Source organism: Amblyomma mixtum, chromosome 3 (genome assembly GCF_055824585.1).
Source record: "Amblyomma mixtum isolate Tamu chromosome 3, ASM5582458v1, whole genome shotgun sequence".
NCBI classification, from domain to species: Eukaryota; Metazoa; Arthropoda; class Arachnida; order Ixodida; family Ixodidae; genus Amblyomma; species Amblyomma mixtum.
In genome coordinates this window covers 323,052,110-323,124,198 of record NC_143014.1, presented here as the reverse complement: position 1 = coordinate 323,124,198, position 72,089 = coordinate 323,052,110, and the positions used below count along the sequence as shown (strand labels likewise).

The following is a 72,089-nucleotide window of genomic DNA, read 5'->3' as shown; positions in this document are numbered from 1 at the left end:
ACATACCAAATCCGAAACGATGTTTTAAGTGCCAGCGCTTTGGACACAGCATGTTGGCTTGCCGCGGTAAACCCACTTGTGTCACATGCGCAGAAGACGCACATGCAGAAGAAAGATGCCAATGCACACCAAAATGCGTCAACTGCAATGGCGCACATGGCGCGTACTCCAGGTCGTGCCCAGTCTGGAAAACAGAAAAACAAATTATAACTTTGAAGACCACAGAAAACCTGTCCTACCTTGAGGCAAAAAAACGCGTCTCTTTCCAACAGAAAGGGACATACTCTGAAGCGGTGACGCGGGGACGGCCGCCGCCTTCAGTTTCTGTCGGCACACAGGTCTATCCGGTGGACCTGGTGTCGACACCCAAGTCCCCACCACAGAAGTCGGTGGTACAGTTCACAGGGCTGAAACTTTCGCGAGAAGACCACGCGATCCTCGCTGGAGGCCCTCAGGCCCCACTTTCAGCAGCGGCATCCTCGGCGACAGACACCCAGAACAGCTCAGCTGAACTGGACCTGTCGCCCCACCCCTCTAAGAAGGCACCTGCTGGCCCAAAAGACTCTGCCGCTGGAGCAGGGCGTGGTTCAGCGGTGCCAACAAAAAAGACGAATGCGAAGGCCACGGGCCATTGCAACCAAGAAGTATCCCCCACGTCCACCGTGGAGGATATGGATGTCGGCGAAAGTCCGCCGACATCTAAAGCACACACATCCGCGGCGTCTCCGCGGAAATCCGGCGCCACGAAAGTGGCGATGGATACAACTCCTGGTTCACCACCGCTGCAGCGGCGGCGAGACTCCCTAGAGAAGAAAGGGAAACCACGAATCACTGCTCCTGAGAATAAGTAACTTTCCCCAATCCCCAACTTATCACAATGGCGTATCTAATACAATGGAACTGTAGAGGTCTACAGAGAAACTACACAGACATAACCGATATGCTCAAAACAATGGCACCTACAGCTGTGTGCCTGCAAGAAACGAACCTTGGGCCACAGCACACAAACATCTTAAAAAAATATAATATTTTCCGGAAAGACCGAGTGCAAGCTAGCCGACTCTCGGGAGGCGTCGCTATCATTACTCAAAGCGATGTCCCTACAAGAGAGATAGCACTAAAGACAAACTTAGAAGCGGTCGCAGTAAACGTCATTAGCCATAAAACGATAACAATATGCTCTGTGTACATACCACCACACAACACAATTACAATGCATGACCTAGAAGAACTTCTGGAACAGTTGCCTGAGCCATATGTGATAATCGGGGATTTTAACGCACACTCCTCATTCTGGGGAAGTGAGCATACTGATTCCAGAGGTCAGCTCATCGAGGAATTTATTCTTTCGAATAACATATGTTTAATGAATACGGGAAAAGCCACGTACTGCTGCCCCAGCTCTGGAAAAATGACCTGCCTCGATTTAGCATTTGCATCTCCATCAGTTTTTAATGATTTTATTTGGGATGTTTTAGACGACCTTCGGGGAAGTGATCACTTACCTACGGTTTTAAAGCTAACATCAGCTACAGTCATCCTCCCTACGAAGCCTCGGCGATGGAAAATTCACCTCGCCGATTGGGCACTTTTCAGAACGAAGGCCACATTAGAAAAAGAATATGCCGAAACCCTTACTATAGAAGAAATAAATGAAGAATTTGTCACATGCTTAATATCTGCAGCAATAGAAGCCATCCCACAAACGTCTAAAATTGCACGAAAAACACATAAAGTTTGGTGGCCAAATGAATGCTCATTGGCTAAAAAGCAGCAAAACAAGGCTTGGGGCAACCTTCGCAGATATCCCACTGCAGAAAACCTGCTCATCTTCAAAAGGGCTAGGGCCAAAGCACGATACACTAGACGCAACGCAGAAAGGGCATCATGGCAACAGTACATATCCTCCATAAACAGCTCAATATCATCAAAGAAAATGTGGGAGCAGGGGCGGAAATTCACAGGAAATTTTACTCCATTCACATGTCCAATGCTAACAACACCCGGTACTCAAACAACATTAGAAGAGCAGGCCAACATATTGGGTGAGCATTTTTCCACAGTTTCAAGCTCTTCCAATTACACACTAACATTTCAAAAGCACAAAACAATAGTAGAAAAACAAAAACTTCTCTTTGTAACATGCATACATGAAGACTACAATCAGCTTATTACAATGCAGGAACTAAACGCAGTACTAACATCCGGTAAAAAGACAGCACCAGGCCTAGACAATATATATTATGCCATGCTTGCTCACCTCTCTGAGACTGCCATAGAGGCTCTCCTAAAATTTTTCAATAAAATATGGATGAGTGGAAAAATCCCCCAAGCATGGAAAGAAGCAATCATAGTACCCTTCCTAAAACCTGGCAAACCACCAACTAGTCCCACCAGTTACAGGCCAATAGCACTCACTAGCTGTATAGCAAAATCATTCGAAAGCATACTGAACATCAGACTAACCTTCATACTTCAGTCCCAGCAACTTTTAGATATAAATCAGTGCGCTTTTAAAAAGACATGTTCCACAACCGATCACCTCGTTTGCTTTGAGAACACAGTTCGGGAAGCGTTCATCCACAACCAACACTGTATCGGGGTCTTCTTCGCCCTGGAGAAGGCTTACGATACCACGTGGAGGTTCGGTATCCTCCGTGACCTAGCGGACCTAGGTATCCGCGGCAGGATGCTGGGCTGTTTGAGCGACTTCCTAAGCACCCGTACATTCAGCGTCCGCCTAGGTGCAACCTTCTCAAACACTTTTATTCAAGAAACTGGCGTACCCCAGGGGTGCGTCCTCAGCACGACCTTATTCATCATCAAAATGAACTCCATAGGAAAAGTTATCCCAAAATCCATAATGTACTCAGTTTACGTAGACGACCTCCAAATAGCTTGCACGTCTTCCAGCATACCTGCCTGTGAGCGACAGATACAAATAACAATAAATAAACCGGCTACCTGGGCAGATAGAAACGGATTTAGATTTTCCCCTCAGAAAACAGTAGCGGTTCTGTTCTCTTTGAGACGAGGCCTACAGGCCGACCCCCCACTACATCTAAACCAAACCCCATTACCTGTCAAACAAGAGCATAAATTACTAGGGGTAACTTTCGATAAAAAGTTCACTTTCTTGCCACATATAAACAGCCTAAAGAAAAAAGCTTCCCAGGCCCTCAATGTACTTAAACTACTGTCAAGAAAACGCTGGGGGTCTGATAGGGCATGCCTGTTACATATATACCGTTCTCTGGTTCGCTCTAAGTTAGACTATGGGTCCATAGTATATGGCTCAGCAAGACCATCCTACATAAAAGTCTTGATCCTATCCACAATCTTGGTTTAAGGTTGTCTTCCGGTGCTTACAGAACTTCACCAATAGCAAGTCTGTATGTGGAAACGAATGAACCTTCCTTAGAAGATCGAAGAACTGCACTAACTTGTACATACATCCTCAAAATCCTTTCTCAGCCCAAACATATCTGTTACCCAATTGTGACGAAATGCCCATCCCGAATACTCTTCAACAACAAGCCTCACGCAATTAAGCCGTTGCTCTTGCGCTTTGAAGAAAAATGTCAAACTCTGAACATCCTAAACGAAATTAAAAATATTGCCCCAAGACACGAAGCGCTACCACCGTGGTACACTCTCCCCACAGTGTGTGACGTTACACTAACACGCCTCAGTAAAACCTGTACGCCACACAACCATATAATACAAGAATATCTAGCACTACAAGAAAAATACAGAAATTACACTGCATTTTATACTGACGGTTCAAAAACTCATGCTCATGTAGGAAGCGCAGTAATGCAAGGAAAAAATGAAAATGCAGTATGACTGCCCTCATGTGCTACAGTTTTCACCGCGGAGTGTTATGCTATTAGTGTTGCGGTACAGAAAATAACAAATGAAAACATCAAAAACAGCATTATTTATACAGATTCACTGAGCGTCCTTACAGCATTAAACTCCAAAAATGCCACGGAGCCCATGATTGGAAGCATCATACACAACATAGTAACGATCACAGCACAAAAACATGTTATAAAATTATGCTGGGTTCCCAGTCACGTTGTCATTAGGGATAATGAGAGAGCCGACATATGTGCTGCACAAGCCAGAACCATGGAAATAAAACATGCGAATTTGCCTCCTAGGGATTAGATGAATTTAGTGCATAGCAGACTAAGAGCCAAGTGGCAAGCTTCTTGGGATAATGAAGGACACAACAAGCTGCATACCATAAAGCCCATTTTAAAAGAATGGAAATCATGCCGTCATAAAGAGCGTTTTATCGAAGTAATTTTATGTCGTTTACGCATAGGTCACACACACATCACCCATAACTTCTTATTAACAAAAAAAGACAAACCTGTGTGTGAAATGTGTGGTGAGGAGCTCACAGTAAATCACATTTTAATTTCTTGTTCGCATCTCGAAGAACTTAGAAAAAAATTTTTACGGTATTTTACAATGAACACATTCCATTTCATCCCGCATTGCTTTTAGGTGAGCAAACACTTGTCGAGTTTTCACTTGTTTGTAAGTTTCTAAAGAAAGGCAATGTTTTAAATCTATTATAATGTACACTTGACATTATACATCGATACAGTTTGAACTGTATCGATGCGTGATTCTTGCTCATGACACTAGGAGCTGTTACGCACCTACACTGGATCTCCAGTGCAGCATGGGTGAAACAGGAAGCGAGACACTAACCTGCAAGAGCAAAGCGACGCACGCTGTCCTAGAATATGAGGAATGAAGAACCTGCGCCGCGATGCCACCGGATATGAAAATTTATTGTCCAGTCTATACAAATTCCACATACCCACGATTGCTCTGCTTTTCCGAATCTTCATTTCTTTCTATCACCGGCTTTGAAGCCGACCTTGAAAAGCGCTCGAGTGGTCTGAAGCCACGCCACAACGCTTTTAGGAGATAATCAAACCACAAAGTGTTTTCTGCACCGCGTGAGCCGCGGCCAGCAGAGAAAAGTCGCTAAACAGTCAAGTGAGCGCACTCACCCTGCCGGCTAGATACAAACGAAAGAACGAGGTGAGTAGTCAAATCAAGCTGCGCTCCAGCTATCGTCAGCCGCCGCAAACATACCAAGATATTATCTGGGCAACAGCGCGCAACACTTCGCAGCGCTGGCGTCAGTCCAAGCCGCTCCCGGCCACGCTTTCCGTCATTTGTGTTAAGCGTGTGGACGACTGTACAAGTGCTAAAGCTATCTCGCCCCGGATTAAGAGACACTGCCTATGGGGAATGAATGTGCGGCATTTTTTTTTCTAAATGCCAAGGCATGTAAGGCCCTCCTATGCTGTAATATTCTGTAAAAACTTGTATACTTTACGAACCTGACTATAATACAAGGAGAAAATTTATGACTGCAAAATAGGGAAAAGAAAATTGACGGTCGATTTGTCTGGTTAGGCCAAATGCAAATTAGGTGCGTTAGTATTTCGGTTTTCACTTTGTTTCTAATGTTCAGAACCCCAGTTCACAGATGGACATTGTTCAGCTAGCAATAATGGGTTAATGCCCATTAATGTGGGATTTGTCATTCTCTACTTTACACTCATGGATCCGAGAGGTCCTCGTAATAGAGCTGGTGCAGTGGTTAAGCGATGTGCCACTGCCCTGCAATGGCAGGGGGCTTGCAAGACTCGCAACCAATGAATAACTGAACTGCCTTAATATGCACAACTGGCAGGTTGCCCACAATCCAGTGGGCTGGTGACGGCTTGCCACAAAGCAGGCTTCAGACAGACAAACTCAAAACAGCTAAATGCAGGGAATGGCCACTGCAAGTGCTCTAAAAGAGATTCCACTCCCGTAGAACCCGAGAACAAAGCACTTCCACAACCACTATTAGCACCGCACAGCGCGCTCGTTTATTGTTTTGCCAAGCTGAGACAGCACACTATTCAACAGGCCGTCCAAAGGATAGCCAGCTTTATGGCACGAACAGCTCTGAAATCAATAGTGGGTTGCAGGCAGCCAAACATTGGTAGCGATAGTGGAGAGGGCCGGATTAGGCATTGAAAAACCAAGCTGTGCAGATATCTAGTTCTCTACATGCGCCACGGCAATCCACTTAGTGTGCCATTGGAGAACTCATCAGAAAGTGCAAAATACAGCGATTTGATTTGCTGCCCTCTTATTGCAATGCCAACCTGTAGAGTGAACATCCATTCCCATTTACAAAATAAGGATAATAAGATGCAAGCGATTAACACAAAGAGAGAGCTGGGGCTCTGGGATCATTATACACAGTCTGACATTGAAGTTCCAGGTCGACAAACCATTCCTTCCTGTAGTTATGATCACAAACATTTTGACTGGTTTTAAAACTTTTGTTACTCATGCAGAATATCAGAATATTGCTGGGTGTTTTTAAAACTGATGAAAATTAAATTTTTTTTTTAACACAGGTGATGCACAGAAAAATTTTAACTGCTCTGACATAACCAATAACCAACAGTGAATACAAACCTCTTTGTCTAATTGCAGTCTCAGACGACGCAAGATTCGATCTTCAATATTTTCCTTTCGTCTTCGTGGTTTCTGTTATGCAAAAAGAAACATGACAAACCTCGCAAAAGTTAGGTTTAGCTGCCTAAAAACAAACTATTTAAAACTCCAAGCACTCAACAGCAGTCACCCAACTAGCAGAGCCCTTAAAGGAGGACAGACGCCTAATTTTTCGGTGCATATTTTCTTCTTTGTAATGATGCATAAGGCATCGTATACATGGATTACCATGCGGTATCCACCTAGAATCGCTAAATAACTTATAATCGAATTTTTTTCACACGCTGTTTCAGTTTCAACAGCCGAATGGCGGCTGTGACGTCTAAGTGATGTTTGGGTTATGTGCGGAGTGAAAAAAACGCGATATGATCGCTGCTTCCTCATTTTAATTCATTAACACTAAATCCACCCAGACTGATTAGCTGCAATGGCAATGAATGAAGAAGGAGCAGTTATATTAAAATATTACATTACCTAAACGCAACTTTGACGGCACTGTGGTTTAAACCAAAACAGCATGAGAGAAAAATATGATTATGAATTATTAAGGGGTCATAGATCACTTGGTTATTGATGTATATTAATGAATAATGCATTACTGTAAAGAAGAAAACAAGCCACCAAAATTAAGTGTCTACATTTCTTTACGGAATTAACAACAAGGTTGGTATAATGAAGCAACGCAATTTGAAACGTATTTTCAGGATCTATTTTCAGCATCTAGTTGTGGCACTTCATGAATAGTGAAACTTTAGCATCAACAGTGTCGCAACGAACCATGCCATCAAGCTCGGTGTAAGACCCAGCAACCTATTTTATTTTGTTGGTTACTACATGTCAAAAACACGGAAAATAGGCATGCTAAACTTGTCGCAACGACATTCAGAGCTTTCACATGAATATTCTGGCCCATCTATCAGCTCCAAAGTGCACTGCAGCTCGTAAATGCACATGCGGTTTGTGACCATCCTAAACAGGATTTCCTGCTCAAACAGACTTCCGCTGATGAGGTGCACTGATGACTCAAACAACTGGCTTAACGGCATGATAACTTCAAAACATTTCTTAATTGCCAGCAGACCTGCTGAATTTCCGCCTCTGTCTCAAAGTAGGTGAGCAAGAGTAAGACCACACTATTTGATGCTGTTGCCAAGGGAGAACACATCTAAAAAACAATGCACTCGATGTTCATATGATCAAGGCCAATAGCACATGAATTGAAGGAACAGATGACACAAACCTTGGCAGTCTTTGGCTCGTTGGTGTCGTCGTCGTTCTCCTCGAGCATTGCGCTCAGCAAATTCTCCACTTCGCTGCTCACAGCTAACGAGTACAAATACATGTTAGTGGCCACTCTGAGAAATATATTTGTTTCACTTTACTCGTGGCTTGTCTTTTTTCACTTTTCACACGACATATGGTTCAAGCTCTAGCTCTCACTGCTGAAAAAGCCCCGACTAAAACAACAAAAGGTATGGCACAACAATTATCATAGTGTGATAACGTTGTTCGTATGGACAAGATAGCTATTATTGTTATAGGAAATTGGATATGAAGAGTACACTCTATTAAACTCCTTGTTCAGATAATTTATTTCCTTCATACACTGTCTGGAGAACTGCATAGTAGAGCACAAGGCATATCACATTTATATTTAGCACATATAACGGCCTTCCTCTGCAAATTGGAAACTGTCATCATCATCATCATCAGCCTGACTACACCCACTGCAGGGCAAAGGCCTCTCCCATGTCTCTCTAATTAACCCTGTCCTTTGTCAGTTGCCGCCACTGTATCCCCGCAAACTTCTTAACCTCATCCGCCCACCTAACTTCTGCCGTCCCCTGCTACGTTTGCTTTCTCTTGTAATCCACTCCGTTGGGATCCACTGGACCTGGGAGGGAATGAAACAACGTGCTCGTCAAGCCCGAAGTAGAAGAATGTGCGAGTGTCTCAGAGTTATAAAAGTGGCAAAGAGCATCCGCACCGGAAAAGTCGGCGAATGTAGTCATTCATTGCGAGTGCTTTCATGCTTGCATAGGTGTGCGCCATTTTCACAGTACTGAACCGGGGATCCTGATTGACTTTCGATTGCTTTGTAAAATGTTCAGTTGTGCCTAATCGTGTTGTTCACAAGGTGGTAAAATAATAAACATCGAAGCCTCTTTTTAGCAGCATACTAGAGACAGCGGACCTGCGTGCCTCCATGAACACAGCAACTACGAGAGTTCGACATCTAATTACTGAAAGAAAATTGTCTTCAAACGGAAAAAAGAATTGGAGACTGCTCTGTTCCGCTTTTGCTGATTGCCAGCATAACGCTTTTTGCTGCAGGCGACAAAATATTGGCTATGCGTTGTTTGTCGTCCGCAGTTCCTGTGAGGATTTCTCAGCAGCTTTAGAGTAAAGGATACCACTCCCATCTATTTGTGGGCATTGCAGACAGGAAAATGAGAGGTAAACACAAAAACAACAGTCTGCCAGGATACCAGCTCTGCCAGTACAACACTCGTGTTTATTATCCAAACCGTTCTTAAACTCCGTTATTGAACCCCTCGTCTCCCTCCCCTTCCCGAATTTAGTCCCATTTTCTTACCACATACATACACAAGACACACACAAACAACTCGGTTGAAGAAACGAACGCACTTTAAAATAATTTTTATTCCCCTTAAATGTCAGCGTAATGGGCAGTGACAACACGCGGAATCCCACTCGACAGCCAATTTCAATTGAGTGGTTGTTTGAAAATTTTTTCAAAGAATAAAATGAAACTGCTGACTAATTTAGGCATGTATCATAAGTTCCTTGATAGTGCACGCTACTCACAGACTGTGTTTCCGGTCTTTTCAAGAATCTCATCATCATCATCATCAGCCTGACTACACCCACTGCAGGGCAAAGGCCTCTCCCATGTCTATCCAATTAACCCTGTCCTTTACTAGTTGCCGCAACTGTATCCCCGCAAACTTCTTAATCTCATCCGCCCACCTATCTTTCTGCCGTCCCCTGCTACGTTTGCTTTCTCTTGGAATCCACTCCGTTACGCTTAAGGACCAGCGGTTATCTTGCCTTCGCATTACATGCCCTGCCCAAGCCCACTTCTTCCTCTTGATTTCAACTAGGATGTCATTAACCCGCGTTTGTTCCCTCACCCACTCCGCCCTCTTCCGATCTCTTAACGTTACACCTATCATTTTCCTTTCCATAGCTCGCTGCGTTGTTCTTAACTTAAGCTGAACCCTCTTCGTTAGCCTCCACGTTTCTGCCCCATAGGTGAGTACCGGTAGGATACAGCTGTTGTATACTTTTCTCTTCAGGGATATTGGTAAGCTACCATTCATTATCTGAGAGAACCTGCCATATGCGCTCTACCCCATTCTTATTCTTCTAGTTATTTCCCTCTCATGATCCGGATCTGCGGTCACTACCTGCCCTAAGTAGACATATTCTCTTACTACTTCCAGCACCTCGCTACCAATTGCGAACTGCTGTTCCCTTGCTAGGCTGTTGAACATTACTTTGGTTTTCTGCATGTTAATTCTTAGCCCCACCGTTCTGCTCTGCCTGTCTAACTGATTGATCATGCTTTGCAGTTCTTGTCCTGAGTGGTTTAGCAAGGCAATGTCATCAGCGAATCGCAAATTACTCAGGTATTCTCCATTAATTCTTATCCCCAACTGTTCCCATTCCAGTCCCCGGAATACCTCCTGTAAGCAGGCAGTGAAGAGCATTGGCGAGATCGTGTCTCCCTGCCTGACAGCTTTCCATTTTGGAATTTTATTGCTGACTATGGAGAACTATAGTAGCTGTGCAATCGTTATAAATATTGCCACGTATCATTGTAGTGTTTGTTCGTTCACGCTCAAGGCTGCAGGAAAGGGTTGTTATCACTTTTGTTCGTGGCGCGAGAAGCGACCAGACTAATCTCGATTGATCGCAGCCATGAAGGGCTGCATCTAGGTTTTTCTAGATTACTGTAGATGATCTTGTCCTGTTATCTGGAAGTTTCCTTGCCGCCTTTAAATTGAGCGATGCCGCGAGCGGCGGACATTCGTAGTTCGACGACCGCCGAGCACGCCTGTTGCTTACGCCGCTGCCGAGTGATTCAGTTCTTTTGAGGGCGCAAGTCAGCCCAAATAAAGAGCTTCGTTTGCAAGTATTTCTGGTGTCTTCCTGACCGCTGGACTGCCGTCACTACAACGTGACATCTGGTGGAGGTGCTGGGTAGCCTCCCATGTTCCGGACACCCCCTACAAGTCGAGACGCCAGCCCTTTGAGTCATCTACCGCAGGACCTGAGTCCAGTCCACCGCGCAAGCCGACGCCTGCAAGGGGACGCACCTGAGTTCGGGACCCTGCCGGACCCTACCCGGAAGCGAAAGCAAGTACCAACGTCCATCATGACCTTGCCCCAGACGACCACTCCAATCATTCTGCAGCAGCCCCGGGTGCCACCAACCTTCGACGCTTCGCCTGGCGCCGACCCCGAGGAATGGCTGGAGCAGTTCGACCGTGTGGCTGTCTTCAACAACTGGGACGACGCCATGAAATTTAGGTACGTCTTCTTCGCTCTGGAGGGACCAGCAAGAGTCTGGTTCGAGAATGAGGAAGCCAGCCTTGCCAACTGGGAAACCTTCAAGGAACAGCTTCTGAAGACCTTCACAAACGTCGTGCGAAAGGAGAGAGCCCAGCAGCTGCTACAGTCTCGCATACAACACCCAAACGAGACCGTTGCAGTGTATACTGAGGAGACGAAGCGTCTCTTCCGGCGTGCCGACATGAACATGAAGGAAGAAGAGAAGGTGAAGTTGCTTATGCGAGGAGTTAAAGAGCAACTATTTGCCGGCCTCGTTCGCAACCCACCGAAAACCGTCGCTGAATTCGTAGAAGAGGCATCCACAATGGAGAAAACTCTCGACGCCCGAGCCCGCCAGTATGACCGCCAGCAGCGCTTTTTGTCAGCAAGCTGCATGGACACTGATAACAACGATAACCTGCGGGAGGTTATACGTGAAGTTGTGCGAGAGGAGCTCCGACGGTTGCTCCCAACGGGAACGACGCCGCAACTTTCATCTCTCACTGACGTCATCCGGGACGAGGTTCAACAGGCCTTGGGTGTGACGCCGACACCCACGCAGCCTCTCCAGCCCCCAGCCATGACTTACGCCGCAGCTGTGCGCCGTTCTGCACCTCGACGACGGGACCCAAGCCCCTATCGCCCTCAGCCAGCTGCGTTGGACCGCCGCCCACTCGCCCCAACCCGCCCGTCCTACGAGCGACGCGCGCAGCCGAGGAAATGCGACGAGTGGAGAACTCCCGACCAGCGCCGCCCACTATGCTTCCACTGTGGCGAAGCCGGTCACGTCCTCCGGCACTGCCCATACAGAAGACTGGGCATCCGAGGGTTCTCTTACGACGCTCCACGACCCCGACCCGGCCAGCGACCAGCCGAAATCGAGGAGTTTTTACGTCGGGAAGAATACTCATCGCCGAGCCGCCTATCACGTTCCCCGTCGCCATCGTCCCCGCGCTTTGTTTCTCCTAGCCGAGGTTACGCCGTGCGTGGACGCTCCCCCAGCCCACGAAGGTTAAACTAAATAAAGCAGCCTCTGGAGGTGAGGTTGCTTCTAAGCGTAATGACAAAGATCCTCCATCGACGAGTACTCAAGACCATGCCTCAACTACGACGACAACACCGACGACGACAACACCGACGATGACAACACCGACGACGACAACACCGACGACGACAACACCGACGACGACAACGCCGATGACGACGACACCGACGACGACGCGGCCAGACATGAAGCTTTTACCGCTGCCCAGTGAAGTAACGTCGCAGTACGCCCACCGCAGCCTCCCTACTCGACGAAGCCGAGATCGGACACCGAAGACAACGTACAATACCAGAACGCGAACAAGTGACCTTGAAGTTACGGTCGACGGTCACGCGGTTACTGCCTTGGTGGACACGGGAGCTGACTACTCTGTCATGAGTGGCCCACTCGCTGTCCGACTCAGGAAGCTGACAACAACCTGGGATGGCCCGCTGATCCGCACCGCAGGTGGCAACCTGATTACGCCGTCAGGACGCTGCACCGCGAGAGTTACTGTAAATGGGAGAACCTATGCGACAACCTTCCTGATCCTACAGCAATGCTCGAGAGACGTGATTTTGGGAATGGACTTCCTGAACGAACATCGGGCTATCATCGACCTTCGATCTAAGTCGATCAAGCTTTCCACGGAAAAAGCCATACCTGTTGCGACGAGCGCGACTCATCACGTTGCCTTAAACGTCCTCGATGAAGCATTGAGCGTGCCGCCCCGATCAAGTGTTCTCGTCGGCATAGGTACTGGAGACATCGAAAATGCCGAAGGTGTTATCGAGGGGAACACCCAGTTACTCCTGGATCGAGGATTGGGCGTCGCGAGGGGAGTCGCCGAAATCCGAAATGGCCGAGCCCAGGTGTTGCTAACCAACTTCACCGAAGAATACCGGCATCTAAACAAAGGTACGACGATCGCTTTCCTCGACGAGCTGGCAGACATCAGAGACGTATTTGCCCTACCCGACCAACCTGCCGAACTATCTGAACAAGGCCATCAACCCACGTTCGACATCAACCCAGCATTACCCCGGAGCAGACAAGACCAAATACGCAGTCTTCTTCAAAGGTACACCGATTGCTTCTCATCAGCATCGAATGTGCGACGAACCCGGCTTGCCAAGCACCGCATTGTCACAGACGAACACGCACGACCACTGCGACAGAGCCCCTACCGCGTATCGCCGTTAGAACGCCAAGCTATCCGCAAGCAAGTTGAGGAAATGCTTCGTGACGACGTCATCCAGCCATCGAGGAGCCCCTGGGCAGCACCGGTCGTCCTAGTGAAAAAGAAAGACGGCACCCTTCGCTTTTGCGTCGATTACCGCCGCCTGAACAACATTACGAAGAAGGATGTCTACCCCCTCCCCCGCATCGACGATACACTGGACCGGCTGTGCAACGCTAAGTACTTCTCATCGATGGACCTGAAGAGCGGCTACTGGCAAATTGAAGTCGACGAAAGAGATCGCGAGAAGACTGCGTTCATCACGCCAGACGGACTCTTCGAGTTCAAGGTGATGCCATTCGGCCTCTGCTCTGCCCCAGCGACGTTCCAGCGAGTAATGGATACGGTGCTCGCAGGCTTGAAATGGCAGATTTGCCTAGTCTACTTAGATGACGTTGTTGTCTTCTCCTCAAGCTTTGAAGACCACCTCAGAAGCATTCGGATAGTGCTGGAAACGATCAAGTCTTCAGGCCTGACACTGAAACGAGAGAAGTGCCACTTCGCTTACGAGGAGCTGCTGTTCCTTGGTCACGTCGTAAGCAAGGATGGAGTTCGCCCAGACCCCAAGAAGACGGCTGCGATCGCAGAGTTTCCACAGCCTAATGACAAGAAGGCTATACGCAGATTCCTTGGATTATGCGCTTATTACCGGCGATTCGTCAAGAACTTTTCGCGCATCGCTGAACCTTTGACCCAACTTACCAAGGCTGACGTGCCTTTTAAATGGGAAAGGCCGCAAGAGGAAGCTTTCAACGAACTGAAGCGCCGCTTACAGTCCCCTCCTGTGCTCGGGCACTTTGATGAAAACGCCGAAACCGAAGTTCATACCGATGCAAGCAGTGTGGGCTTAGGAGCGGTCCTCGTTCAGAAAAATGGCAGCGAGGAGAAAGTTATCGCGTACGCTCGCCGTTCACTGTCGAGAGTCGAAGCCAACTATTCGACAACAGAGAAAGAATGTCTCGCCATTATTTGGGCCACGTCGAAATTTCGCCCCTACCTATACGGACGACCATTCAAGGTTGTGAGCGATCACCATGCTCTCTGCTGGCTGGCCAATTTGAAAGATCCCTCCGGCCGCCTTGCTCGTTGGAGCCTGCGTCTTCAAGAATTCGACATAACTGTAGTCTACAAATCTGGCCGCAAACATTCCGATGCAGACTGCCTATCGCGAGCCCCCGTAGACGCAACACCGGAAGAAGAAGACGACGATGCTTTCCTAGGACCGGTAAGCGCCAGCAGTTTCGCGCAGCAGCAGCGCTCGGATCCTGAGTTGCAAAGCCTAGTTGATTATTTGAAAGGCAAGACCGCATCGCCTCCCCGGGGGTTCAAGCGCCAACTGTCGTCCTTCGTCCTTCACAATAATGTCCTCCTGAAGAAGAACTTCGCGCCCAACAGGACAGTACATCTTCTTGTCGTGCCCAAGAATCTTAGGCAAGAAATTATGCAGGCATGTCATGATGAGCCGACTGCAGGGCATCTCGGGATTGCTCGCACGTTGCACCGCATCCAGGAGAAGTACTATTGGCCGCGGCTAGCTACCGACGTTTCGCATTACGTGAAAACGTGCCGTGAGTGTCAACGACGCAAAACGCCTCCGACTAGACCAGCCGGACTCCTGAACCCCATACCACCGCCAACTAAGCCCTTTCAGCAAATCGGGATGGACCTACTCGGCCCCTTTCCTACTTCATCATCAGGTAACAAGTGGATCATCGTGGCCACCGACTACATGACCCGCTACGCCGAAGCAAAAGCGTTGCCTAGTGGTACCGCAACAGAAGTTGCAAAATTTTTTGTCGAACAAATTCTCCTCCGACACGGCGCACCCGAAGTACTCATCACAGACAGAGGAACAGCATTTACAGCGGAACTGACGCAAGCCATTTTAAAGTACAGCCAGACAAGTCATCGGAGGACAACTGCCTATCATCCGCAAACCAACGGACTCACAGAGCGTCTGAACAAGACCATCGCAGACATGCTCTCCATGTTCATCGACGCCGAACACAAGACGTGGGACTCTATTCTGCCCTACGTGATCTTCGCCTATAATACTGCCACCCAGGAGACAACCTGGTTTACTCCATTCCAGCTGGTATACGGCAGGAAGCCCACAACAACACTCGACGCAATGCTCCCGCACGTTTCCGACGAAGACAACCTCGACGTCGCCGCCTACCTTCATCGCGCCGAGGAAGCCCGAAGACTTGCACGGCTTCGCATTCAAGACCAGCAGCACACCGACGCCCGACGCTACAATCTGCGCCGACGAGACACGCATTACAAGCCAGGTGATCGGGTTTGGATATGGACGCCAGTTCGCCGCCGCGGATTGAGCGAAAAGTTGCTGCGACGCTACTTTGGCCCGTACAGGGTTCTCCGTCGCATCGGTGACCTCGACTATGAAGTCATCCCCGACGGCACGACAGCATCTCAGAGACGCCGCCCACGCCCGGAAGTCGTACATGTCGTACGCCTGAAGCCATATTATGAACGCTGAAGGACTCGAAGTTTCATTCTCCGTGTTTATTTTCATTTTAAAGCATCGAGACGATGCTTCTTTGGAAGGGGGGTAATGCCACGTATCATTGTAGTGTTTGTTCGTTCACGCTCAAGGCTGCAGGAAAGGGTTGTTATCACTTTTGTTCGTGGCGCGAGAAGCGACCAGACTAATCCCGATTGATCGCAGCCATGACGGGCTGCATCTAGGTTTTTCTAGATTACTGTAGATGATCTTGTCCTGTTATCTGGAAGTTTCCTTGCCGCCTTTAAATTGAGCGATGCCGCGAGCGGCGGACATTCGTAGTTCGACGACCGCCGAGCACGCCTGTTGCTTACGCCGCTGCCGAGTGATTCAGTTCTTTTGAGGGCGCAAGTCAGCCCAAATAAAGAGCTTCGTTTGCAAGTATTTCTGGTGTCTTCCTGACCGCTGGACTGCCGTCACTACAACGTGACAATATCTTCCAATATTTTCACATAACACTCTTCTACACCCTGATTCCGCAGTGCCTGCATGACAGCTGAGGTTTCCACTGAGTCAAATGCTTTCTCGTAATCAATGAAGGCTATATATAGGGGTTGGTTATATTCTGCGCATTTCTCTATCACCTGATTGATAGTGTGAATGTGGTCTATTGTCGAGTATCCTTTACGAAAGCCTGCCTGATCATTTGGTTGACTAAAGTCCAAGGTTGTCCGGACTCTATTAGCGATTAGCTTAGTAAATACCTTGTAGGCAACGGACAATAAGCTGATCGGTCTGTAATTCTTCAAGTCCTTGACGTCTCCTTTCTTATGAATTAAGATAATGTTAGCGTTCTTCCAAGCTTCTGGTACTCTCGAGGTCACAAGGCTTTGCGTATACAGGGTGGCTAGTTTTTGTAGCACAATCTCTCCTCCGTCCTTCAACAAATCTGCTGTTACCTAATCCTCACCAGCTACTTTCCCTTTTTACATTGCTCTTAAGGCTTTCTTTACTTCCTCCTTCGTTACTGGCAGGATGTCCCATTGCTGTGCTCGACTGCCTCCCTCAGTAACTTGATGATTACATTCGCTACTGTATAGATTTGTGTAGAACTTATCCATATTATCCATATCTTATCCATATTGCTGATGACATTGCCCTGTTTGTCTTTTAGCGCATACATCTGGTTTTTACCTATGCCCAGTTTTCTCCTCAATGATTTTAGGCTACCTCCGTTCCTTAGAGCATGCTCGATTTTCTCAATGTTAAACTTTCTTATGTCGGCTACCTTGCGCATATTTATTAACTTCGATAGCTCTACTAGTTCTATCCTGTCTGTGGAGTTAGACGTCCTGATGCTTTGGCGTTTCTTAATCAGATCTTTGTCTCCTGAGATAGCTTGCTGGTATCCTGTCGAACCATCCTACCACCTACTTCTGCGGCGTACTCTGTAACGATAGCTGTAAGATTATCATTCATTGTTTCAACACTACAGTCGTCTTCTTCAGTTAAAGCGGAAAATCTGTTTTGCAGCGACATTCTGAATTCCTCTATCTTCCCTCTTAATGCTAACTCGTTAATAGCCTTTCGCTTCACCAGTTTCCTCCGTTCCCTCTTCAAATCTAAGCTAACACGAGACCTTACCATTCTGTGGTCGCTACAACGGACCTTACCGAGGACCTCCACATCCTCTACGATGCCATGGTGTGCACACAGTATGAAGTCTATTTCATTTTTAGTCTCACCATTGGGGCTCTTCCATGTCCACTTCCTGTTTGCTCGTTTGCGGAAGAAGGTATTGATAATCCGTAAATTATTTCTATCTGCGAACTCTACTAATAACTCTCCTCTACTGTTCCTAGAACCTATGCCATAGTCACCTACCGCCTTGTCTCCAGCCTGCTTTTTACCTACCTTTGCATTGAATCACCCATCAGTACAGTGTACTGTGATTTTACTTTTGTCATTGCCGATTACACATCCTCACAGAAGCTTTCAACTATCTGGTCATCATGGCTTGATGTAGGCGCGTAGGCCTGCACCACCTTCAGCTTGTACCTCTTATTAAGCCTAATTACGATAGCTGCCACTCTCTCGTTAATACTGTAAAACTCCTCGATGTTGCCAGCTATAACCTGATTAATGAGGAATCCCACACCGAGTTCTCGCCTATCTGCTAATCCACGATAGCACAGTACATGCCCGCCCTTTAGTACAGTATACGCCTCATCTGTCCTCCTAACCTCACTAAGCCCTATGACATCCCATTTAATACCAGCTAATTCCTCCAATAGTACTGCTAAGCTAGCCTCACTTGATAAGGTTCTTGCGTTAAACGTTGCCAGGTTCAGTTTCCAATGGCGGCCTGTCCGGAGCCAGAGATTCTTAGCACCCTCCGCTGCGTCACAGATCTGACCGCCGCCTTGGTCAGTTGCTCCGCAGCCGCTGGGGACTGAGGGCCGAGGGTTAATTGGTTTGTTCATAGAAGGTTGTGGCCAAGTACTACACCAGGGTGGCCAAATCCTGTTCTGGTGAGGAAGTGCGTTGTCGGTTCTGGTGACCGAAATCAGGCCGCACTCCAAGCCTGGTTATGCAATTCCATCAACACGCGGAGTTTTTTTTTTTAATCCGGTGGAGAATTGCGTGGCACCGGGATTCGAACCCCGGTCCTCTTGCACGCGAGGCGGATGCTCTACCTCTACGCCATCGCTGCATCTTCGAAACTGTGAAGTCTGTCAAACTGGAATCTGAAATTTTTGCAAGTATCAATTTCCACTACACGAGCTGCTTCCAAAATATTTAGATCAGTTTTTAGCTGATTGTAGGTCATTCATAAAATTCGCGGAAATTCGGCCATTCACAGAAAAAAAGGAGGAGATAGATCTAGAGGAGGACTACAGGACGCTCTGGCACTGCCTAAGAGTTCATGCGCTAGTATCCACGTTCCACTTTGTTTCAGTTAATTTTCTTAATTCCCATTATCAAGCAATGGCTTTTCGCTCTGAGCATTTAAACACCTTTTATCATTTCTTTAATTAATTGATTAATTACAATAATTTCATTAACTCTTCATCGCCTACCAATCATAAATCACTAGAACCACAAATTGCCATGACGCAATTTCTTTCACGCGGCCTCCGATTATTTCCGACCCGCGGCGTCGGCCACCACCACTACGCCGACGGCTTTTCGACCGAACGAGTATCGCGGAGTATTTGTTTACGCGGATGGCATAGAAATGTGGTTCACAAACGTCATTTCCGAGTCTCCTCTCGTTGCTTCCTGAACAGATGAACAAGTGCGTCAAGACGAAGCGATACCTGCGCTTATCCTTGCCAAGCGCTTTCTAAAAACACACACACGTGTACAGCTAGAAGCAATATCAGTAGGGGACAGTGCAGCACGTGGCTTCCGCGCTTCGCAAAGCGCTGCCACTAACAGACGACGACAATAGGTGGCTCGAAATAGAGTTACTGTAGCTCGGAAAACGCCGCCGGCCACACTTACTTTGCATGCGCCTTTACCACCGATTCGCTGACAGCGCTTCGCGAAGCGCCGAGGCCACGCGCTCCACGTGCTCCCTCTCCTATTTCTCCTACCTGTACCACCTTCTACACCTACAGGAAATACAGTGAGAGCCTATACTTACGGCTGAACTTGATTACTTGTGCGGCGAGCAACTTCGACGTGCCGACTGGCCTTCCTCTCTTGTCTTTGTCGGGCCACGCTACCTTTACCCAATTGCCCTTCTGAGTGGGACCGCTGAATGTAGGCCAGGTTTCGGATCATACCCTTGAATTAAATTAACAGGTGTCACTACCAGTGACTCATCCGGAAATCTTAATAGTGCGAATTTGTTCATCGTGGACAGCGCGCCGACAAAACCAAGACAGAACTGCTGATTGGAAGATGACCACTGACAAATGGACAGTGTCGATAGGTATAACCAGGCTTAACCTCACTTAACTAATTTAACCCTGCACAAACGGTGGTAGCTTGCGCCACCTAGCTACCATCATCTCGCTTTAAACATTTTTTTTTTCACAGTTATCAATTTATTTAGAAACTATAATTTTTTACCCACGCTTAATTTTTTTTTCACGTTAACTTGTCACGTATTTTTTACATGTCAGTGTAGAGAGAGAGACAGACGGTAATACGTTTTTATCTCCTTGGGATTATCGCCATGTACAGCAGTTTTAGCGGTTTTATGTGATGTGATATTCTGCGGTCGCCGCACGCATGCAGTTTGTTTATCAATTTTTGTATCTCATAATGTTTTGCACAAAATATCTCAGCTTTTATTGCAACCGGCTGCCGGGCTGCACAAAAATTCTTCATTTATTAAGCACTAGCATAAAGGCCATGGAATGTTTTGCAAATGACGTTTTGCGAATGGCGGCCGCCTCGTCGATGCGTTTAATTTGATCACGAATCTGGCAGCCGTTACTGAATCTGCTTTTACCCAAAATAAGTTGTAATCAGCTACGAAAGGGGAAACTCGCCCGCGTCGTTAAGAGAGCGATTGTCTTCGGAACAGTGCGGCTTTTTCGTTGTCGCCAAGAAATCTGTTTGTCAATCAGCTAGCATACTGAGTGTTTTCAAAGTCATTTCGCAATACTCGGTCGTCTTAGCTTTCTGTCATTGCAGTGCGGGAGCTAAATTTATACATGACTCATACGGCTGGACACCATACATGTTCGAAAGCAAAGCTGGGAAAGAATACCTGAAAGCAGAGGCTCCGTGTTAATGGCTGTCGGTCCCGGCCGCGGCGGTGGAGATACAGGCCCGTGTACTGTGCGACGTCAGTGCACGTTAAAGAACCCCAGGTGGTCGAAATTTCCAAACCCCTTCACTATCGCGCCCCTCATAGTTTCAGTCGCTCTGGGACGTTAAACTTCCAAAAACGAAAACCAAAAGGTGCCACGCCTGGGCCCGAAATGGCTCTTCAACAAAGACAGTATTTGACGTGACTGCAGTTCATCGACTCGCAGCAGTTGTGACTGCCTGATTATTATGAGCCTGCGACGTAATCATTTCCCAGCCCTTAACCACTGCAGTCAGTGAGCGAGGAGAGAGAGTGGTATCGTGGATATGGCAAAAGCTGTCAATTTCTGCTGCACTATATCGCCGCAACGCTAGCGTACACGAATGACAAGCTCCAGCTATGTGGACGCTGCCATATATATACGATCTCTGCTTGTGTGAACTAGATCGAGCGTGTACCTTAGTGCTCGCCAAATATAACTTAGTGCGCACGCCGTTTGTGTGGGCAGTCGTGGGGCGCCAGTAAGGACGATATATGTATTTTGGTTCATATTTATGTCCCATGTGTGTCTGCGCGAGCGGTATTTGGGATCTGGGGATGAGCGTGTTAGTCGCGACCCAGCTCGAAGGGTGTGTAGCAAAAGCTTGCGCTAGAGACTCCAGGGCTGGCTTCTCGAAAAAAAATAGCCAGCCGCTAAACGGAAGTTTAATATGAATGCAAGGCTGCGGAGCGCGAGGACGAGGCGTTTCTCAACCTGTACATACTGCACCCCACAAGTGTATTAATTTGAGATTGCCGTTGAGCAAGTGGCTGCAATTTCTTTCGAGTAAGCCGGCCCAGGAATCCTGTGTTCAATCCCAATCTCTGCCCGTTTCACTACACCGGCGTCGCTCGGGTAATCACCCGACTAGCGATGGCAATTAAAACAGCTGAACTGCGGTGAAACAGTGTCGCCATAAACATAGAGACCAAACTCGCGACATGTAAATATTCCATACATCTGTTACTGTTGCTTTTTTGCGAGCGGCGCACTAGCGAAGCTGACACGCTTGACATCTCACGTCCTTTCTCAAGAGCAGAGCAATGACAGCCACGAGATGACAGGCCTAGGGCTGAAATCATGTACTTGCTGTCACGGCCCTGTCTAAGCTACAGCGTAAACAATTATTTGTTTAGAGTTGCTCAGTGATGTGCAATGTCGAACTACTTATAATTAGTGCAGGATATGCAGGGTTCCTCGCTCGGGTTTAAGGAACGCAGACAGCTCTTTGATACTGCCGTAGCACATTCGTAGGTGACAGCGTACGTCTAAATCGAGGCAGTTGTCTAAATCGATCGCTGTCTTTGCTCCACAATTACTTTGTCCATATCTGCATGGCATGCAGAGAGTAGTGGAAATGTCCGGTTTTACAGAGGCAATGCAGGCACTTCTTCATGCTCTTTTTGGTTTCTTGGTTTATCAGGGTTTAAGGTCCCAAAGCGACTCAGGCTATGAGGGACGCCGTAGTGAAGGAGTCCGGAAATTTTGAACACCTGGAATTCTTTAACGTGCACTGACATCGCACAGAACACGGCCTCTAGAATTTCGCCTCCATCAAAATTCAGCCGCCACGGCAGGGATCGTCTTTCGGGCCAGCAGCCAAGCGCCGTAACCACTGAGCCACCGCGGCGGGGTTTCATGCTCTTTTATTATTATTAAAATTTTCAGGAGAAGAAATGGCACACCGGAACCGCGCCGTGAGAGAAATGATAAAGGAGGGATTGAAATAAAGGAAGAAAGAGGTGACGTAGGGGAGGTTTCCGGAATAATGTCGATCACCTGGCGATCTTTAACGTGCACCGACATTGCATAGCACCCGGGCGCCTTTTGCGTTTCTCCTCCATCGAAATGCTGCCGCCGCGGTCGGGTTCGAACCCGGGTACTCCGGCTCAGTAGCTAAGCGCCCTAACCACTGAGCCGCCGCAGCATTAGTGTTCGGATTTTGACCCCGATATGGAAAAGGTTTGGTTTTGGTTTTATGGGGTTTAACGTCCCAAAGCGACTTAGGCTATGAGAGACGCCGTAGTGAAGGGCTCCGGAAATTTCGACCACCTGGGGTTCTTTAACGTGCACTGACATCGCACAGTACACGGGCCTCGAGAATTTCTCCTCCAAAGAAATTCTAGCCGCCGCGGCCGGGATCGAACCCGCGTCTTTTGGGTCAGCAGTCGAGCACCATAACAACTGAGCCGCCGCGGCGGCCGATAAGGAAAACAAAATACAAACAAATTTATTCCCAACTTATAAAATCAGAAACGAAAGATGGCCATGGAGGAAGGAAATGTCAGTGCACATATATCCGCGTCGTCAATCTATTATTGGCAACATTGCACCGTTGATTGCGTACGTTCTTCTGCTTCTGCTGCAGATTCAGGCAGGCAGGGCGGTTTCTGTGCACCTTTTAACAACACCTGCGTTGTGATTTTTACTAAGCTGTTCCAAGAGGGAGGCAGACGCGCGCCACGCCAGCAAGGTACAAACGCCACCTTGAGCAGGATGTGCCCGTGCACAGAAAAACAGAAAATCGACGGCTGAGGATGCGCATGTCGGAGGCCGAGGCCTCTGTCGCCTCTTCGGACGGTGGGAGTGGAACGTCCGACGTCGCCGGTACCCCGCAGTGTGGGGCGATCTCAGAAGACGACGGTTTTGACACCCCTACAGTACCACTCAGAGAGGAAAATAAGGGTTTCTTGCTTTAATGCAATGCAAATACGTGTTGCTCGAATCGAATTACGAACTTGCGCCCCCAGCTGTGCTTGGTTGGAGCGTGCGCTTGTACTAGGGCGACACTTGTCAAAGCTAATGAAGTGTGTAGTACACGTGGCTTGCGGCCACCGTGCTTGCGGCGTAGAGCTACAGAAAGAGCTGTAAGACTTCTAAAACGCGTTGTTTGCCGCATCCTTTCTGGGTTTTCTATTTTCAAGCGCTAGCTAGCTGTCTGTGCCTGGTTCGCCGGGTTTAGCGTAGTCGCCGTCGTCTGTTGTCCCGTGCGGCGCGCGCGGTCAGAGCAGTTCATAAGGTGGGGAGACGCGAGCCGGGGTGGGGGGCAAGAAAAGAAATAGACGCAAGGCCTGCTGAGTAGTTTGCATTGTTTTGAGACGCTAAGGTCGGAATTTTGTCAAAGCTGGGTTGGCCAGTTGAACCGAAGAAAGTTGGTGCTGTTATTTCACTGCGTTTGAAAGCAACGAAATGAAAGGCGAGTCTAGTCCTCTAGGGCCGGCAAATGCTCTTCAGAGAGTGTTTAATTTGCTCGAGAGTGCGTGAAAATGAATGATGGAGCCACACTCTCGTGCCTGCAGTGGAAATATAACCATCACGCATAAAAGTAAAAAAAAAAGTGTAGCTGTTTGGAATATTTATTCAGTGTGAAGATTTTCTACCTTGATTACATCATTTTGTATGCTGTCGATGAACAATTTCGCCACTGCCATGCAACTGCTAACCTGGGGTCTTTAACATGCGGAACCCATTCAGGTGATTGCATGATCATATATAGCTATCCATAAAATGCTCTCCATAGATCGAAACGGGCAAGGATGGGAATTGACCTCAGGTACTCTAGTTCCATTGAACAAGCAAATGATTCCTCCAAAAGCGGGGTGGGGGCCCATGCTCCGCTTGGGGTTAGCTGCTGGTCTCCCGGGCATGCCACAGGTTTTAAGCAAAAACAACGAAAAAGGCTCTGTGGTAAACTGTGGTAAAGCGGCAATACTTGTAATTATACTTTAGCCCAAAATGGTAGAAGTCTGCATGCTTGCGGTGTAACGATAACCACATTATGAAAGCAAATATGTTAATGTGGCCTTGAATTAAAGTAGCCACAGCAGCACACATCCTCTATACAAATCAATTTGATAGTCCCCTTAATTCACCCTGCACTGAGCCGACTACGGATTCACAACATCAAGTGCTCTATTAGGCTGGGCTTGCAATGCGGCTCAGCAATGAGTGCTGGCTTTAAAACTCCGGACCGAACAGCACCATTAAGTTGATTTTATATAATGGAAACCTATAACACGTCATTCATGCATTGTGCGCGTGTGTCCAATTATTAAGCGTCTCTTGCTTGTAACCACTACGAAATCCAGTGGTTTCTCGCAGGTTTTGGAGCAAAACTCATCACAGTAGTGAAATAGTGAATCCCAAGCTATTGCGATGCTCAAAGGGTTTTGAACTGGTTTCATTCACCCTCACTGGACAATCAGCTGGTGGGATTTTCTGTCAGCCAGTTTTTGGGAAAAAGAGTAAAAGAGTTCTGCGGTTTCCAGGTCTTGAACCCAGGACAGCTAGCATACTCACTGGGCTTGTGTCTTATTCGTTGCGCCAGCCATAGAGCATGCTCCGCGTCCTTTAAAAATTCGAGAACCCATCCACTTGCTGTGAAGAAAGGCAAAGTGTAGTTTACATAGTAAGTGGCAAAAAGAATGTCATGTGATTACTATGCGAAGAGATATGCCTGCAACTGCCTATGATCCGCCTGAGAATGTGCTGAGGCGGTCCTGCACAGCAGTTGAGAATGACACAGATTCTCGGTCAGGTGATAGACTGTTAGAACTTTCTTTTCACTCCTTGATTATCAGAGCTTACTGTGTGTTTGTCAAGAGTCAGCAGACATTATGGTCTAATTTCTGCTCTGTTTCTTGACAGGATACCCAGAGTGCTAATGAGGAAATGCTCTTGGAAGAGCACCAGGATTCATACCAGGTATGAAAGCAAAAGGTTTTGGCGGAGAGTGTTGAAAGCACGAAGCTGTCAAAGTACAAATTACAGATCTACTTCAGTTGCCTCCACTTAAAGGAGCTTCATACTTGCACAGTGTAGAGTTGCTCAAATCAAACAACCTCGTGTCTAATTCGCAGCATGGTTTGAGATAAGGCAGCACTTCAACATAGCCTAGTTTTCACATGACATTTCTCATTCCTGTCTTTAGTTGGTGCACATTATTTAGTGTTTAAATATCTTCCTTTTCTTCCATTTCTCTGCAAAGAACCTTGTTGTTGAAGTTGTTAGCCACTGTTGAAAAAGTATTGAGCTGATAACCCTATCTTTCTCACACTAGGCTGAAGCAGGATGTTCCTTGCCAGTAAGCACAGATGTGAACGATGATTCTCTTCTGGATGAGCTGGCGGCTACACAGGTAAAAATAAATCTTTCGCTTTTTCTTGACCTAGAGGGATTTTGAATCCTTAACACCTCTTTACAGAAGCTTTCTGCCAGTATTTGTGCTTCTTTTATGTAATTCCTATCGGACCACAACAAAAAGAGAACATTGAGGTTTAATGTTGAGAAAACATGCAAGGTTCAAATCCTTCATTTCGTGCACTGGAGGCTGACATTGTCCCGGAGCCACCTTGGCCTCTGCAGTAAATTAGGATTGGTTGCTGAGCTGCTGCTAAAACAAGGAAAGAGCTTGATCAAAGGGGTAAAGGAGCACCTTTAGAGGAGAGGGAATTTAATCTCTCCAAGTTACTTAGTTTCAGTGACACACACTCCACTGCAATCAGGTCTGTTTGTCACGCTCACTGGATATCGTATGGGCAAGTAGTCGAGTACAAGTATGGTAATGAACTAAAACCTGTTAGTTTCCTTCTGTCTAGCTTTATAGAAAATGCTGAAACTTCAGTTTTAAAGCCACTGATCACTAAAGTTGAAAGCAGTGGAAACATCTACGGAAAAGTCAGCGGTTCTTTAAATATTCTTCAGTCATCTTTTGCTTTCATGTCCTGTTATCCCCAAGATGTATCACAAAAGAGCACTTGAAGCCCTGGTCACAGTGATGAGTAGACAGTGACATGGCCCTAATGTGTACCTCGCCGAAGCTTTATTAATTTTATTTCAGCTATAGTGCCAATGTCGTGCTACTTCGGGAGAGGTTTTGTGAGCAGTGATGCCCATATTGATTATGCGAAAAGCGGTTTCAGTGATTTAGAGAGTTATGTTGTCAACGTTGCTTCAGAAGGAATGTGGATAAACACAAAGAGCTTCAACAAGATGCATGTCGAGTCTATGTCATCTTCTGTGCGTCAGAGTGGGTGGAGCCTAAATTGCTCTTTTCTGATCTGATTTCGGAGATAGGTAACATGAAAGCAAACAATTACTGAAAATTATGAAAAAATGGCTTTAAGAACTCAGATCTGTACATGTGGAGACATTAGCCATCAGGAGGAGCCACATGCGGCTCAGAGAGAAGTGAAGGTATGGCCACAGCCAGCAGTGCTGCTGGCAGCGCCACATAATTTTGCCATGACAATAGCACGCAATAATTATGGCCGCTGCTGTACTCATTTACTCCGATCGGCCATAAGACGTGATGGCTGGAGACTAAAGTGGTCATAAAAGGCATAAAAGAGAAGTGTTTACCCATTGGCAATGCAATCGCTTAAAAGGTAATTTTCTATTGCACGTTTTCTTCTCTAAATGTCAAATTTGTTTGAAAAAAGTAACGTGTGCTAGGTCTTCAGTCGTGCAGAGTCTCAGTTCTTAACTCCAACAACGCTAAGACTACTAAAAAGGAGTAAGCTCATCAGGGCCTGAAGTCATTCCTGGTGACCGACACTAGGGGATACTTTGGGGCTTGGTCGTTAAGGCGCTGTGTAGCGAGCCTGCCCAGCCAGCATTGAGCCAATCGCGTCCCCTGTTTTCCTCTCATTGATTCCCAATAAATGGCAGAACTCTACATATACGACCCACGGAAGATGTTTTTATCAGTTTCGAATATAGTGATTCCTTGTACAACTGTACTTGCTATATGACTCCAAAGTTGAGAATTTAAAAGGTAATTAAACCAGTTTTAGTCAACTAGCAAAGTGACATGGACTGCTATCCTTCCATTGAACGTATGTCAAATCTCATAAACAGATAATGAAAATTGCATGCATGTAATGGTCACCCTGTTCTCTTAAAAAAAGTTTTAAAAACTGTGTACCGTATGAACTTTTGTAAGGGCCACGTACTGTTTTAAAATTTTGGGTGTGGACTTTCAAGACACAGCGCATATCGTAATTAAAAAAATATATAGCCATGTTTTTTTCTCCGTTGTCTAGTCAGAAACAGGAGGCATGGCCTACCACACCCATCCTTATCGATCCGTGAAGCTGGCATTCTTCGCCGAATACAGTTTAATCCCCTACGTACACCAGCCAAACTTTATCTGTACCAGCACACTTCCACACATCAGTGCCCAAACTGTCCACACACATATGCAGACATAGAACACTGCCTCACACAGTGCCACGCAGCCTTCCAGTTCCCCGCCTATCCTTTCCCCCCACCCCCACCGTGGCCCATCTGGCTTGCCTCCTGGGATCTGAACCTGCAACGCGCACTCGTCACCTTGGCCCAGGACCTATTGAACGCCTCACGTAAAGGCTGTTAATAAAAAGTGTCGCACCATACACGGGTGCGGCCCTTGCACGAGGTTATCTGGTATATGCCTGACACTCACCCTAGGATTGTATCTGTTGTGTCCACTCTTGTACTCCTACTGGGTTTTATGGAGCTCCCATGCATTATTTAAAATTTACAACTGTCGTTTGATAATTTTAAGCAGCGTGCTATGCTGTTAGTGCAGCACATGCGAGATGAGTTAATGTGGAAACTTGTGTTGCTATTCCTGGCAGCAGCAACCAAAGTACCGTCCATGAAGGCAACATTCTACGCTGCCTCAATTATTATGAAGAGAAAAGATGGGCTAAGCTACTATTGAGTGAGTGAAAAGGTGCCTGTTTGAATCATGACATTTTTTTCACCAAGCAGGAAGAGGTACCAGTACCTTCAGCTGTGTGAAGTGATCCGGACAGCTCAGCTCCTGAAGAGGGGGAGGTTCTGTGGTAAGCGTGTTCAGTTTCTGAAACTCCGGAATGCTTAGGTTTCATGTAGAGCACACTTGGAAGGTCACAACTTTCACCGAAATGATAATTGTAGCTAAGGATTGAGCACATTATGCACGAAAATGGTAGTAGGTTTTCTTGCTTAGTATAGTATAGTATAATACAATTAATAGAGTGGTACTTTAACTCCATAAAACGTTACATGAAATGAAACTGTAAAACGTTTGGTGTCAAATAGCCTTTCTGTCTTATGTGTCCACTATATGATTACCTTCATGTTGATCCTTGTTCATAAGTGTGTTTGTGCAATCACTAACAATTCTGACACTAACTTTGCTTGGGCTGATAGTATTACGGTTCCACTCTGTATGACACAGTGCAGGTAAAACTTAATTTTAACAAATGTAAACCAGTGAGAATTCCCTGTAGAAGTACCCTGTGGTTATTACACTTGTAAAAAAGGTGCACCTGCTGACGTTTTGGTTCCAATAGCTTTTTATACTGTACGCTCATGTGCAAGTGTGCTGTAGGGAAACTCAGAAGGGACAAATATTTTTCCCCCTACTGATATTTGTGCAATGTCTTAATTTTAGTGCACAAGCGTTAGTACCCCCATGTCAGAAAAAAATTGTTCGTCCTGCGTTAACGGCGTCAAAAGTTTGAAGCCTCTGCCAGCATGGGTCACAGGTGGAACAGTGTGGCCCAGGCAGGCGGAGGGGGCCAGGTTGCCAACCTCTGCCCTTGGCAGACTGCCTGTTGCAACCTAGGTCATACAAACGACCCAGGTTGAGATGTGCATGCAGCTGACGCATCTGTGCCCCATGAATTTCATTGTTTGTCTTGGAATTTTTTTAGGTCTCTGACAACTACAGAGTGGAAGAAGGTGCTCTACCATTCGCAGATGAAAGGACACAAGTTGCGGCCTTTGTCCTTTCCTATGTGATGCGCCACAAAATAAGTGACCAGGGCATCACAGGCCTGCTGGACATGCTGAATTTTATCAGCCCGGGGAAAGCCCCAAAATCCAAGACTTTTTTGCTCAAGGCCTTGGGTGCACACATCCCTGGTGCTGAGAAGCACTTCTATTGCCTTGATTGTACCGGTTACTTGGGGAGGTTGACTTCTCAGACTAGGGTTCGCTGCGAAAACTGTGAGCGGGACGCTGATATGGCCTCTTGGCCTTTTTTTCTTGTGATGCCATTGAAAGAGCAAATTGAAAAGGTCCTTGCACAGCAGAACCTGAAGTGGCTTCCACAAGTTAAAAGAGGAGGTGTAACGACAGATGTAGTGGATGGCATTGTACATGCCAGGCTGTCGGCTGATTTTTCGAATAATGACATTTCGCTGCTCTGGAACACTAATGGAATAAGAGTGTTTGAAAAATCAGCTGTCGAAATCTGGCCCGTTCAGTGTAAAATCCTGCAACTGGACCCCGCTGTGCGAAAGCAATATATGCTTATGCCTGCCTTGTGGTTTGGTTTCTCAAAACCAAACATGACAACCCTCCTTACACCCTTTGCAAAGGAGCTACAAGAGCTTTCAGCGGGGTTTTCTTTCCTAAAGCATGGGGAACAAGTTAGAGTTTAGAGTTTTTGCAGCTGCATGTTCGGTGGATGCTTTTGCTCGGTCAGCAGTGCGAAACTGTAAACAGTTTAACGGCTTTTATGGTTGTGTCTGGTGTTACCATCCCGGGGGTTCTTCATATGAATATATAGATCCTGCTCCAAAGCGCAGGAGTGCTGTGGAGCATCTTGAAGAGGCCAAGAAGGGCACGCTTTCAGAGCCTATTAACGGAGTTAAAGGGCCTTGCCTTGCCATGACTCTTCCTCGGTTTGATGTAGTGGATGGCTTCATCCCGGACTATCAGCACTGCGCATGCCTTGGTGTCATGCGACAGCTGCTTAAACTCTGGCTGGAGAGTGAGTACCATGACTGCCCTTGGTACATCGGAACCAAAGTGTCTCAGTTAAATAGCCTGTTGTTGGCTATCTCACCCCCAACAGGGATTACCCGCACCCCAACGAGGTTTGAGGATAGAGCTCATTGGAAGGCTTCAGAGATGCGGGCCTTTTTGCTTTTTTATGGGCACACTGTACTAAAGCCAGTTCTGCCCCACCAGTTTTTTAAGCACTTTTTGCTTCTTTATTTCAGCATGCATTTGCTACTTAAGGCACAGATCACTGAGCAAAACCTCTGTGAAGAACGGATTATGCTTGAAAAGTTTGTTTTGCAAATGGGCACTTTGTATGGCAAGGAAAACATGTCGTACAATGTTCACCAGCTGCTCCACTTGACAGATTCTGTGGAAGCTTGGGGTCCTCTTTGGGCAACATCCTGCTTTCCTTTTGAAGGACGGAACGCTGTTCTTTTAAATTATTTCTCTGGGACTCAGTGCGTTGCCGAGTAGATTATGCGTACTTTCATTTGGTGGCAGCACCTTGCTTTGTGGGCAGACAAAATTGATATGCCGGAAGCAAAGGCATTTTTTGAAAGGATGGTCGGCCGCAAGACCATGGGTAGGACTGGAGTGGCATTCCTTGGGGGTGTAGTTGTTTATCAGCGACAGAGTGGCTCAGGTGGTAGCATCAGGCTAGAGGTAGCTCTGGAAAACCACTTGGGAGTTATCCCCCCGAAAATAATTTATTACCACAGGTTTCACCACAATGCAATTCTCTAGCATTCTGAAGAATATAAAATGCCCAAGAGAGTCAGCTGTGTTGCACAGCTGCAAGATGGTTCCGTTGCAATCATACAAGCTCTCGCTGTGTTTGAAGGGAACCCGTCTCACCTGCTGCCGCATTATTTGGTGCTTGTAGAAAAGCTAGAGCTAGTGCGAAGCGCTCCCTTTAGGGACAGCCAGCTTGGAATTTCATTTTCAGCACTCCGAGAGGGAACGCGAGAAGGTGCCATTGTAGCGTGTAGCCCTGACGCTCTCATAAGAAAGTGTGTGGCCCTGGAGTGCACCTCTAGAAGTTTCCTTGTTGTGCCCCTTCCCAACCAAGTTGAACGAGTCTAAAGCCAAAACCTATCTCTGTACTGTGCTATGCTGTGGTTGCTAGCACTGATTGCCTTGATGGTTACCACAGTGTCTACCACATCGCGCTGTGCAGTGGCGTTTTTTTACTCGAATGTGTTTCCCGCTTGATCCCCTAAAAAAATTTAAAATTGGTTTTTGAGGAAAAGAAATGGTGCATTAATTTCCTCACATATCTGGGTGTTCTGTAAGGGGAAGGACGTAGGTGAGAGTGTAAACAGCAAGAGAGAAAGAGGTGCTGTAATGGAGGGCTCCAGAATAATGTCGACTGCCTGGGGATCGTTAACATGCACTCACATCGCACAGCACTCCGGCGCCTTTTGACGTTCGTCTCACGCGGCCTCCGCGGCCGGGTTCAAGCCCAGGAACTCTGACTCAGTAGCCGAGCGCCCTAACCACTGAGCCACCGCGGCAAGTATCACGTTAATGGCACGTTATTTTTTTGCCAGTACACTTCCTATACCATTTTTTTTAAAATTCTTTCGAATTGGAACGGTCATGCAAGCACAAACTCATTTATCAAGCTGTGTAAGGCACCCAAAAAAAACAAGTGCTAGCACAAAAATACGCTGAAATGTGGCCCCACACGGTCGGCACTCCGCCCATGTGTTCGTTCCTCACTGCTCGGCCACGGAACACACATGTGCATCCTAATATTCGTGTTAATGGCTCCGTTTTTATTTTGTGTGCCGTAAAACTAACGCTAGCGCATTGCAGTTGCATGACTCTCGTTGTTTCCCCTTAGTTTTTTTTTCTGCTGTTAAAGTGTGCTTTCTGATGTCAGTAAAACACTCATGGCTCTCAAGGCAGTCTTGCCTTGTTAATGTCTTTCCATTAAAATGAAGATCTCGACTAAAGGGCAGTTTTTTCAGATACTGATCTTTCCAAAATAGAGGCGCTTGTCAGTCTGGACACTGGGATTTTGGACTAGAGATGCATGTAATAGGAACTATTGCACCAAATCAGCATTTTTTTTTTGCTATTAGAGACAGGTTCAGTCAACTCCGGTTCTATTTTCAAGCAGACCCACACATGCCTACCAGAGTGAGAAAATATGAGATAATGATCCTGAAGTGGCGCTTTTTTCGATAATAAGGAAATAGACACAAAACACATGATCCTGACGTTCAACACCAGCACACTGCCCGACGCAGTCGAAGTAGGATATCTGAAAGTTAACGTAAGACCATACATTCCCAACCCTCGCCGATGTTTCAACTGCCAAAGGTTCGGTCACGGCTCACAAAGTTGCCGCGGCCGGAAAACGTGCGCAAAATGCGCCTCGAAAGATCATTGTGATCAATGTGACGCAGCCCCGCACTGCGCAAACTTTGAAGGAGACCATGCAGCGTACTCCAGGGCGTGTCCGTGCTGGAAAAAAGAAAAGGACATAATCACCATAAAGACAAAGGAAAACATTTCAGTTAAAGAAGCGAGAAGGCGTTTTGCATTCACGAACGCATTCTCCTTCACAACAAAACAAAACTTCGCCGATGTGGTGCGTGGGCGCGGCGCACCACACCAGGCTTCGGCACCCGTCCAGGTCACACGCAGTGAGCCTGTGGCGGTGCCATCCGCGCTCCGCCAACTGCAAGTCAGGCTTCGCAGACCCCCGGGTCGGCGGGTCTCAAGACCTCTTACCACAGGTCGAGGTAAAACTCGAATGCGAACGTGCCTTCTGCACGGTCGTCCAGCGCCTCCACAGAGGCGATGGACACGGCCCCGGGCAGCCCCGCGCCGTCCACGTCGGACGGTCGGCGGAGCTCTCTGGATCGATCAAAAAAAGACAGGCCCAGAGTCACGGGGCCATCAACAACTCGATCTACCTTTCCACCCTATAGAAACACAAAATTAAAATGGCTTTCATAATACAATGGAACTGTAGAGGACTGTTAAACAATTACAGTGACATAAAAGACATACTAGGAGCACACGCTCCTGTCGCCTTTTGTCTACAAGAAACAAATTTATGTCCCCCCAAAAAATAACTTTCTTAAGAATTACACTGTTTTCCGCCGCGATCGGGAACAGGCGAGCCGGCTGTCGGGAGGCGTAGCCATCATAGTGAAAAACGGTGTCCCGGCTCGAGAGCTTAAACTAAAAACAAGACTCGAAGCTGCCGCAGCCACTCTGGTTGCCCATAAAACCATCACAGTGTGCTCATTATATATCGATCCGCACTTTAATTTAACACTACATGACTTAGAGGATCTTTTAGAGGAGCTACCAGAGCCATACCTGGTAGTTTGAGATTTTAATGCGCATTCATGTTTTTGGGGAAGCGAGAAAACTGACGCTAGAGGCCATCTCGTGGAGGATTTTATTTTATGCAATGACGTCTGTTTACTCAACTCTAATAAACCCACATACTGCTCTCCAACCTCGGGGAAAATGAGTGTTTTAGATTTGTCTTTTAGTTCACCGTCTGTTTTTAACGATTTTAACTGCCGTGTTTTAGACAATCCATATAGAAGTGATGATCTCCCTATTGTAATAAGTCTCATCATCGCCAACAGTCGTTCCCACAAAACCACGGTGTTGGAAGCTACATTTAGCTGACTGGCAACTTTTTAGTGCGAAAGCCACATTAGAGAAAATAGTTTTATAAAATACTGACATCAATGAGATCAATGAAAAGTTCACAAATTGTATCTTAGCTGCCGCACATTTAGCTATTGCTGAATCCCCTGGAATAGTAAAACAAATCACAAACACTGGCACACAAAAGAATGTAAAGATGCAAAAAAGACACAAAACAAAGCCTGGGGCATTTTTCGGAGATATCCAACACATGAGAATCTCATAAATTTAAAAAAAACAAGAGCAAAAGCACGATACATCAGACGCAACACAGAAAGGGCATCATGGCAACAGTACATATCCTTGATAAACAGCTCAATAACATAAAAAAAAAATGTGGCAGCAGGTGCGGAAATTCACTGGAAATTTTACTCCTTTCACATTTCGAATGCTAACAACACCCGGTACTCAAACAACATTAGAAGAGCAGGCCAGCATATTTGGTGAGAATTTTTCTACAGTTTCAAGCTCATCCAACTACACACACTCCGTTCAAAAACACAAAACAATAGTAGAAAAACAAAAAGTTCCCTTCAGAACATGCATACATGAAGACTGCAATCACCTTATTACAATGGAGGAACTGAACGCAGTACTAACATCGGGTTAAAAGACAGCACCAGGCCCAGACAATATACATTATGCCATGCTTGCCCACCTCTCTGAGACTGCCATAGAGGCTCTCCTAAAATTTTTCAATAAAATATGGATGAGTGGAGAAATCCCCCAAGCATGGAGAGAAGCAATCATAGTACCCTTTCTAAAACCTGGCAAACCACCAACTAGTCCCACCAGTTACAGGCCAATAGCACTGACTAGCTGTATAGCAAAATCATTCGAAAGCATTCTAAACATCAGACTAACCTTCATACTTCAGTCCCGGCAACTTTTAGATATACACCAATGCGGGTTTAAAAAGACATGTTCCACAACCGATCACCTTCTTCACTTTGAGAACACAGTCCGGGAAGCGTTCATCCACAAGCAACACTGTATCGGGGTCTTCGATCTAGAGAAGGCTTACGATACCACGTGGAGGTTCGGTATCCTCCGTGACCTAGCGGACCTAGGTATCCGCGGCAGGATGCTGAGCTGTTTGAACGACTTCCTAACCAACCGCTCGTTCCGAGTCTGCCTAGGTGCAACCTTCTCCAACACTTTTATTCAAGAAACTGGCGTACCCCAGGGGTGCATCCTCAGCACGACCTTATTCATCATCAAAATGAACTCCATAGGAAAAGTAATCCCAAAATCCATAATGTACTCAGTTTACGTAGATGACCTCCAAATAGCATGCACGTCGTCCAGCATACCTACTTGTGAGCGACAGATACAAATAACAATAAATAAACTGGCTACCTGGGCAGATAGAAACGGATTTAGATTTTCTCCTCAGAAAACAGTAGCGGTTCTGTTCTCTGAGACGAGGCCTACAGGCCGACCCCACACTATATCTAAACCAGACCCCATTACCTGTCAAACAAGAGCATAAATTTCTAGGAGTAACGTTCGATAAAAAGCTCACTTTCTTGCTACATATCAATAGCTTAAAGAAAAAAGGCTCCCAGGCCCTCAATATACTGAAACTACTGTCAAGAAAACACTGGGGTCTGATAGGGCATGCCTGTTGCATACACATCGTTCTCTGGTTCGCTCTAAGTTAGACTATGGGTCCATAGTATATGGCTCAGCAAGACCATCCTACATAAAACGACTGGATCCTATCCATAATCTTGGTTTAAGGTTGTCTTCCGGTGCTTACAGAACTTCACCAATAGCAAGTCTGTATGTGGAAACGAATGATCCTTGCTTAGAAGATCGAAGAACTGCACTAACTTGTACATACATTCTCAAAATCCTTTCTCAGCCCAAACATCTCTGTTACCCAATTGTGACGAAGTGCCCATCCCGAATACTCTTCAACAACAAGCCTCACACGATTAAGCCGTTGCTCTTGCGCTTCGAAGAAAAATTCCAAGCTCTGAACATACTAAACGAAATTAAAAATATTGCCCCAAGACACGAAGCGCTACCACCGTGGAACACTCTGCCCACAGCGTGTAACGTCACACTAACACGCCTCAGTAAAACCTGCACGCCACACGACCATATAATACAAAAATATCTAGTACTACAAGAAAAATACAGAAAGTACACTGCATTTTACCTTGTTCTTGGCGCATGATAGCCTTAGCTGCTTATGCGCCAATAAACCCAACACAACACAACAGCATTTTATACTGACGGGTCAAAAACACATGCTCATGTAGGAAGCGCAGTGATACAAGAAAAAAATGAAAATGCAGTACGACTGCCCTCATATGCTACAGTTTTCACCGCGGAGTGTTATGCTATTAGTGTGGCGGTACAGAAAATAACAAATGAAAACATCAAAAACAGCATCATTTATACAGATTCACTGAGCGTCCTTACAGCATTAAACTCCAAAAATGCCACAGAGCCACTGATTGGAAGCATCATACACAATATAGTAAAGGTCACAACACAAAAGCATGTTATAAAATTCTGCTGGGTTCCCAGTCACATTGGCATTAGGGACAATGAGAGAGCCGACATGTGTGCTGCACAAACCAGAACCATGGAAATAAAACACGTGAATTTGCCTCCTAGGGATTACATGAAGTTAGTGCATAGCAGACTAAGAGCCAAGTGGCAAGCTTCTTGGGAAAGTGGAGGACACAACAAGCTGCATACCATAAAGCCCATTTTAAAAGAATGGAAATCATGCCGCCATAAAGAGCGTTTTATCGAAGTAATTTTATGTCGTTTACGCATAGGTCACAGACACATCACCCATAACTTGTTATTAACAAAAAAAGACAAACCTGTGTGTGAAATGTGTGGTGAGGAGCTCACAGTTGATCACATTTTAATTTCTTGCTCGCATCTCGAAGAACTTAGAAACAAAATTGTTACGGTATTTTACAATGAACACATTCTATTTCATCCCGCATTGCTTTTAGGCGAGCAAACACTTGTCGAATTTTCACTTGTCTGTAAGTTTCTAATGAAAGCCAATGTTTTAAATCTATTATAATGTAACCTCTGTACACTTGACATAACATCATCTGACCTTGTGTTTGGCGCATGATAGTCATAGTTGCTTATGCGCCATGAAACCCCATATAACTAACTAACTAAAGATTTAATAACCTTTAGTTAGCGGCAAGCGTTTGAGTAAAAAGTCTTAATTGCTCGGACTTGAGTTTTCAGCATATATTGCTATGAGGCTTCTAATATACAACTGATGTGAACGAATGCGGATGAAGCGCAACATGAAAGTGAATTGTTATATGTGAAATGCACTCTGTAGGTTATTTGTACACTTATCGTCCAATAATATGTAATGATATGTGCAGCTTGACATGGCTACATGCCCAAAGCAAAGGGCCTAGATGTTGGTGGTTGGTAGCAGAGGTTGTAGTTTAATAACATAGCCGTGAAAGAGGAAAAAACGCTTTGTGTTTCATTCTTTGTGTTTATATAAGAGGGTTTGACAAAGAGGGGACAGTTACGCTCCGCTGTAAGGTTATGACGCGATAGCGTTAATGGGTTAATGCCCATATATGCGGAATTGGTCATTTTCCCCTATGCATTTATATGTCCCTGGGATTCCTCATACCACTCAGTGGTGCAGCGGTTAAGCGATGCGCCACTGCCCTGCGATGGCAGGTGCTGCCGTGACAGTGCTTGCGTGACCATGGTGATGAACTGCGACATGCCACGGTGGTCAGTTAGCTCAGAATCCGATGGGCAGGTTGTGATGCCACCAGAAGGTCGCGTGACTAGGTGGCCCACCTGGGTTGCTTCTCCGAAGGTGATGTTGCAAACATTGTTATACTCGGCTTTACCAAGCAGGGTGAAGCTATCGCACCAAAAGCAGGTCATGGTGCTTAGAAGTGGCCAGAATTCTCACTACGAACTTGCCTTCTTGCCTTGTCATGGGTGGTAGCGGTTTGCCTGCTATAAGGTACAATTGAAGTATACTTTGGACGAATAAGTTTCATATTTCTGCAAGTACATTTTAAATTCATTTCTGATGACAGCTGCAAGTGAGTGTATTGCAAATATATTTTTAAGGACTTGCCCATTTTTTACACTTGGAGTATACTTTGGATGAATTAATTTCATATTTACGAAAGTACATTTTTAATTCATTTCCAATGGCAGCTGCAAGTGGGCTCCAAATATATTTTCAAGGACTGCCCATTTGTTACAATTGATATATACTTAGGATGAATTAATTTCATATTTACAAAAGTACATTTTTCATTCATTGCCAACATGCTCAAAGTGCATTTATATTTTTTCACGTATTTAAAATGTGCTCGAAACATATTTTCAGGCGAGGTATTTTTGACAAATTTTAAAAATACATTTGAAATACTGAGCAAGAACTTTGACTAATATATTTTCTACACATTTTTAGCACATTCACGAATACAAAATATGTTTAAAATATAATATAAATACCCCGCCGTATATTTCAAACCTATTACTTTTTGCTAAGGGATACGCGACGTGCAGCCGAGTCAACTGTTCTCGACGAACGATATTTTTTTACAGTTTTGCTTATGTTCCTGGCGCAGGTATCTGTGTTTTGCCGCATCCCCAGACGATCGATCACGCACAATGGGTGGACGATATGAAGTTGTGGCCACCTGTGCAGGAGCATCACATAACCTATTAATTTTTGAAATCCATGCATGCGACCTAGAAGATGTCGAGGCCTTGAAGAGCTTGGACTCCTACAATTATGTTATCAGTGGGAAAGTGGGGCAGCTGCGGATTCAACAAGTGGACGAATATGGTTACTTTGTAAGGGGACGGTGGCACCATCACAAGCAGACGACGCTCGACCATATCAAGCATGGGCGTGAATTACCAAGTCATGCAGCATACTTTCTGCTGCCAGCAAATGCAAGGTTGGCTTGACAAAAGTCTGCAGCCACATAAGTAAGCACAAGAGCACACACAGCTATTGAAGGCGAGCTTTGGCATAGCACCCTCCGGGGACACCAGGCAGGGACTCCGGAACCTCTTTCTGAGTGGGGCGAGTTTTTTTTATTCATATATTATTTCTTTATATTTCTATATTGCATTGTTCAAAAGTGTATTTGTTAATGCATATAACTTTAAATTAAGATGGGCGAATTTATAAAGATGTACACGAGGAGTGACAGACTACGTTAAAAACGTTGCATATAGCCTGTTTCATGCTGCAATCATGTCCATGAAAACGGGTCAGTCAATTAACGACTTGTAAGGGCAGACCATGGTGCTTTGCACAACAAAATCATTATGGGAGAATAGGTCATTACAGTCAAAACAGAATCTCCACAGAGTCGTTGAGATTGTGCCAACTGATGACAAAAATTGTGTGCTAGTATATTATCCATATGTGCAGCACCATCTACGGTTTAGTCCCAATTGTATTTCAAAAGCATTTTTTACATTATGTATGCTCTTGCCTTGGCGTCTTCCTTCCATGCTGCCCGGCACTGCCTCACAAGCCCTCTGTTCGCTTTTGCCGGTCCGTATATGTACCCAGAAATGCAACAATTAAGAATTTATTATTATTATAATTATTATCTAGCCATCTGCCCGACACCACGTACCCCTCAAGCCTTCTTTAGCAGGGCTGAGTTAGTATTTTGTTCACTACAAAAAAATAAAAATTATCTGAGCCGTTATTTTTTGGGGCACGATAAAAAAATTTTTTTGATCTCTTCTGGGATGACAGGTGCAGTGCTGTGGAAAATAAAATTTTCCAACAAGCAGGGCCTTACTGGGCAAGCCTGCACTGACCGAAGCGCTCTTTGGAATCGTGGGACAAAAAGAAATATGGTGCCATCGGAAGTCTTCCATATGAACTTCACAATGAAGAAGGTATAAAAAGAGACGTCGGTGGAAGCCAGGAGTGCTGACCTACGACGCTACAACACTCCTCAAGAGTATGTGCAAGCTATGAGAAGCTCCCACATAGCACCTCTTTTCGAGGCAGAAGGGAGCTTGCTGCAGCTAACCGTCGAATCTGCAGTACCGGGCAATGCGTCTGCAGTTGGCACAGCCACACCTGTGCACACATCGCACGAGGATGACGAGCCTTCCTGCATCACTTGTGGAGACTTTTATGACAAGTGGGTTCGCTTGAAAGAGCCAGCCAGGCTGCAGCTTGCAGAGGTGACTGTGCGACAGGCTGGCCATCTGTGGGAGGACAGTCGCAAGCTGAGGCTGACAGCATCAAATGTCGCCAATGTGCCACGAAAAAAAAGAGACGTTGCCCGACACATTTGTGATGCCACGCCTTTTTTCACATTTTAGAGGAAATAAAGCAACAAGCCATGGACAACGGTATGAGCCTGTTGCTCGGCAGACGTTCGAGAAGTTGTGCAAAGTTGAGGTGAAGCAGTGTGGCACCACTGTGAGTGAAACTCACCCATTTTTGTCAGCTAGCCACGACGGATTAGTTGGTGAAACCAGCATCTTGGAGATCAAGTGCCCCTACATCAATGATTGCTTAGAGCTTGTGAGCAGCAACACATACGACGTGAGAGAGGACGAAGAAGGAACGTATTACCAGGCCAAAACCGGAATAAATAGATACTATTTCTAAGTGCAGTTTACGATGTTTTGCCTGCAGAGATCTCACTGTTATCTTTTTTTGTTTTTGTCAGTGCTCAACACTGTTTTAGTTGAGGTGTTGTATGATGTGGAATTTGTGGTTGGACACATCACTCGGTTGTCGCAATTTTATTTCAAGCACTCCCTTCCCAGGCTTGTCAATGAAGTTCACAGCGGAAGCCTCGTGTTTTGCAAGGATTATGCTGAACTGTGCGCTAAGTGATAACAAAGAGCTGCTAAATGATGTGGCAATGTATTTAATTGTGCAATAAATGACAGTGAAAGTACAGTAGTTGACTGTTACAGAGAGCTGCCCCTAAAACAGTTAGGAAGTTTTCTGAGCAAATCGGAAAATAAAGTGGCTTGTTGCCCTCACCTAATCGGGGAGCCAAAATGGCAAGGTTATGAAAAAAGGAGAAGTACAGTAAAACAGCTGAACCACACTTGAAGGGCACAATAACAAATTACCATAATGTAGAGCTCTTGATTAGTACCTGCTACTTGCAGTGCTTTCATGAGCACCCTGCTTGTACAGGTGCATCTCATTAATAGAGTTACAAAAAGCTGTCCACAAAGCGCCCATGCTAACATATATTTAAAAAATAGAAAATTTCTATTAAACACACTTTGAATGGGATCAGCTTGTTAGTAGTGTTCAGTGACGTGCTAATTGCACTAAACCATCAGCACTCCAATGCATTATCGCAGTCACCATTATCTAAAAAATGCAGTACAGCTAGAACCACTACAAAGTCTGCAAGGTGCATAAAGGCGGCTCATGGCACGACATCGTACATCCTATTACTGTTCACTGCGCACGAATCAGTATGTATCAGTACACATTAGGCAGACATTTGCTCAACACATTTGTGTTGCTGAACCTGCTGACAGCTTCATAGCTGTTCATGCAATGAAATGAATGGCACATTGGTACACTGCAGTACATGAAGCCCCCGATATGAAAACAAATAATTATTAAGGCACTTTTCCCCGCCTATTGCTCGTGTCACGCTCAAAACACGAAAAAGGACCTAAAGCATTGTCAATAATAAAGGAACAGGAATGCATGGGTACCAATAGGCTCTGTGCATTTTCACCTTGCTAATTGCCTGAATGGAAAGTTCGCATTTAAACAGAAAAGGATACATTTATAAAGTTTCATTCCTAGAAAAACTCCATAGTTCAAGCTCTCCATAATGATTGGGACAACTGTATCTATTTTTCCCTTGCACAGAATTTTCCATGCAAACAGAAAGGCTCAGCATACCTTTCCTGTCTTCAAATATTCCATTGTTGCCACAGCATAAAAGAAAAGTACCAGCGCCTTTATTCAGTCATTTTTCAATCCTTCAGGGCAATTAGGGGGCCTTTCAGGTTACACTGACCTGCACAAACACGAACAATGCTATCCATCAACTTTTTGTGGTGTATAGGAAGTGGGCCCTTCAAACCCCTGGGGCACATGATGCGGTTGATGGCGCGCTCAACATGCATTCTTAGCCGTGATATTTTCCTGCTTGCTGTATCTTCTGCTTTTGGGAACTGTTCCCTTCCCCTTGAAAAAGGAGAAGCAGTCAAATTCACACCTTTCTCCTTCACTGAAGGCGTCAATGTGAACCTCCTGTCGGCCATCACTTCTTGATTGTTAAAGAACAGCTTTGTAATCCCACACTTGTCAACAATATACTTGTCGGATGCCCGTCCACCAAAGCAGCGAGACACAAATCTTATGAAGCCACTTGGAGCTATTGCCACAAGAAACTTCACGGTGTTTCCACTTTTATAGTGGCTATACGTCTGTCCTCTTTTGTAGAGCTTCTTTGGTCGCTGCAGTGCAACCTCTGTGCAGTCCAGGATGCTCGTCATATTGCGATATGCGCTGTCCTTGAACTGCTGTGGCAACGTTGCTAGAATTGTCTCTGGTGGTAGCCATGCCACAACCTTTGTCATCAGGTTGTCCAAACAGGCGAGCGTTGTTCGAAACATATGCCCAGCGTGGGACACCGAAATGTTGAACATTATGGCCAGGTCAAAGTACAAGAGCCCCAGCCTCAGGCGCATGAGTGTCAGCAGTACCTGGTCCCCGATCCTCATGATGCGCCTAGTGCAAGTTTGCAGATTCACTGCAGTCACAAGTTTTCAGAAGATAGCACAGCATAGGCCAGTAAAAAAACTGCATACAGCTTCTGAAATATCTTCAGAGAATGTCTTCTCAATAGTTTGCACTGCCAAAGATGCTGTTTTAATGGGCTGTGCAGCATAAGAGTAGTCCTCCTATATAGTGCTACATCAATCCTCACACTGAACGCCAGTGGTGCACACCTCTGGTTCAGTCTGGCAAATCTTTTCACAACATTTTTCGCCCGCAGCTGAAGCTTCTGTCTGAAGAAAAACTGATTGACGGCTGGCGTCAAGTGGCTCCTCTCTTATTCCAACCTCATCTGCAAAGTCCGGAGCCAAGTCATCTTCTGCTGGGAACGTTTGATTACTTGCAAAGTCTGGAGTCGAGCCATCTGGTTCACGGGATTTTTGGAGCATAACCTTTAAAAAAGATATGGTCTTAAATGAGAGAGATGCACCTGTTGCAAGCAACATCTAAATGAGGGCATGAGTAAATCGTAACATCACATTGCACACAGCATGCTGGTACTTCAGACAGGTTAGCCACGCAAACAGGGACTGAGGTGTTCCCTCTGATTCAGCGTATGCAAGGATTCATACAGTTGCTGCCATAACATGGAAGGAGCACACTTTAGCGATCAAATTCAACTCAGCATAACCTGGCAGAAATCTGGAGGTACTCACACATTCTGCCGGTGTGCTAGTATATAACCCGAAGGAATCTGCCCTTTCTCCACAAAATACAAAACAACAGTTCAAATACAGTCATGCTCCATATTATTTTGGCGAAACCTTTAGATCCAAAAGGGATATTAAAGACCCATGTGAGGTCCCAGCTAGGCAAAATACGATACAGAGTTGCCCCAATGGACTCTCATAGTATGAGCAACTACACCGATAGCAGTCTTCTTGCTGCAATTCTGTCAGGAACCGCGTTGGGATGGGGACAGTAGGCAGTTCTTATTACAGAGACGATACAATTGATAGTAAAGCAAATAATGGAGGTAGAAAAAATGGACAGCAATGAAGGAGGCATGCATGAGCTCTGTGATCCTAATACACAGGTGTGACACAAGCAGTCTTCCATGCTACCCATAATACATATAACATACTTGCGCTCCCACATGGCAAGGCTATATTGAAAACCTTAAAGCACCTTCCACAAACCTTGCACCGCAACTCTTGGGAACCTGGTTCATGCCATCAATAAAGAAATTATAACAGCTCTTATTTCCACTTTTAATTCAGCGTGGCAATGAATTTCTCTGAGAGAAATGGTTGATGCATTGCTTGGGGCACTAGACTAATGTATTAGAAATAAAAATCACCTGTGCCACATGCATTGCAGTCTCTGCTAGAGTTCCGGATGCTGGCGCACACAGTGTGTAAAAGCAGATATAATGCCACTAATGATGCTACAGTCAAGGTCACTTATAATGAACATGGTGGTCACGTGTATTGCGTTCCTTTTTTTCGAAGTCCGTATTTAATGGACTTGCCTTATTACAGCCGAAAACTACAAATTCATACAAAAATGGCATTTTAATCGTAACAAAAAATTGTTGTGCAAGCATGTTTCTTCAAAGCAAGTCCTATCAAGCAACTTCCCCAGCTCTCTAGTGCAGTCGTGACTTTAGCTGATGCAATTGCTGCGGATGGGCCACTTGAGAGATGCGATAATACCATTTTAGGCTGAGGTGTTCACGGTAACTGGTGGTAGTACAGCAACCTCGTTTTCGATTCTTGAAAAAGTTGCAAAGACGCAGCGACAAATCTACAGGAGCAAGCGTGCGCACAGGACGCACCGAATGCTATCTGCGCACTGCCTGCACACTGCAGTACCACAGAAGGTGGAGATCCCGATTGGGCAAGCGATACACACAACATGGCCAGGCAGGTTAGCAACGCGTATTTCATGACTAACTTTAAAACTTCTTAAATTGCTGTCACTGGGTGATCACCAGCTGTTGCAGCAGTTTCGATTCGCAGCCCCTGTCTCTTGCTTAACAAGCTGCTGCTTCCACTTCATAGGCGCCTTGCCCAGCTGGCACACATGCCCACATCAATTCACCCGCTGCCTGGCGGGGTGCACTTGGCTGCCATTTAACTGCACTTTCAGTGCCGCCTTTTTATTAATTTTTTTTTGGGGGGTTACCACTTTATTGGGGGGATCACAGGAGCTGCAAGGCGCTTGAAGTCTCTGCGCTGGGAGGAAGTGCATGTTTTTTATCATTGGGGGCGAGGTTACACACCTCCTGGTTCGTTATAACCGAGCTGTGCGGCCCATCGTTTTATCTGAGATGATGTACCACAGAATACAGAATTTGACAGTAGCTGCCGCCTAGTGTGTAATAAGTGAGCGTTCATTATATCTCTGGCAGTTACAGGTGGGCTCGACTGTGCCTGAATGTTGGCTTCATTAAAGCGGCAACAGCTTTTCTCGGGCACAACACTTACTCTGGTTTGACCAATGTGGGTTTCGTGTTGACAGATTGCAGCTGTGAAGGGTGGTTGCACATATGTAGGATACATGAAGCTTTGAAGGTGTTTCAACACAGAAGACAAGGCATGCAAAAGAGGTGCTTCTGTAAGCTTTTGTACATACATTCCCCTTATTTTGTGTTCTGTGTGCTATGATGCCACGCAAAAAATCTGCCGGAAATCGCCCCGCTGTACGAACACCTTAATAGCGATTGCAAGGGCGATATGTGACATAGCACAGCTTCACTGCCATGCACACAAGCACTATTAATAGACACCAACTGGTGCAGTCACCATCTTCAGTGAAGGTCAGTGTCTTGCAGCAATTTTAGAAGAAGGTAGGAAGCACCCTTCCTAAGTGACCGGTTTCCGCACGGGTAAAGAATGTCTTCAAGTGAAACGTGTGGCACTCCAGCCCTCTTGAGGAATGAGAGTAGGACATCCCTATCCTCACTGTGATATAAGAAATACGTCAGGTAATGATAGAGATCACCACAGAGATCACTTCGTGTGCACAGCAGTGACGTTGCCAGGCCCGTCGAGTTTGTCACCCTGCATCTAGCATGGTTCATACATGTAGCTATAACAAGAGTAGGGGAGGGTTAAAAAAAAGCTGTGCAGAAATTAGTCTTACCTTTATTTGTGATCTCTGTACAGTGACACCTGAAGTAACATGCCCCAATGGTTCACCTTTTTTGAGGATTTGCCTTCGTCCATGTGTAACCTGCGCATGTTGAGTTTTTTTAGATCCATTTTGTCTTTACAGGCATGTATTTTTAACTTACACTGCATAAAACCTGCTATCAAGTACTATAACAACGTCCAAACATTTCAAATAACAATACCTCTAATGGCTCAAGGCCACACAGTGCGAGACTGCCAACGTGTCTTATACGTGCAGTGTTTTAAAGTCCTGACATGTAGCCAAACCAAAGCTGACATATTCTGACGGAAAAGAAACGCCCAAATGTAACCAAAATGCAGAGTATCTGTGCTTCTTTATTTTGAAACATTGTTTTTTTTTTGCTAAGTGAACAGAAATCAGACGTTACTGCTTAAATGTTATAGATGCAGCTGTCAGAAACAGCTGGTAGGCTAAGTAAATTTTTCGCTTTGGTTTGGTTTATGGGGTTTAACGTACCAAAGCGACTAAGGCTATGAGAGACGCCGTAGTGGAGGGCTCCAGAAATTTCGACTACCTGGGGTTGTTTAACGTGCACTGACATCGCACAGTACACAGACCTCTAGAATTTCTCCTCCAAAGAAATTCTAGCCGCCGCGGCCGGGATCGAACCCGCGTCTTTTGGGTCAGCAGCCGAGCACCATAGCCGCTGAGCCACCGCGGCGGCAGTAAATTTTTTCATTTCACATTGAGCTGATGCCATAAATTTCCTTATCTGCAAATAAAGGTATTCCCACCTACTTACGATCTTTCTTCTAAACATTTGACTATTCTGTCTTACCTGTGTCGCACATTTATAATCAATCTTCCGTGCCAAATACCCAGCGGTCTAACAAAAGTGGCTAAATCCGGAAATTGTACTCTGAGGCTGTTGTGGAAAGTCAAGAGAAATTGTTGCTGCGCTAGTTGGTTTTGGTCTCGCCACGTCCTATGTTTTTCTACCTTCGTCCTGTCTTTGCGCCCTAAATAATTCAGAATGGAAAGTCAAGTCGGCCTAACCTTTGCCAATGATCATAATTGATTGCACCCATGGGTTAACTGCTAATAATATCCGTAATCACTGATCTTGCATTTGATAATAATTGGTTATCAGAAAGAAAGCGCGCAGCATGTACATTTCTCATACGGTTGACGCCTGGAGCGCGCAGTGGGAAATTAAGGAAGGTTGGAGTAAAGAAAGATAAGCTGCAGTGGAGGGCTTGACCATGTAAGGACCTTTCACATGCACTGACACCACCTGCACACGGGCACCCTTTGGGTTTCGCCTCTATCGTAACTCGGCCGCCGCGGGCGGCTTTGAACCCCGTGTACTCCGGCTATGTAGCCGAGCGTGCTAAACCACTGAGCCACCGTGGCGGGTAGCACTCCCTGCCATTTTTTGGAACGTAGCTAAGTGCACACCTTGTTTCGGGCAAATGGAATATCCGTGCCAAGATGAATAAACTGACACGTAAATACCGGCGCGATGCAATAAAACGACGCGCACCATACGTCGTCGCATAATTTTCGGCGTAATATTTAATTGTAGCTACATTCAGCAAATTCATATAGCCTACTGCAATCGAAACAAACACTCGTGGTCTTTTCATTAAATCGAGCAGCGTGCTGTTTTTTCCTAGCGTGTGGAACCGTATTAAATCGTAACAAATTTTTCCGATGAAAAAAATACGTCGCCAATGCCCCGAATACGCACTTTTTAATATTTGCGATATATATATATATATATATATATATATATATATATATATATATATATATATATATATAATTAGTTATAGGCGTGAGAGTGCCCTGTATACGAAATCTCAACGCGCACGGACACGGTCCGCGATAAGCAGGCTTCTAAATGTATGATGCTCGTTCGGCACACTAAAATCGTACTTCCACAAGTAGTTTAAAACTCAACTTCGTTGCGTATCCAAGGTTCAGCATCGGACACGGGTTCAGTTTCGTTGGTTTGCCGCCAATGAAATGGACAGAGCAAACCTGCAAGCAGTTGAAAGTTCTGTGTTAAACACACCGTGCAACCCCCTGTTTCACAACGGGCTATGTCGTCGGCTTCCAAAGGAAGCATAATACTTACGCGCGCAAGCTTGCTAGGTTCGAAGTCCTCTCTGTTCAGCGCGACGACCCATTGCCGTCGGCACTCTGGTGTGGCAGGAAATTTATTAAAGGAATAGACGCCGCACATGCATAAGCTTCTTTGGTCTTGGTGCACATCACACATGCCTTGCAAAAGCATTTTGCGCTTTCGTTGGTTGTTGGTGCAACCGACAACAGCGCAGTTCCGCCGAGAAGAATAGCTGCTGTACATTGACATGCACTTTCTATGCACCGACCGCAGGAACGACAAGTAGAAGAACAAAAAACAACCACACTGCGCCGTATTAGCATTCGGAAAGACGACGCTCACGACAAATCCCGCAGTCCCCTCCGGGAGGCGGCGCCTGGCATCGAGAGTACGGCGCCGTCCGTGAGCTGCTGATGAGGATAAAAAAACTGGTCTATTCCACTAGACTTAGAGGAGTAGCTTTTCCTAATTCTCGGGAGATCGTCAGCGTCAAAGCACGAAGGAAAAAGCGGCTGCGCAAATGGATATGCCAGCGGGCGAACACCTGCAGATAATGTCCAGAACTTGCATTTTTCAAGAGAACACGCGCTACTCACGCAGCTACTAAAAATTACTAGACACTTTGGCGAATATAGTGGTGCAAGGCGAAGGCCTTAGTACAGCATTCTGTCAGGAATGTGGTTGTAATGATGATTCGAGTAAAGTGCCGCCAGCGAATGACGCGTCTATTGGCTGTCTGCTTGTGTCACTGATGTGTGGTTAAGATTTTAAGCTTCCCCTCTAAGAGTGGAACGCCATAGCGTCTTGTAACGCTGCCAGGGAGTCCACAGAACGCCATCGCCCATTCGGCTCTACGCCTTGCTCGACGGTAAATTTGTTTTTGAGGAAAGGAAATGTATCTCCCTTGCACATCTGGGTGGACACCTGAACCTCGCCGTAAGAAAAGGGAGGAAGATGGGAGTGAACGAAGAGGCCGTATTAGCTAGACGCGCCTTTGTTCATTCCAAACCATTGAGCTGGCATGGCGGAGTGGCTAGCGTGCTCGTGTCGCACTCCGGAGACCTTGGTTCGATTCCCGAACTCAACCAATTTCGTACTCGGTTTTATTGATTTATTTGGTCTGACTAGAAAGGTTAGTTAGGCTAATTGATGTTTGGATTATTGTAATGCCATCCGTCATGTTCTGTCATTCACCTGTCAAATGTCTGAACTGTGTAGAATGTTCGACACAATGCATATGAAACGTCCAACTGGGTTATCTGTTTTTCCGGCCGGCGTCCTATTTTAGCGGAGGCGGTTGTGACGCGCTTCTCTTGTTTTCTGTTCTTTTTCTTCATCTTTTAAGGAGTCTGTTTTCACGTTGCAGCGGCGCCGGTGGTGGTGGCTCACCTCGAGCTAGTCGGCAGGCACGAGCACTTTCCTTCTCTGAGTCGTGTCAACAACGTCCAACTATTAATGATAGTTAAGCATGACTTGCACATTACGTGATACTAGTTAATGCATGGTTATGTGATAATTAACGTGACCTTAACTAGTACACTGATTAATCAGTATTAGTTAAGGTACACCTGCAGTGCAAAGTCCCACATGCCACTTCTTAACTGCTACTAATTACCAATTACTCATTTAGTCATTAAGTACAATGATATAATCATGAAATCCCTTTATATCATGTTCAGATATCTTTAGATTGCACCCGATTATGTACCGATTGGCTATTGATTGGCATATGCCCATATAAGGCATGCATCCGAAACGCGGACGGATTTGGTAACAAGTCTTGGTCACGACAGTATGAGGAATTAAAGGCATTCGCCTTAAAATTCGCGCGAACTGACGTCACGACCATTTCGACCAATCTGAAACGCGGACAAACTTGCTAACAGGTCTTGGTCACGACAACATGAGCCATCAAAGGCTTTCGCCTTAATTGCTGAGGAGACCAGTCTGCCCGGTCAACTGTGGGAGTCAGTGGGAGAGGGTGCTTTACAATAGCGCTTGCAGCGCCCTCTTTCGAAGCTGCGGTCCCCTATATAGCAGGAGCATCACCCTCTGTTTTTGTGTTCGCTTGAGGCACCCGTGCTGTTGCCTTGTAATCATGGGACAGTGCGCACTTGTACGCTTTGAAGAAGAAAATACGTTTGATTTAGTTAAAATGAAATGCGTCAAGCACGCACATGATCATAACCCAGAAGAAGGATCAAGGGTGCAAGTGCGCTGAAAGGACGAAGGCTTTTTTGAAGCTCTGATCGTATATGTTTCAGGTAAGCATCAACGACCATTCGCTGTTTTTCACGCATTGCTTTGGTGTTCACCTTTGCCAATGAAGTAGGCAGTTTCGTTGATAGAAGTACAAATTAAGCGAAATGGTTTTATAACGGATAATTTATTTGTAAGTTGGGCTAGATGCCGTTGGCGAGTAATCTCAATTTTCAGTAACAGATTTCTTACTGCCACCGAGTTTCGTTCCTGCCAGCGGTAGTTAATGTGCATGGCGTAAATTGTGCAAAGCAAAAAAAAAAAACACAGACGACTAAGGAACAAGATATGCAGCACACGGAAATACCCGTGTTGAAGTGCTTTGAATGGCTACAGTTATCTTATCGGCATTCAAGTGTGACTAGCTACAAAAGGACGCGGGGATAAGTTGCCGCAAAAACTGATTTTCAAGGATTAAAAGTCAATATAACAAAATTAAGACTTGCCGCGCAATATTTTCTTAATCGGCGAAATTTGTTATATCCAGAAACGCATTTTCCGGTTCTTCTAAATTTATAATTCTAACGTATTTGTCGCTAACTCGTGCCTCCGATTATGACAAGTCGGCGAAGGCGGCCTGCATTGTTTGTGCATGAAAGCGTTATCTGGTGTGCATCTGATTCGAAACTATGGTATTAAGCGCCTCTAGCTAATGCCGAGTTCGCTGTGCCTTGCAGCGGCGCAAATTGCAGCTAGATCAAAATGTTGTCTACAGCCCCCGTCAACAGTAAACAACCCAAAGAGTTGGCTTCTGAGCTCTTTAGCGCCGCAGCTCCCTGGCACATCAAACCGGCCAAACCTTGAGAGGATTGAAGACGCAAAGCCATTTTTCTTTCGAGAGATTACGGTCGCTAAGCATTAACGAGGCATGCTGCAGACCTGACAAGGAAACCCCTTAGGCTTGTGAGATCTCGTTTCTGCTGAAGGACGAATCCAAACATAAAAGCGGTTGCAGCGGATGAGCATACCGACGCTACGCTCGTCTCGATAGCGGAAGGAAAAAGCCGCTCTTCCCAGCGGGGCAGCCTGCTTTTGTAGCCACCGTCGGCGACGAAAGGCCTCGGGTGACGCAGCGGTGGTGCTGAGGTTTATTGGTGACGCAGTCCAGCGTGTGGCCGTGTTACGCCGGACCGGTTGATAACAAGGCGGAGGCTGCGCGGAAATATGCGCAGAATGTGTCGCCCCATCACCCTCCCCTCCCCCCCCCGTCGCCCCAGAGTGGAGAGCTCTCAGGGCTTGTAAAAATCTGTGCAGCGTACCCGACGTCCATAGCGTGTAGTGACAGGAGCAGGCTGCGTTGTCGAGGGTCGTGGATGGACGCCTATGGGTGCACTGGTATATCGTGGTTCGGCGGAATTGATGTCGGCTGGCTTCAGCCGGTCGATAGAGGCGCGGACGTCGTTCCTGTAAACGCGCAGGGTGAAGGTTTTGTCGTCGCGACGAAGAACTGAATAGGGTCCGCTGTAAGGTGGTTGGAAAGGCCTGCGGACGGTTTCGTCACGGAGAAAAGTGTGCGTGCACATTGCCAGATCGTTGAGGACGAAAGAGTATTGTTGTGTTGTGTTGGGTTTAATGGCACATAGGCAGCTAAGGCCATCATGCGCCAAACACAAGGTATTGGAACCATTTTCTGTGAGATTTAATAAAAATGTGGAAACTCTTAGTGGTGTAAAGGGCCTAAAAATTTAACTACCTAGTAATAATGGGGAAAACGAGATTTAGGAATGGCTAATGGTAAAAGCTTTAAAAAGGTCAAGTAGCCTCAGCGGCCATCCTTGGCTGGGCAAGGATGCCGAGGATCCCGACCAATGAAATAAAAGCCTCAGACTTTTCCCCACGAATGAGGAAGTGGCTGAGGGACATCATGCGAAGCTATAGGTCATGATTTAAATTTTTTTGAGAAAACCTGCTTAAGTTAAAAACTTAAAAACACAAGATATGTCCACAATTGCATTATCGCCTATGAGTAGCGCTGGGTGAAAAGGAATGGTTTAAATATAAAACAGCGAAAAGCACTTTTTCCTTAGTTTTTCGAGTTTGGAACATGAAAATAAAATGTGGTTAACTGTAAGTTCACCTCCACATGCTAAAACTGTTTTAGCTTGTTTCGTGAGCACAAAGTTGTGTGTAAGGTGCGTGTGACTTATACGGAGAAGAGAGATAATGACTTCTTTAAAATGTTCCTGGGGTACACATGACTTCCATTCTCCTAAAACTGGTTTTACCAAATGTAGTTTATTGTTTATTTCACTGATCCAAGCAGATTGACATTTTTGCCTTGTTTTAATTTACCAAGTTTATGCAGTCTCGATACGGCACATTGACATTTTTAATTTGCTTGTCACGAGCTTGGGCTGCGCATAAATCTGCTCTCTCGTTGCCTTTTATTCCGACATGACTCGGAACCGAACATAGTTTTATGTTTTGTCCTTTAGCTGTGGATATTACTATGTTGTGTATGATGTCACCAAGTAGAGGAGTGATTGCATTTCTAGAGTGGAGAGCTGTAAGTACACTTAAGTAGTCTGTGTAAATGATACTGTGTGTGAGGTTCTCGTTTACTATTTTTTCCATGGCAACACATACGGCGTAACATTGGGCAGTGAAAACAGATGCACACTGTGGAAGTCTTACTGTTTCTTCCCAATTCTATTGTACTACTGCGCTTCCTACATAAACATCTGTATTCGAACCATCAGTATAAAATTCTGAAAAGCTATTGTATTTTTCTTTTAGTGCAAGAAATTCTTGTATGATATGTTGTTGTGGAGTTTTCTTTTTACGGAACTGTGTAAGTGTGAAGTCGCAAACTTAAGGCGAATTGTACCATGGAGGTAGTGGATCCCGTCTTTGGGCAATGTCAGGCAACGTGTCCTGTATATTGAGGTTCTGGCATATATCTTCGAAACGCAAGACCAGTGCCCGGATTGCATGAGGTTTGTTGGTGAATATTGTTCTAGAAGGACATCTCGTTACAACTGGATAGCAGATGTGGTTTGGTAGAGATCTTACTTTAATGACATATGTACACGTTAAAGAAGTTCTTCTGATTTCTAGTGAGGGTTCATTTGTGTCTGCATAGAGGCTTGCTATGGGAGATGTCCTGTATGCGCCACATGAGAGGCGTAGGCCTGAGTTATGTACTGGATCTAATCTTTTTAGGTATGATGGTCTTGCTGAGCCATACACAATGCACCCATAATCTAAGGAGGAACGTACCAACACGCGATATACGTATGTGCAGAAGACATGTTCTATCAGAGCCCCAATGTTTCCTTGAGAGCATCTTGAGTATGTTTAGAGATCTGGAGGCTTTCTTTTTGAGTGTGTTAATGTGCGGCAGGAATGTGAACCTTTATCAAATGTTATGCCTAAAAATTTATGTTCTGGCTTTATTATCATTGTTTCATTTAGGTGTAGGATGGGGTCATTCTGCAAGCCTCTTCTGAGTGAAAAAAACACTGCTACTGTCTTTTGTGGGGAGAACTTAAACCCATTTTTGTCTGCTCAAGTTGTTATTCTGTTTAACGTGAGTTGTATCTTTTAAACAGGTTGCTAAGCTGGATGAAATGCATGGAATTTGAAAGTCGTCAACATGTACCGAGTACATCACGGTCGTAGGAATTACTTTTGCTATAGAATTCATTTTTGCGACAAAGAGCGTAGTACTGAAAATGCACCCGTGTGGTACGCCATTCTCTTGAACGAAGTTTTTAGAAAGTGTTGAACCTAGACGTACTTGAAATAAATGGTTAGATAGGAGATCTTTCATGCAGTTAAGCATCCTTCCACGAATACCGAGGTCTGCTAGCTCGCGGAGAATCACAAACCTCCAGGTAGTGTCGTAAGCCTTTTCCATGTCAAAGAAGACTGCCAGACAATGTTGTTTGTGTATGAATGCTTCGCGTACTGTATTTTCAAGACGGACGAGATGGTCAGTTGTTGAACATCCTTTTTTAAAGCCACATTGATGGACGTCAAGAAGTTCACGGGATTTGAGAATAAACATTAACCTAATATTCAATACACTTTCGAAAGATTTGGCGAGGCAACTTGTGAGGGCTATGGGTCTGTAGCTACCAGCAGAGGTTGGGGGCTTTCCGGGTTTGAGGAATGGCACAATAACTGCTTCTTTCCAAGCATCTGGTATTTTTCCCAGTTTCCTTTTTTTGTTGAAGAATTGTAAAAGTGCTTCTGAAGCTTCGGAAAGGTGTGACAGCATCTCGTAATGTATTTCATCAGGGCCGGGTGCTGTCTTTTTTCCGGCCGACAGTACTTAATGGATTTCTTCGAGTGTAGTTAAGTTATTATACGGCTCATTCGAAGTGCCACTAGTTGGAAGTCTTTGTTTTTCAGCCATGTTTCTGTACTTTAAAATGACTCTGTGTAATGCGCTGAACTAGAAATTGTAGAAAAATGTTCTTCTAGAACGTCTGCCTGCTCTTCAATACTTGTTTGTGTACCTGGGGCAGTGAGAAAAGGTACTGTGAAGGGGGAATAGCTGCCATTTATTTTGTGCACTTGCTCCCACATTTTCTTTGATGTGATTGAACTATTTTATTTATTTATTTATTTACAAAATACTGCGGACACTGAGTCCAAGCGCGTAGATGATACGTTGTTTTTCCATGATGTTTTTTCAGCGTTTCTACGGGTATGCCTTGCTTTGGCTCTTTCCTTTTTGAAATTTACAAGATTTTCTTATGTTGGGTATCTATGGAAAATTCCCCATGCTTTATTTTGTTCTTTTTTTTGCTGTTTTACATTCTTCTGAATACCATATCTTGTGATTATATCTCACTACGCCCGTGGACTGAGGAATAGATAACCGCGCTGCAGTAATTATACAGGTTGTGAACATATTATTCAATTCGTCAACGCCCAGATCACCCGAAAAAAGTTTTTCTAGACTGGCATTTTTTTTTAACAGTGCCCAGTCAGCCAAGTGTAACTTCCAATGGCGAGGTTTGCTCGGGATGATTGATGGTGGGTATGACATCCCATTTAAAGTCGCTAAAAACAGATGGAGAACTAAAAGACAAATCTAAAACACTCATTTTTCCTGAGCTAGGACAGCAATAAGTGGGCTTACCGCTGTTTAGTAGACAAATATTATTAGATAGTATAAAATCCTCAACGACATCAACCCTGCTATTTGGTTTTATCACTGCGCCAAAAACAAGATTGTGAGTTAAAATATCCAACTACCAGGTATGGCTCTGGCAACTGTTTTAAAAGGTTCTCTAATTCATGCTGTGTTACTTCGAGGTGCGGTTGAAGATATATGGGACATAATGTAATGGTTTTGTAAGCAACTACAGTGGCTTCTACGGCTTCGAACCTAGTTTTCAGTGTGATCTCTTTAGCTGCAACTCCGGGTTGCACAATGATGGCTACGCCTCCTGAAAGTCTGCTCGCGCCCTCTCGGTCACGACGGAAGACAGTATATCTCTTTAGCAAATTCGTGTGACGAGGACTTAAATTTGTCTCTTGTAGACATAAGGCGATAGGAGCGTGTGCTCCTAGTATGTCTTTTATGTCACTGTAGTTGTTTAGAAGTCCTCTACAGTTCCATTGCATTGTGAAAGCCATCTTATTTCTGTGTTTGTACTGACTGAAAAAACTAGATCAAGTTGTTTATGGCCTCGTGACTCGGGGCCTGTCTTTTTTGACCGATCCAGAGAGCTCCGCCGACCACCCGACGTGGACGGCATGGGGCTGCTCTGGGTCGTGTCCATCGCCTCTGCAGAGGCGCCAGACGACCATGCAGGAGGCACGTTGATTTTCAAGTTGGACCTCAACCTGTGGGAAGAGGTCTTTGGGCCCGCCGACCCGGGGGTCTGCGTCCCCTCCTTTAGGGTTGGCGGAGTAGCGTGAGCTACTCCACCAGACGGCGCGGATGGCCCCGCCACAGGCTCACTACGTGTAGCCTCGACAGGTGCCGAAGCCTGGTGTGGTGCGCCGCGCCCACGTACCACATCGGCGAAGTTTGTTTTTGCAGTGAAGGAGAATTTGTTTGTCTGAGAGTATTGCCTTCTTGCTTCTTTGAAAGAAATGTTTTGCGTAATCTTGAGAGTTATTTCTTTTTCTTTTTTCCAGGACGGACAAGCCCTGGATTAGGCAGCATGGTCTCCTTCACAGTTTGCACACCGCGGGGTAGCAACACATTCATCAGATTGGTGGTCCTTTGAAGAGCATTTTGCGCACGTTTTGCGGCCGCTACAACTCTGTGAGCCGTGGCCGAACCTCTGACAGTGGAAACATCTGCGTGGGTTGGGTATATACGTTCTTACATTTATTTTCAGGTAGCCCACTTCAATGGATTCCGCTAATGTGCTCGTGTTGAATGTCAAGATCAGGTGTTTGGTGTCTGTTTCTTATTTTCTTTGCTGATATTGATCCGGTGCACATCTATCACTTCTTGGTCAGTAAGTCCTTCGAGCATTTCCTTTTCAGAAAGGTGGATAAAATCAATTTCAGAGATGACGTCTCGTACAGTATGCCGAGACCGATGTGGGGTCACAGAGACAGGGATGTCCCCAAAGGATACAATTGTTGCAACCTTTGAGTGTTGTATGCTGTCGCGCAGTTCAAGAAGTAAGTCGCCACTGGCCATTTTTGATACCTTGTAGCCAAGGCCTAAGGCATCCGTCAAACATTTTGAGACCTCAAATGGGGATATGAGTCTTGCTTGTGTTACTTCTGCTTTGCTATGAATAACATGAAATTTTGGGAGATACTTTTCTTTTTGAAAAAAGTCATCTGCTTCGTTCCACCCTCTCTTGAGAGAGCGATCATGTTTAGAAAGGGTGGGAACCATAAAAAATTAAAGTTTTTCGGTAATGGTGCCAGCCACCGACCGTGGAGTCCAACTAGGGGACGGGACAGGAACTTGCAAGCAAGTCATGCCCACGCCAGCTGTACACCTCTACTATATCCCAATATGACTCAACTCAAGGTAGTTGGTCACACAAGGTTAACCCTCGCCGCCAGGAAAAAAGGAAAAAACGAAGAAGGGAGGAGGATACAGGAAAGTTGTAAGAAAGGAGATAGGAAACTGAAAGATGGAGAGGGGAACAAGAAAAGGCGACTGCCGATTCCCCCGGTCGGGTCAGGCCGGAGGTGCCGTCTACAGGAAGCTGGGGCAAAGTGGTGTGTTGCCTCCGCCGAGGGGCCTTAAGGGCCCACACGCTCGGCATCGGCTCAACCACCAGGATCCCCTTTTACCCGGACACGGCGATGCCACGCACGGCTAAGCGCGGATGCTCGGGTCCGTGGTGACGCATTGCTCACCATCATCCCCCTGCGGGGATGTCCCTGCGGATGCTCGGGATACCCCGTGGTGTCGCCACTCACCAACGTCTGCATGCTGCAGACGCCCCCCTGCGGGGATTGAAGACGAAAGAGGCAGTCTTACAGTGGTGAGCTGCGGGTGACGAGCGGGGGGCAGCTATGGTGCGTCGGAGCCGTGCGACGAAATCGGTGGGATGTGACGCCGCGGCAGTGCAGCAAGAAATTAGCCTGGGAGACGGAGTGGTTCCCCCTAGACGAGCTCTGCGAGTGTAGCCTGATTGTCCGGCTTGAAGGTGGCGCGAAGACCTAGGGCGATGGCTGGGATGGCTTCGAGCCAGGTTGAGTCCGGGTGGCACATGATGGCTGCTTCGAACTGTCGGTGGTAACGCTCTATCATTCCGTTGGCGCGGGGGTGGTAGCTGGTGGTCCTAGAGCGCTTGAACCCGATGGTCAGCCCGAGGAGCCTGAAATGGTGCGATTCGAACTGTCGGCCCTAATCGGTGGTGACGCGGTGAGGGGGCCCGAAGCGAGCAGTCGAGCCGGCGAAGAAGGCCGAGGCGACGTCTTCTGTGGTGATTACCTCGAGGGGCCATGCCTGAGGCCATCGAGTATACCGATCGATGGCGGTGAGACGGTAGCGATAGGGTCCCGCTGGGGGAAAGGGTGTTATGATATCAAGGTGGACGGGTTGAAACCGACCATAGGGCTGGGGGAATGCTCCGAGCGGTGAAGTCACATGCCTGGTGACTTTAGCGCGCTAGCATTGAATGCAGGAGCGCGCCCAGGTGCGGCAATTTCGCTGCATGGAGGGCCAGATATAGCGGTCAGCCACGAGACGTGTAGAGGCGCGTATGGCGGGATGGCTGAGGTTATGCAGCTGGTTGAAAAGGCCCCGCCTATGGGAAAGGGGAACGTAAAACCTGCTTCGTGCTGTTGACATGTCGCAGTAGATAGTCGTTGTCGATCCAGGTGTGGGGACTTGTGTGAGCTGTAGTGAGGACCCGCTCCTCAGAAGTTTTTGCAGTTCGACGTCCGTAGTCTGAGCCTCGGCTAGGACGTCAGGTGTTGTCTGCGAAGCGCTGATAGCTGCCACTCGTGAAAGCGCGTCGGCGACCACGTTGTCCTTCCCGCTGACATGTTTGATGTCGGTGGTAAACTGGGCAATGAACGAGAGCTGGTTCTGCTGGACCGGCGTGAGTTTGTCGTGGCGTTGAGAGAAGGCGTAGGTCAGAGGTGTATTGTCGTTGTTGATAGTAAGTGTTCAACTGCTTCGTATATCGCCAGAAGTTCTCTGTAGTAAGCTGGCGAAGTCGACGGGTTGGGGGTCATGGTTTTATTGTTGGGGCTGGCCGCAGAAGGGGTAGTTTTCCGAGCTGGGAGTTTCTTGGAGAAAAACGCCAAGGAATGCCAGGTGTCTACGCGTTGCATAACGGCGGCGCCGACGGCGAAGTTAGAGGCGTCCATGAAGAGCCACAAGAGAGCGTCTGGCACGGGATGGGAGAGAAGTATGGCGGTGCAGACAGCAGCTTTGTATTCTTCGAAAAGTTGCGTTAAAGCCGGTGTCCACGTCGCAGGTTGGTTTCCTTGTAGAGCAGCCAAGGCATCGTAGAGAGGAGCCTGGTAGTCGGCTTCATGTGGCAAGAAACGCCTGTAAAAGTTCAGCATGCCGAGGTAACGGCGAAGGTCTTTAGCGATGGTGGGTTGGGGTAAATTTGCAGGTCGGAGATGCGTTGAGGCAAAGGTCGAGTTCCTTCTGATGAAACTTCTTGGCCGAGGAATTTTACGACTGTAGCGCCGAGCGTGCTCTTTGGGAGATTGACGAGTAGGCCATGGTCATCGCGGCGTTGGAAATGTAGACGAAGGTGCGTGTGGTGTCGTCGGCGTTACGGGAAAAGACCAATATATCGTCATGGTAGACGAAGAAGTCGAGGCCACGGACGACTTCGTCGATGAAGCGTTGAAAGGTTTGTCCAGCGTTCTTCAGGCCAGAACTCATGAAGGGAAACTCGAACAAGCCGAAAGGGCTAATGATTGCAGTCTTCGGGACGTCGTCCAGGTTGACCGGTATCTGTGTATAGGCCTTCACCAAGTCTAGCACGGAGAAAACGTGGCAGCCATAAATGCGATGGGCGAAGTCCTGTGTGTGGAGACCGGGCTACCTGTCCGGAATTGTGCGGGCGTTATGGGCACGGTAGTTCCGACAGGGCTGCCAGCCTTCGATCTTCTTCGGGATAAGGTCAAGTGGCGAGGCCCATGAGCCATCGGAGCAGCGGGCGATTCCCTCACGGAGCATGGCTTCGAACTATGCTTTGGCTATGCGCATGCGGTCCGGGGCAAGACGACGGGTGCGGCAGAAAACCGGGGGGCCTTGGGTGGTCCGGATGTAGTGCACAGTGGTGTGCTGCACTTCACGTGGCAACCCGCTAGGGCGCGTCAAACTGGGAAATTCAGCAAGGATGGCGTGGTATAGTGAATGATTTTCAACACCGCGTACTTTTATGTAAGAAAAAAAAGAAAAAGGAGTACTTTGATGCTTGGCTGGTCGGTAGTCGTTCGTTGTCCTGGCGAAGAATGTTCCGTTGTCGCGTCGACGAGACGGTCGTGGCGGTGATCCGAAAGGAGGTTGCAGTGCGCCAAAATTTCTAAGCCGATGATTGGCTCGATGACGTCGGCGATAACATCATTCCAATGAAGGTCACGGCGTAGATTTTTAGGCTGGAAGTGCAGGCGGAGCGAGCCGTAAGTCTTGATCGTGGACCGGTTTGCCGCGCTGAGCTCGAAAGACGTAGGAGGACGGGAACCTTGAAGGTGGGCTCGTGGGTAGCAGCAGATGTCGGAACCGCCCAATCGAAAATTCCACCTGGCCGTATGTGGTGTTAACACCAGAGTGGAAATTCAGACACGGTTCTGGTGTTTTCGGGCTGGTGTTTCCGGGCTGGTGTTTTTGGGGCTGAGAAACCCACCAGGTTATGCCTGGTGTTAACACCAGAAAATACGGTTTGGTGTCTCCGGGCTGGTGTTTCCGGGCTGTTGTTTATGGACATAAAAATCCACCAGGCCGTGACACCAGACGACGTTTCAATGCATGCAGGCATACAGGCTCGTATCACGAGCCTGGCATGTGCCCTGCTGCATTCGGTATGTATGGTGAGACGTAATGGTGCATTATATGGAGAAAGTTGCATAGGAAAAAATCCCATGTCACTTCTCGGATAAAAAACATGCAATTTTCTATGCTTACGCAAGATGTTTATTTTGGGGGCCTCTATCGCCGCAGCTCACATGCTTTTTGAGACAGCCACATCCGAATATTCTTCGAGGCCTTGGCGACGTCCTCCTCTGTGTACCCTTTTCTCGAGGAATAGTGCGTGAAAAACACTGCGTAGAAAAGAAAATGCACAGTGAGTGTTAGAATGACGCACATTTGGATCTCCGCACTAGTTAATTTAGCTGCGGTACATTAGAATGCAGCTGTAAACAAACACAAAAATTTAGGGGACATTTAAGCTCTGCGGCTCACAGTTTTCTTTATTTAACAGCCACCTCTCGCAACCAATCATTAATATAACTGCTACCTGCCATGATGGGCAGTTTTGTCACAAACCAGTGGGGATGTTGTGATGATGCCACAACATATGGTCCTTTCTTCCACTAGCTGTCAAATTATCTGCTATCAAAATTCCTCAATTGCTTTCCCACTGTGAACAATAAACCTTTCAGGCATTATTTTCTTTTAAAGAGACTTAAATATTTAATTTCATGGCTGAAGGTGGAAGCACAATACCAATCACACAGAATGTGTAACACCAACAGCAATCAATTTTTGCAGACACAGAGCACATTGAGTGAAAACTTTAGTCTGCTTACTAATAAATTTGCGAGTTAAACTGCATTTAAATCACAGAACAGAGAACAAGATGACCGCATTCACCTTTCAGTGCATCAACTTTGTGGGGGGGTGAGGGGCTGTTGAGGCGGCTTCTCTCCACCTTGGGCAACGAAACGGTTCGACAGTATGCCGTCACACTCCGCTTAGCGAGCACTTCCGTCGACCAGATGGCAGTGGCGGCTCGCTTCACGAAGTGTGAGTCCTTTGTGACTGCCAGCAATTGGTCATAGACCTCTTTGGTTAAATGTACCCAATTGGCAAGGTGAACCTGCATGACATCAAACCAAAGTACTTTCAACACCACTTCTTAATGTGAAAATACACAGACAGCCATACAGCCCATAAAAACAGCTGCTGCAAGGCAATCTGTGTTTAGTGTAGGTTGGAATATAGCAGTTAATGCAGCACAAAAAAAAGGTTACGTTACTTTCGTTTCTGCCCTCAGCTCATGACAATATTGCTGCCCCTGGCCAAGTAATAAAACAACAAAACAAGAAAAAGGTAGGCACTTCCAAGAAATTACAGTTATCAAAATTGAACATGTTACGTCCACTGCAACTCAGATGCCTCTCCCACTGATTTCCAATAACAAACCTGAGGAATTCACAGCCCCAAATATTTTCAGAATGTGTCCTCTCACTAGCTGTCGAAGCTTTCAAACTCGCAGACAACCAGCTATATATCACACATCTTGCCTAAATCAATACCAGGTCCCATGCAAGTCTATCGTTAAGCTCGAATATTCCGAACCAAGAGTTGTGCTTCATTCCACACTGCTCTCGTCGCACCCGAGTGCACCTGACCACCATCTGGTTGCATTTTTGTTTGACTTCAGTGGTTTCCGGCCTGTTTCAAAGAATGCCACCCACAAAAATTTTCTGTATTGACCAATTAATATTGGAGATATAGCTATCACAATCAAGAACTTTCGCTGCCTTCTGTATTGGTTCCAGCAACTGAAAAGTGCAGTATTATCAAAGCACGCACACATACACTGCAAGCCATGAAAAGATGGAAGTACAGGTGTGTTTTTTGTTGCATTCCTACACTATCATTTAGAGGAACACACAATATAAATTTGAGTTGGCATGCATCACGTTATATTCTCAGAGACCACTCTCATTCAAAATGTGAGCTTTTATCAGCTAGAAAACACCAAAAAACGATGTACAGATGTTGCCACTAGCGGCCCAATTTATCCAGAGTACTTGTTTGTTTGTAATCTCTGAACATGGTCAGGGGACCTTTAATGTTATGGCTGTCACTGAAGGAATGAAGCTGCCTGAATAGTAATTGCCCGGCAAGTTTGTTGCTTGTGAATGTACTCTGCTCTGCCACCTTGGCAGTGCCTGTTGCACAAGACACAAGAATTTCATTGTCTCGCCTTCGCTATTAAGTGAAACCACTAAGTAGTAACGTTACTACTAATATTAAATATTATTAAGCTGTATCTTTAAACATACCCTCCCATCCTCTGCTAGTGTGCACACTTGTGTGCCTTCCCTGGTGGGGCCTTCCTCCTGGCTACCCAAGCCCTCTGTGAAGTCCACATGCGCCAGGGCTCCAGGAATGGGGCTCGGTGGAGGCTCAGAGGTGGCTGCAGGCGGAGAGGAGGGAGCTGAGAACACTTCAGCCAAAGGGGCATCTATTCCAGGCGCCCAGGTAGCAGCTGCCGATGTAGCAGCCATCAGTGAAGAAGCTGCTGATGCCGCAGGTGCCAGTGCCGCAGGTGCCAATCTCGCAGGTGCCAATCTCGCAGGTGCAACAGAAGCAGACGCCGCAGGTGCAGATGCAGAAGAGACAAATGCAGCATGGGCAGGTGCAGCAGAGGCAAAAGCAGCACTGGCAGATGCAGCCACCACGGCAGCGCAAGGTGCAGACGCAGCAGGCAGTGCTGCGAAGGGTGGCACAGATGTAGGCCAATGAAAATAACTTCACCAGCGATCATGGTTTTTGTAATGCGAAATTTGATCACAGCTTAATTTTTTTATATATTGAGGCAGAAAACAGACAATACTTAATCTACCCTCAAGAGTACAATGTGGAGCACTCACGCTTTATCCAGTGCAAGGCCTCTAAACTACAACACTGAAAGAACGCTCCTCAGCGGTGCGGAGTGGAGCAGTACAACCCTTGCCTGGCTGCAGTGTCCTCTCCTGTGTTTACTGCTCTTTGCAAGAATGCATTGCAAGTTGGTCGTCTCAGTGCTTCAAAGAGAAATGTTGAAGCCACAGAGGACGAGTCTTGAGTCTTAGTTAGGAGCGGGCCGCGAGGCACATGTCCCGTATATTTATAATATTGTGTGCCTGTTCCCATAGTAAACGCCTCGCACTCCACAAACAGCCCTCATACACGCTCATGCATGTGCTCGTTGACAGTTCGACTGCAGATTCATGCCCGACTCAAGTTGAGACGCAGTTTTGTGGTTGATGTTACACTGATTCCAACCTAATCAGCCATGCACCTGTGCGAAAAGTGCCTCCAAAATAAGCTCCACTACAACCTTAACCCCCGTTATTCCTTCCCATAGCTGGGGAGTTTTTGCGGCATGGCTCAATGCTGCGCCAACAAATCTATCAGTTCGTGTCCCACAAGAATCTGCATGTTTAGATATGGCTTTGCCAGGTATTTATTATTTTTTTCTAACACCTGAACTAATGAATTTTAAGATCTGACATTAATGGAAAGCTTGGTCTTATTGAACAAGCCAACATGACTGAGTGAACTAGTAGCGTGTTGACTTTATGAACAAATAAAAAAATGTGATTTATGGCTTAGCCACAATTTACAATTAATCCATGCCCCGAAGTGACACACAGGCTATGAGGGACACCGCAGTGGAGGGCTTCGGAATAACTTTGACCACATGGGGTTTTTAATATGCAGACGTTGCAGAGTACACGGACCCTTTTTGTGTTCTGCCTCCTTCAAAACGCCGCCACCACGGCCACGATTGAACACAGGTGTTCTGGCTAAGCAGCCAAGTGCCCTGACCACTCAGCCACCAAAGCAGGTACAACAATTATTGGTATGGTATTTTAAAGCAAGAGAAGAGAGTAAAAGAGTAACACAAAAAGATTTGCCGGCAGCCATGGCTAGGTTAAATCCTTCAAAGTGAGAGCGAGTTGCTCTTGAGTCCGCAGATTTCAATATGCACCGTAAGCTATTCCCCCACTCCCACCCCAACACACACACACTTCCTTCTTAAACCACCCAAAAATTTTTCCCAGGTTATGTTACCTGAAAACATTTAATCAATAAGCTTGCACAGCAGGAAATACAGAAAAAAAACTCATTATAAGGAGTGTACCATCAGCTGAGAGGAAGCGCACGAGCTGGTGCTGCAGCTTTGTGTTCAGCTGGCGCAGCTCCTCGTTTTCTTTTCTCAGCTTCTGCACCTCTTTCTCTGCTGCTGTCTCCGTTCCACTGGCCATAAGGTCATCCGTTGCGGCCTGCCGCGCGAGCATCCGCTACTTTTTGATGTTTCGAACCTGCAGTAGTTAACACAGTGTCAAAACACATATTCACCCATATTGTCTTTAACATTATAAAAAAATTAAATTTCTTTGGACGCAAACTGCAGAAATGCTTGCATGTGACCCAACGTTACTGAAAACCTATTAAACATCACATTTCATTACAAGGTTCGGGTTTCAATTGCGCATACATACTTTATCCCGTGCCAGGTCTCTTGGGCGTTTTGAGGGGCGCGCGACTGCTCCACGATGTCCTTGACCAGAAATATGTTGATCCATGTCTTCTTTGGATTCTGGGAAGAAAAGAAATCTCTTTTAGGAGTGTGTTCGCACAATTTTCCATACATTGATTGTAATGATAAAATGGAAGATAATGTTTCCTGCACCAAGCCTGCAGCAGCTTCTATTAGAAATTATTTAATTGACAGTGCCTATCTGGCCATCAGCCAGAATTCCCCCAACACTCATCAGAGACTGGCTGCTCAATTGAGTAGTCTGTCCTTTTTTTTAGAATGACTCATTTTCGCCACTGTTCAGCAGCCGTAACAAACATTGCTGTATGAAACTGCAGCCCCAGGTTTTTTGTTTATGGGGGTTCAACGTCCCAAAGGGACTCAGGCTATGAGGGATACCGCAGTGAACAGCTTCAGAAATTTCGACCTCCTAGGGTTCTTTAATGTGCACTGACCGCTCAGTACACGGGGCCTCTAGAATTTTGCATTTATGTCGAGTTTTCAAGAAACAATGCAGAATCGACACTTCCTACCTAGTGTGGCGTGAGAACCTCTGTCACATTTGGCAGCTTTCTCGGCTACAGAGGCCTTCACAGTTTAATATTCAATACACGTAGCTAGGACGTGGTCATTAACTCAGCTGTAACGGAGAGCAGTGAAGTATACATTTTATGCTTCCGAACTAGTCCCAAGTGATACACACAACACCCCCCCCCCCACCCCAAGAGAAACGGGTTCACCCTAGGAAGACCAGCCACTCATCACTTGTACATAATACAGTTCATTACTACAACTGAAGGGTGCCTGGAGGGGCGCTAGTGAAAAAAAAAACGCATTCACGAGGCCCAGTTGATGGAGGTGCCGCGGGAATTTCAGCCGGGCGACTCTACCATCTACCGAACACTGCCAGATTAATTTCGTTACATCCATCAACATGCAACATGCTGCAAACAGGACGGAATTCGCAAACCTACAAGTTGAACGTGAGAACTGCACAACAGCGGTGCGCGTTACGAAAGCCAGAAAAGCTCAAGAACACATTCCTAGAGCCCTGACAATCAAATTCGAGTGCTGTACCGCCGTCAGCACGCTTAACAGGAACGCTCGCTTGCGCGTCCTGCACTGATATTACAGCCTCTGAGCGCTGGGCGCAGAGTCCAAGACCATGCTGCACGGTATGTTTGCGGACGTTGGAGACAGCTCGTGCCCTGCTTCCACTTTAATTTTGTCTCAGACGCAGCGGCCGACGCCCAGCGGCACTAACGTCAGTGAAAGACAATCGCTCAAGCGTCCGTGTTAAGCGTGCTCACGGCGGTACATACATAGAGGCTGAATGAAGTTTCAATATCAATCAACGCCCTACATGTACATTAAAGGCACTGGAAATACACGGGTAGCTACAGCTGCCGCAAAGTAGAAATTACAAAAGTACTCAGACAGTAATAAAGGTGTTCTTACCTGTCATCTCTAGGATATCTGCGTCGTAGTATCCGCCCTTTGTTTTCTCGTCCCCCTCCCAATACACCTGATAGATATTTCCCGCCGCAAAATCTTCCGTGCTCTCTGGGTGGAAATCTTTCACAAGAAAAGATGAAGTGACTTTTTTTACGTTGTCGAGCAGAAACTTAACGTATACGTAAAACACCATTGCACTGATGCACACTCGTGAGCAAGTCACCAACGCCGCGCAGTAAGAACAAACTAAGGATGTTGGAACAAATTCTCTACATGATCTTTTGACAACGTAATGGTGTGTGTGACGCTGCAGTCTTGTCCAACAAAAAATTGCATGCTGATGAGACTGCACACAGCTTTAGCGCGTTTTTCTGAAACAGATTGAGTTATTATCTGTATTATATGTTGCAAATGTAGTAGTTAACTTTGTAAGCGCCACTTTCTTTTTGGCTAGATTGTAGCGTTTGCCTTGCTGGGAGAGGCGGGCACGCATTGAAGCACGCTATAAAAAAAAAAGGAAAGGAGAGGCGGGCGCGCGGAATTTCCCGCGCAGTCTGTCGTCGCCACCTTGGTTGTGCGTTCCATCTGTCTTCAGTGTCGTTCTTGCACCTTATACAAGCCAACGCCTCATCTACTTGTACAAGCCTGTTACAAGCGTGCAAAGGAGGTGCTCCAACATGCCTCCCAAAAAACGCTACCGCGCCTATTTGGAGCCAAATGCGCTATCACCGATAATTCCGCGGCATACAACATGGAGCCGGCTGCAAAAGGAATCCGCTGCAACGTCTCAAGCACCGCAGGTAATTCACCGACTTGTTTACGTCATATGCTAGGGCCCATTCACTTTCTGCGGCAAAAAGTTTTACATTCCATGAACTCATAAAGAATCCGCAAGTGTTTTTTTTTTTCCGAGCTGTGCAATGTTGCAAAAGCGACCTTTGCCATTAGGCTTGCTAGCCAAGAGGAGAAGCCCGCTTTTCAGTGAATTTTTGAAGCAAAACGCGGGGCGAGCAAGTGCATATTTGTGGGTGTGAATGCGGAAAGGAGGTACGGGTCGCTGCGAAATAAAAGGCATTGCAGAAGTTGAGCGAAGTAGGGACAGCAAAGAAGGGCAAACGGGTGCTGGAGCTGGACAGCTCGAAACGCCGAGCACCGGCGGCACGGATCATGACGGCGCGGCTGCTGCTGTGTGATGTGCGTGCATTACCGTAATGGAGGATTTGCTTCGCTAGTCTCTGCCGCGCTCCTTTGAAGCGTTGCCTTTTGAATAACTTGGACCTATTCGTTTATTCTGTATCTCAACTTGCCCCCCCCCCCCCACACACACTTTTTTTTCTTTGTGAAAGGGGGGGGGGGGGGGAGAGAGCTAAAGTCTCTGATTTTCTTTTTGCGGAATCGCGAGAACCTAGGGTCCTTACACCCACCGCAGGCAGTGGTCATGCTCTTGCCTGCGCGGTAAGCATCTAAAGATAGTTCCTGAAAAGGCGGAGCTTGCATAGCCTATCAACGTCCAAAACATTGTCTGTGATGGATGCAGACGGCTGATAGCAGAACGCAGCATGCAGAATGAGAAACAGGGCTAGGAAACTAAAATGATGAATTGATGCGGCATAAACCATGGCAAAAAAGTTTGTCGTATCAAAGATTGTGGCAGAAGAGAACAAGGCAGCGCGGGTGTACAATGATCAGGAAAAAAAGCACTCCGCAGCATCGTATTAAGAGGAACAAGAAACAGAAGGGGACTGGTAAAGTGAAATGTGGATCGAAATATTGCGTTGTGAGGGCCTTTTGTAACATAGCCAGGCTGAAATACGGCCAAATAGCAGCCAAATTGGATGTAACCGCCATCATTTGGGGGCTTGAGCACAGGCTGCAATGAAAAATGCTGCGTATAGAAGAGTTCATCAACATAAATGCAGTCAAACACGAACTCCAACTGAACACTATAAATGTGTGAGAGGTGTCGACTACATCGGCATACTATATGTAGATGTGGCAAACATGAGTTTACGTGTCGTAAATTTCTCACCATCCTAGGCGATGGCGTATAAGACATCCGAGGAAACAAAGCTCTGATTACTGACAACACTTGGTTAAGTATGCAACAAATGCCGAGAAGTATGCATGCAATTCTGCTCTGACATCATCTGTGAGCAGCACGGATTGCACTGATACTTTTTAAAGCCCGTAGTAATTTTTATGGAAAATTCCTGTGCATATCAGTAAGAATGACAAAAAGTAAAACACTGAGCCCTCAACATAGCGGATCTCTCAGGTCTCTCTCTTTGTCCAGCAGAACACCGGTTCAGACAAATCTTCTCATGTCAGTGTGTGAAGCTCGCTTTATAGCACTGTGAGAGCTGGAGCCGGTCACTTGGTCAGCATCTTATCACAGCGAATGGCAGAGTAGTGTGCAGTGGACGCAATTACAACTGCTGCCCTCTCACATCCATTCCCATTTCGTCAGCTAGAATAGTCTCAAATGCTCAATCTGGGTAAAGAAGAAGCGGTGTGAGGATGAAGCAACAATTCAGCATTAATTGGGCCCACGTCATGCCATGATAAGATGCTGACCCACTAATCGGCCAGATTTCTCAAAGCATGGCACTCGGGCTTTCGTCACTGTCTGATGTAGCTAATACATTCCTCTTTTGTTTATTCTTTGCAGTCAGCTGCAGTAAATGAGATACCAAGATGGGACGCTGAGGTTACAGACGAACAAACTGAGAGTGAAGAATGTCTGCTGCCACTACCTCAGCTCTCTGAACAAGCAGGAAGTGCTGCCTCTTTTAACCAGAATGCTGAGCAGGGAGACCCTCATGTGCATGAGGAAGCTGACGCCCCAGATGATGATATTTCTGATTTCATCGCAGCCAACTCAAAGACGACTCTTCCTGGCCAGTCCACAACTCGACTGCAAGCCATGCTCCCGATATTATCATTTGTTGTGGCAGCTAAGCTACCATGGACACAAGTTTACAGCTTGCTCAAGCTTCTGAATGCCCTCTTTGCTGAAGAGGTTTTTCCTTCAACCAAATATGGTTTTCGAAAACTGTGGAAGCTTCAGCAGTCAAAAATGGTGAGCATTCATGCCTTCAGCCCGACTTGCCAGTTCTTAATTGATGGCAATGGTACCAGCCACTGGCGTTGCCGAATTTGTTCAGAAGTTGCAAGCCTAGGAGAGGTTTTGAAGAAGGGCAGCTTTTTCATCACTCTTAACTTGAAGCGACAACTGCAACAGCTCCTGAAACGCATGGGCAAAATAGTTGGAAGCAACCTGGTTCAGCCTGCTTCATCATGCCCAGAGGCTCTCACCGATATCACAGATGGCCTGCTCTACAAGAAAGTTCAGTATTTAAGTCAAGCAAAGGTTCTGTGTGGCCAATACAGGTTGCCCTCAATGAGCTTCCCGTTCCTCTGCGATGGAAGAATATTTTGGTTGGAGCAGTTTGGTTCGGCAAGGAGCATCCACCTGCACATCTCTTCATGAAAACCTTTGTGGACAAGTTCCAAGAGGTTGGCAGCGTGATGTGGACCTTTGCTGATCAAGTTGTGGAGTCTGCAGTCAGAATTGTGTGCTGCTGTGTGGACTCACCGGCCAGAGCTGCTTTGCTCAATGCAAAGCAGTACAATGGGTACTACGGTTGCACTTGGTGTCTTAACAAGGGAACTTTAGTTGACGGTGAGACTCCTGCTTTCATTCAGTCTTATGAAGGACACAGATATACAGCATATGTTTTACATAGCAGATTGGTTGCCAGCGGTAAAAGTAAGGAATAACAGCCTACTTGGCTAGTTGGATGTTTTATACTTTGCCGGTGTTATATTCATGTTTTTAATTATTTTAATTTTTGCTTTACTACTGCTTCGATCTGTGCGGCATGAAGTGAATTTTGATTTTAATGATTTGTTGTGTTTTTGTTGTAGGCACAGTAAAGTACACGTTTGAAGGCGGTGCCATGGTTGAAAGGTCCCACGACACTGTGCTGTCAGCCATGTCCCTTGCAGTTACAAGAAAGTGCTCTGTCGATGGAGTGAAGGGGCCATCTCCAGTTACGAAGCTAGGAACATTGGACTTGGTCTGAGGCTTCCCTCCCGATTATATGCATTGTGTCCTGGAGTGTGTGACTGCACAAATTACAGAGCTTTGGCTGTTTGCAACTGGGAAGCCTGGTATGTAGGAAATAGAATTGCCGAGCTAAATCAGCGTATATTGAAAGCACGGCCACCAATAAGCTTCTCGAGACTGCCAAGTCCAATTTCAGAGAGGACATTCTGAAAAGTCACAGAATGGAAGTATTGGTTGCTATACTACAGTGTGCCATGCCTTCAAAACATTCTGCCAGATAGATATATTAGGCATTTTTCATTGCTGGTAGAAGGCATTTTTATGCTGCTGAGAGAAAGTGTTGAACACAGTGACACTTTTATTGCAGAAAGGTTGCTGAAACAGTTTGTGGAGGAAGTGAAAATATTTTATGATGAAAGTGCGCAAACATTCAATTTCATCAACTTCTACATCTGGAAAAATCTGTCAGGATGACAGGTCCACTGTGGGCCACGTCAACCTTCCCATTTGAAGGGGGCAACGGGGACATCTTGAAGCCTGTGTCTGCTGCGAAAGGGGTTCCTCGGCAAATATCAGAAAGATTCATTATGAATAGAGTTCTAAATTCTTTGAAACGTCTGGTACCTCTTCCTCCATTTTTGAAAAACGCCGCCGCGGTGGCTCAGTGGGTATGGTGCTCGGCTGCTGGCCCGAAAGACACGGGTTCGATCCCGGTCGCGGCGGCTGAATTTCTTTGGAGGAGAAATTCGAGGCCCGTGTACTGTGCGATGTCAGTGCACGTTAAAGAACCCCAGGTGGTCGAAATTTCCGGCGCCCTCCACTACGGCGTCTCTCATAGTCTTAGTCGCTTTGGGACGTTAAACCCCATAAACCAACCAACCATTTTTGAAAAAGCAGCAGGAGCTAATTTCAGGTAAAATTTCTAAACAGCGCAAATCTAGTGTCTTAGGTGCAGCTTTGCCACCTTGTGTCTATGAATAACCCATCCAAATACTGTTGAGGCAAAACATTGGTTCCGAGGCATGTGCAAGTGAGTACCTTAGAGCTCTTGTCAAGGGGTTCACTGTACACAGCGCCCATTATGAACAAGCAGAAAGAACATGTTCATGCTACCTGGAAGCAAGTAACGGCAAACTTGTTAAAATTCTCAAGGTGTTTGCTGCGGACAGTAAAATCTTGGTGTTGTGTCAAGAATTGATTACTGAAGTGTTTGAGCTGCCCTTTTTGTTCAGAATCGAGCACCCTCCATTTGGCATCGCTCTCTGCATGCTTTGCGAAGAAAGTGTTGTTTCATCTTGTGTGCATTTGG

The 72,089-nt window shown here is 46.2% G+C and overlaps 1 pseudogene; it reads left to right on the top strand.

The window, feature by feature from the left end:
- The first annotated feature begins 29,428 nt into the window (after window positions 1-29,428).
- Window positions 29,429-40,743, top strand: LOC149355776 (uncharacterized; annotated as a pseudogene).
- Window positions 40,744-72,089: the final 31,346 nt, after the last annotated feature.